Below are 60,948 nucleotides of genomic sequence, written 5' to 3'. Positions count from 1 at the left end.
TGAATGACGTCAAGTGTATGAATATTATATCTACCATGTTTGCAACTTATGATATCTGGGATTAATGATGGCATCGTGTAATGGTATAAATAGCGATCTAAACTCAATCACCACCCAAATCAGGCTTTTCAACATCAACTGTGTAACCGTGCTTTACCAGTGCTGGTGACATGGAAAATAAGCTCACATCATGCCCGGGGGGGGGGGGTCACTCTTTTGAAAAGCACCATAAACAAGGATTTAACCCTTGGCTAAAACAATACCCTAAACAGGGATTTTATTCCTTGCATCTAATTTCATACCCTAAATTTCATTTCCGCGTATTAGCAATTGCAATTTTGCTAACCTTTTTTCCAATATTTCACGTTTTTGACACCCTTAACGCGTTACGCGCGTATCGTGCTTATCCACGAAAAACTACCCTTTTTACGCGTTTTCATTATCGCGGATGGTGTACAGGCCACAATGGGAGTGACCACCCGGGACATCATGCTACAGGATCATGCTCAACGTCTCGACTAATGTGAGCAACACCTGGAATTATGCCATGACTACCACACAGCCTCTCATCTGTCACCACCCTAGCAATACAGCGTATATCCTGATGATGCTAGTGGAGCCGCCTCGTACAGAAGATATGTTCTTTATGTTAAATTAAATTATCGAGTATATCTTAAGGTGGTACTACACCCCTTGATAAATTTGTGACTATTTTTGCATTTTTCTCAAAAACTAATAAAACACTGGTAACAAAAGTTATGTATATTATAGGGGCAAGGAATCCAGTTACAATACTGGAATGTCAGTGACTCAAGACAAGTAGTTATTGATTTATTGATCAAATATTGGTTTTCCCTCATTTTTGCCTGTAACTCCACAAGTGTTGTCTAATGTAATGTAACAGGTGGCGCTAACACTACACTATTGTGCTCAATATAAGCACTTATAGACTGTTGTACAGTGCTTAATAATAGTAATGTAGTGAGCAGACTAGGTTGGATCTGACTTATAATAATACAGAAGCTGATACAAGCTACGATTTACAACCAGATGTTATTGCCTTACTAGCTATGGTTCTTTGTACTTAGTCGAATGAAATTAATGATTTACATTTTTTTTTAAATCTTAAAGTTAAGGTTACGGTCATGGTTAGGGTTAGGGTTAAAGCTCGGGTTTGGGTTATGATTAATGTTAGTGATTGGGTTGGGGTTAGTGTTACGGTTGGAGGGTTAATGTTAGCGTAAATGGTTTAGGGTTAGAAGAGAAGGGCTAGAGGAAGGGCTGCTTTACTGTCGTGTATTTTCCCAACTTATAAGGATGGTGAGAAGATTCTTCTATCTGTCTATCTATCTATCTATTTGTCTAACATCTAACAAATTATATGGTTAATGTATTTAATTCTTCTATACCTTAATCCACACCTATTTCCAACCTCCAACACTTCTCTGAATGTAAAACTAACTTAGATTGTGGTTCTCAAATGTTACTAAATAAGTACTACTTCAATTTCTTGAGCCGCATTGTCTTTTCATTACAGTTTATTCTTTAACTGCTTCCTGAGCGGCTGCCACATTGTCTTCCTCGTTTTCAGCACCATCACGTTTTCCTGAAAATCCTGGCCACGCGCCTGATTTAAACCATCTTTTAAAAACTTGTTCTCCGTCAGGGCTAGAGTAATACATCCAATTCTCATCTCCGTTATCAGTGCGTTTACCAGCAAATCCAGGCCAAGCTCCCGCTTTAAACCAGCGTTTTTCGATGATGTTACCGTCTTCGTCATCTATATTACGTTTGCCTCCGAAACCTGATGAGAGTGGGTCCATGAAGTTGTTGAATCCGCGTTTGCCTCCAAAACCTGACGAAAGTGGGTCCATAAAATTGTTGAATCTCCGTTTTTCGATGACGTCGTATTCTTCGTCATCACTTCCGTCGCGTTTACCAGCAAATCCAGGCCAAGCACCTGCTTTAAACCAACGTTTTTCGATGATGTTACTTTCTTCGTCATCTATATTGCGTTTGCCTCCGAAACCCGAGGAGAGTGGGTCCATGAAATTGTTAAATCCACGTTTGCCTCCAAAACCGGATGAGAGTGGGTCCATGAAATTGTTAAATCCACGTTTGCCTCCAAAACCTGATGAGAGTGGGTCCATGAAATTGTTAAATCCACGTTTGCCTTTAAAGCCTGACGAGAGTGGGTCCATGAAGTTGTTAAATCCGCGTTTGCCGCCAAAACCTGACGAAAGTGGGTCCATGAAGTTGTTGAATCCGCGTTTGCCTCCAAAACCTGATGAGAGTGGGTCCATGAAGTTGTTGAATCCGCGTTTGCCTCTAAATCCTGTCGAGAGTGGGTCCATAAAGTTGTTAAATCCACGTTTGCCGCCAAAACCTGATGAGAGTGGGTCCATGAAATTGTTGAATCCGCGTTTGCCGCCGAAACCTGACGAGAGTGGGTCCATAAAGTTGTTGAATCCGCGTTTAAAAAATACAGCCATCAGCGGGTCAGTGAAAAGGTTGAAGCGGCGCTTTTCTAATGTGTCATAGTCGTTAAGTAATCCATCTGTCTCCTCAATCTCTACGATCTACAAAATGAAGTATGAAAAGAGATCACATTAATAAGTTCACTGAACAGTTCATTTGTAGGATTGGTTGGGTTCACGGTTGTTTGATGTATATAGAATTGGCTTCATTATTAACTAAATGCAAACTATAGATGGCGCTATTTATCCTAAATCATATTTCTTTATTTGCAAGAGGTAGGTGATTAATACTGTCATTAAAACAGCTGGAATAGGTGAAACAAGCAACAAGGAAATTTTTTAAACATATTTGATCAAACAATAAAAGGAATTATTTAAAAAAGCTTGAAAGAGTAATTTCCAGTAACTAAATAGCGCCACCTATTTTGTCATCAATAGATAGATTTTATATCCAAAAAAGCTTTAAAAATGCTATAAAAGTGAATGATTTTGTAAAAGAGAGGAAATTTGGTTGTACATGATATTTTGTTTGAAAAATTAATAAATGATCCCATCAAACAACCGTGGGTTGTAGGCAAGCTATTAGACAAATTCAGAAATGTACGTTATTAATGACTTTTAGCTTTCACCATCTTGAGTGATGGTTTTCTCAAAAGCGATCTGGTTCGATTCTTCATTGCGCTGCTTACATCACCAAACCATGGGAATGTGGATTAAAGGCTAGGACTATTAGCTTCAAACCCACTAAAATGTAATGTAAATTCCGTTTTCATAATGCATTTCAAAATTCTCAAGTTATGAGAGAAAAATAGTTCGGACTCCACATGTGTCAACATCGTAAACTATCGTCCAATTTCCTTTAGGGTAGTCTCTTTTAGTTAAAACTGTACTTTGCTGATTTCTGAATTCGTGTGACTAGCGGAATACCTTGGAGAATGTGTAAATTTGTCCACTGTATGAAGTTTAAAGATCTGTTTCTCATAATTCGCATGAGTTGACTTTTCTGCACTTTTAACAAATACTTTCATACAGGCACATAATACAAGATATAATTGTTAGAACAGAATTTATAATTTTTATAATTTGAGCTAATAGCATTGGCCTATAAAGTCGGTTTCGGCGAAAAAGCAGTTTAACCCCATGAGAACTACCTGCCGATCTAACATTGCCTCCGATTGGTCAATTACATGATATCTTCATTTTAATCACCAATCAGAATGGAGCTTTGCAAATAATTTACCCCAATTTTTTTGCGTGGTGAAATTATTCTAGCAATTGGTCCAATTGATAATGATAACTTCTTTTTGGCCATTTTTTTAATAGTTTTTTTAGTTCCCATGAACAGTTCTGAGAAAAATACCATTTATTGACGGTGAAAGTCGTGAATACAATTTCCGGATTTGTTTACCATATACATGTATGTTTTTGATATACATAAGTTGCTAGACTAAGTACAACGAATTAATTTTCAAAGAAACTGCAGAATAAACCCACAGTCCAAATAAACAATCCTATCAATCGCACGTCATCTTTAAATGTAAAACTACCCAAGATTTGTTTTAATCAGCAAGAATTTTATCGCCATTATCAAACTGTTAGAGAATTAACGGTTTTAGAGAATTATGTTTACTTTAAAGACAAGTATATCTCCGACAAGTCTTAACCGCTTAAATATTCACTTATCACCTTTTGAGAACACCGTCATTAATGATGCAATTAATATATGTTTTTTTTTTACCCCAAACATGGCTTTGATATTGTTGTTACTTTTGTGTGAACTTTAGCACAAAATAGATTGTAAATTTTGTGAATGATCACGTGGCAAGCAACCTCGGAGCTATTGGGTATTTTAAAAGAGTTTTAATCGTTTTAAAATATTAGAAACAGAGTGAGGCATACATAATTTGTAAGATCTGTAAGTACCCCGGGTATAACAGTGTGCGAAATCTTTGTAATCGTTGCTTTATTCCAGCCACAGGGCGCCTTTACCATGGTTACTAATCATGGAAATGTCATACGTCGAAGTGAAACAAAAACCCGACTTACTTCAGTTGTGGCACAATTGTTTTCATATTCTCTTTCAATTTAGTATGTTATCCCTTTATCATAACGAATTAATACGCTCTTTATCAACTCATCTGTGTACATTCGCCCCGTATAAATACATAATACTTATACCCACAAACCCGCATCCCTACCGGTAACCGGGGACGCACACACACTCGCCTAACAAAACACCATAGAACCGGGGACACACACATTAATTTTGTTACTATCCATCCGGACCACATTTGAGAAATCACCATCCAACCGGGTACCGCTCCAGCAAACACAAAACGTTTTCGACATCATTCGCAGAAAATTTGTCAGAAAACGTTTAACTGTCAGGTTATATAAAGGGTATATAAAGGGCATAAAACGTTTTCATAAATTGAAAAACATTTTTTGATAACCTTCACCAAATATTTTAACATAATGTTATTTAAGTGTTGGCAAAATATTTGGCAAAAATGTATTCAAAGAATAATTAACATCTTGAAAACATTTAAAAGATATTGTTATAGTGTGTCTTCACACTAAACGTTTCAAACGTTTCATGACATTTTAATGTTATTAAAACGTTTTTACCTAAACCAAAAATAACTTTTTAAAACCTTTTTAAACGTTTTTAAAACGTGTTTGTGTTTACCGGTGTCCTATATCAGGTACAGTTCTGCAGACTCACATGTTTAAATGTTTTAACGTGCAATTTGGGCCAACCGAGCACGTCCTGACAACCGGGGACGTCCGCAGTTCATGTGAGTCCGCATATCAACGGTGTTTTTCATGTGTGTGTCCTCGGTTGGGGATGGCTACAAACGCCCCACATTCACCCTCCTTTGCAAGCTGCGAGAGATCATATTGCTTGACCCAACCGTTTCAACATCAATACTCCATCAACAAAATATACGATATGATCGATATCGGTATTACAGTTTTGACGTTTTCTAATAAATATTACTTTACAGATGTAAATCCTGGATAACACTGTCCTACCTATCAAATGTCGACTGCGTCAATGATTTTATAACACGCTGATATCAGTAATACATTTATGTAAACATTATTATTTGTTCTATATGTGCAAATATTGGTAAATAACTATTTTCAAATGCATGATTGCACCACATTTTGTATTTTGTTCTCAAAATTACAAAAATAAAAACTTTTTATTAATCATCGTAGCAGCAGGCTGACGATATATTGATGATCAGATAATTGATCCCGTGACATTATTTTCCAGCCCAGGCGAAATTAAATTTCTATTTCTAATAGTAATAGTGCTTATACGTTTGAATAAAGTCACAGGTATATGTAACAATTATCTTAAATTTACTTTTATGCTATGTAGGCAGTTTATTGTTCCGTGCGAATTCAACGTTGATACTGACCGACTTTGTTAACTAAACGTGAAAAGGGGACCTTTGCTTCAATGCAAAAGTATAGTATACAAATATTGAATGTCTTAATATTAAGTATTTCATTGTACTTCTGCAGGCAAGGTTGATGAAGGTGAGGGGGGGGGGAAGAGACAAAGACAAAAGGAAAAAGAAAGTGCAGAATACTGCAGATGACATGACGAGCAGCGCAGAAATAATGTGAATTGGTAAATTAAATTACCGAGTATATCTAAAACGTAGCAAATATAGAACGATGGACTGAGATAGAGACAAAATAACGCAAAGATGAAAAAAAGAAGGAAGAGAAAAACTGAAGCAAGTGCATATTGTGATGTTCATAAGTGAGAGAAATCATCGTAAGAAATTTGAGTCAAAAAATCAATTCAAACTTTGGTATACAATGTTCGGGTGATGGCGTTCAATGTAAGGCTAAAATAATAAAATGCCGCATTCGGAACAACCACCTTTAAGTTTACAGAGTGATGGGTTATTAATGCTCTTTAATCTATCAACTCATCTCTGAACATTCGCTTATTTTGACATATAACCCACCTACATACGCACCCCGACCTTCAAACTCCTTTGCAAGCTTTGAGACATACTATTTGTGTTGCATAATCGTGTTAACATCAATAATCTATCAACAAAATATACGATATGATCAATACCGGTATTATTGTTTTGGTATTCACAAATAAATTTTATTACAGATGTAAATCCCGCATAACACTGCCCTAGCTATCAAATGTCGACTGCGTCAATCATTACGAGCGTATATCACTAAATACATTTATGTTAAAACTACGTAGACACATATTGACGATATCATGATATACTGATGATCAGAAAGTTGATCCGTTGACATATTTTCAAGCCCTGGTAGAATCAAATTTCCATTTCTAATAGCAATAGTTTGTATAAAGTCCCAGGGATGTACCCATTACCTTGCTATTTCTATGCTATGTAGGTAGGTCATTGTTATGTGTGAATTTAACGTTGACACTGACCGACTTTATACACCATTAACATGAGAAGCAGTTTACTTGCTCCAAAATGACACAGAAATATATAGTATACAAATATTTAATGTCTATGAGTGTGATGGACTTTTTTGTTGTAGGATCGAAAGCGATAGAGACAGAGAGGGAAGGAGGGAGAGAGCGAGAGAGACAAAAAAACAGAAAGAGAGAGATAGTGAAGAGAGTTGAGGAGAGAGGAGAGAGCGAGAGGGAGATGGAGAGAGAGACATTACGACACGAAGAGCAGCGCTAAAATAATGTGAATTGGCAAATTTAATTACCGAGTCTTCCTAAAACGTAGCAAATGTAGAACGACGGGTTGAGTTAGAGACAAAGTAACGAAGCTGCTAGGACAAACATGGAGCAAGACAAGGATTGAAACAAGTGCACATTGGGATGTTCATAAATGAAAAAGAAGAGAAATAATTGTAAGGAAATGGAATCAAGAGCGTGCGCAAGGAAGACATAATATAACCATGGGTTGACACAGCGATGAAATGATTAAATATAACGAGTTACGAGCTCCTAAATATGTGTTATGGTCCTTAAAGGTGGGTGCAGCGTTTGTATGCCTCGTCCCATCAATATGCATCAACATGATTAACAATAAGATGTTGGCATCAGAATTTTTTTTAGTCGCATTACATCATTTAAATTTTAGACCTAAGATGTTAAATTTAGATTGTAGATTGAGTGAATTCTATAATGTTCATGAGGACCGATTGTTCCATCATGCCGTGTCTAACAATTACGCCAGCGAGCGTTGCGTGCCTTCGCGTATACGCGATAGAGCTTTGTGTGTCTTCGCGTTTACGCGAAAGACCGTAAGCATACGAGCTACGTGTTTCGCCTGTCGCATTTCATGGAACAATCGGCCCTCATTATCAGGTAATGCTGAGACTTTGACTGTTTGGAGTTGGTCTGTTATCTCTTTCGTCCACGGGGATGGCACAGCCGTGTACCGATTAAACATAATGGGCTGCTATGAACCGACTAAACATAATGGACAAGTACCTAAAGCCTTGATTTTTGAAGAATAGGTTAGTTCATTAAAAAACATTACAATTGTATAGAGATCAGAATTATGTAAAGAAAACCAACAAAACAAAGAGGGCGTCCTCTTCATCGAGTTTGCATCAGATTCACTTATAATAAGGTTAATTATTTTAGGGTCCAAAGTAGGACAGGAGCTAGGAGTAATCTGAAGTTAGTATCTAGTAGGTTAAAGGTTACAAGGATTTACTGAAAAGACGGAAGAAAAATAGGTATTAGGGTGATGATACGCTGTCCAAAAAAGGAATTAGGAAAAGGCTGCATTATACCATGGCTGACAACTGAAGCAAATGGGAGTGTTTTACCCCTCAGGTGGTGTATCGTAGGGATGTCTGTGGATCACTTTATAAAAGTTCTGGCCAGACGTCTCCGTATAAAATTTGCTTAAGGTGGTGAACCAAACATACGTATGAGCCAAATCCATTACCTTCCTTACATACAATACCGCGATTGCCCCTTATTGTACTGAAGGGTTAGCTTTAAGGATAACCTAGTTATGTCATAGGTCTTTACATATTATATTACTTCGCTTTGCCACATAAACTTAAAGTCTTTTATTTAAGGATCGTCTTTCCTACCTTATCATATCAGAATTCATATAAGACGCAAAATATAATAAGGTTTCAATTGACATAGAAACCAAAATACACAGAAGGTGTTTGACGGTCACTAAGGTCAGAAACAGGCAGTCAATTTTAAATAAGTAACTATAGACCATGTAGACAGGATACTCTAGGACAAAATTTTAAAACAAAAGAAAATAAATAAATTGAGAAAAAACATGGACGTAAATTCAAAAAGAGCAAAGTTTTTATCTTTAATATTATTTGCATTTATTTTGAGCTAATGACAATACGAAATGCCATTCAACAGGTATAATGGTATACAAAAGAAAGAAAAATAACATATATTTGAAGATTATCAAAAATATGCCCCCTGAAACCATGGAAATCATATGTCCTTCGGGTAAGTCAGGATGTCTCAAAACTACCAACTTGAGATTTTACGCTCATTTTGTTGTAGCGGGTCACATTTCTTATTATGTGACTCTTTGGTTTTTAAAAAGAAGTGTACTCTCGATGATGCTAGAATGACAGATATTTATTTCAAATTTGATTAACAGTACACCCGTGCCACCCACCTAGATTACTATCATTTTGTTGTGCAACTATTACGTCATTGACTGGTTTACGTTAATCTTGGCACTTCCAACATATTAAACACTTTCTAATGTAGCGAAGATTTGATAACTATTTAGAAAAATGATGTAGCTCTAATTTCGTAAGCCCTGACCGTTGAATATGTCGTTATCATGGCGTGTTTCATTACTTTTCCTCTCCCTCTTGCCACTTAATGTATCATTGGCCCTATAGGCATGTGACAAGTCAGTGTCTCTATCTATTTACATTCTAAGTGGATTTCTTTTCCTAGCTTGTTTTGCTTTTACATAAGAAGACCATGTACAGCATATGTGAGTGTTTTAATCGGCAAGGATATTGCCGACCTTATCAAACTGTTCGCGAATTACGTTTAACTTAAAGACAACCAGATCTCCGACAAGTCTAAACAATATAAATATTCACCTATCACCTTTTGAGAAAACCGTCATTAATGATTCAATTAAGAATAATTCAACAACTGTTAGTTATGCTATGTTGTTTTCACACCAAACATGGCTTTGGTTTTGTTGTCATTTTTGTGTGAACTTTAGCACTAAATAGATTGTAAATTTGATTATGAATGATCACGTTGCAAACGACCAGGAAGCCATTGGGTTTTCAAAAGAGTTTTAACCGTTTTTACAACACTAAAACCAGACTGTGGCATAATGTTATTAAATAATTTGCAAAGTCTCTAAGTACCTAGGGTATAATAGTTTCATAATCTGTACAGTGTTTGAAATCTTTGTAATCGTTACTTTATTCCAGCCACAAGGCGCCTTTACTAATCATAGAAATTTCATACGTCGAAGTGAAAAAAAACCCGACTTGCTTCAGTTTTGTTGTAAAATGGCACAGTATTGTTTCCAATATTCTATTTCAAATTAGTATGTAATCCTTTTATTGTAACAAATTATTACACTCATCAATTATCAATTCATCTGTGTACACTCGCCCTTATGAAAACACATATAACTTAACACAAACAAGCACCCTCATTATTTTGGATTATTTCCTTTAATTTGTATCATTATTATTTGGTCTTCTGCAAAGATTGATGAATAGATATTTTACATGCATCCTCGCACCATATATTGTATTTTGTTTTCAGAATTACAAAACAAAAATGACTTAGGCAATTTCCGTAGCAGGCTGGCGATATTGTTGATCAGAATATTGATCCCGTGACATTGTTTTTAAACCCGGGTGAAATTAAATTTAATAGTAATAGTGCTTATAAATGTATATAAAGTCCCAGGTTTGCAAGTCCCAGGTTTGTAACCATTATCTTAAATTTACTTTTATGCTATGCAGGCAGTTTATTTTTCCGTGCGAATTCAATGTTGATACTGACCGACTTTATTAACTAAAACGTGAAAAGTGGATCTTTGCTTCAATACAAAAGTATAGTATACAAATATTGAATGTCTTAATATTAAGTATTTCATTGTACTTCTGCAGGCAAGGTTGATGAAGGTGAGGGGAAAAAGAGACAAAAAACAAAAGGAGAAAGAAAGTGCAGATGACAAGAAGAGCAGCGCAGAAATAATGTAAATATGTAAATTCAATTATGAAGCATATCTAAAACGTAGCAAATGTAGAACGATGGCCTGAGATAGAGACAAAATAACGCAAAGATGAAAAGAAAGAAAGAAGAGAAAAACTGAAGCAAGCGCACATTAGGATGTTCATAAATCAGAAATAATAAAAAAAAAAAAAATACCGCATTCGGAACAACCACCTTTAAGTTTACAGAGTGATGGGTTATTAATGCTCTTTAATCTATCAACTCATCTCTGAACATTGGCTTATTTTGACATATAACCCACCTACATACGCACCCCGCACCTTCACACTCCTTTGCAAGCTTTGAGACAGACTATTCGTGTGGCATAATCGTGTTAACATCAATAATCTATCAACAAAATATACGATATGATCAATACGGGTATTATTGTTTTGATATTCACAAATGAAAAGTTTTATTACAGATGTAAATCCCGCATAACACTGCCCTAGCTATCAAATGCCGACTGCGTCAACCATTACGAGCATATATCATTAATACATTTATGTTAAAACTACGTAGACACATATTGGCGATATACTGATACCTTGACATATTTTCAAGCCCTGGTGGAATCAAATTTCTACTAAGCAATAGTTTGTATAAAGTCCCAGGGATGTACCCATTACCTTGCTATTTCTATGCTATGTAGGCAGTTCATTGTTGTGTGTGAATTTAACGTTGACACTGACCGACGTTATACACCATTAACATGAGAAGCAGTTTACTTGCTCCAAAATGACACAGAAATATATAGTATACAAATATTTAATGTCTATGAGTGTGACGGACGTTTTTGTTGTACTCTGCACGTAAAATAGGGTTGAAAGCGATAGAGACAGAGAGGGAAGGAGGGAGAGAGCGAGAGCGCGAGAGAGACAAAGAAAGAAAGAGAAATAGTGAAGAGAGTTGAGGATATAGGAGAGAGAGAGGGAGATGGCGAGAGAGACATTACGACACCAAGCGCAGCCCTAAAATAATGTGGATTGGCAAATTAAATTACCGAGTCTTCCTAAAACGTAGCAAATGTAGAACGACGGATTGAGTTAGAGACAAAGTAACGAAGCTGCTAAGACAAACATGGAGGAAGACAAGGATTGAAACAAATGCACATTGGGATGAGAAATGTTTGTAAGTAAATGGAATCAAGAGCGTGCGCGAGGAAGACATGATATAACAATGGGTTGACGCAGCGATGAAATGATTAAAGGTAATGGATATGTTCAAAGCTCCTAAATACGTGTAATGGTCTCGTCCCATCAATATGCATCAACATGATTAACAAAAAGATGTTGGTATCAGAAAAGCTTATTTTTAGTCTCATTACATCATTTATATTTTAGACCTGAGATATGTTTAATTTAGATTGCAGATTTAATGAACAAAACAGTGGTTGCTGAAATGACACCCCTTATATCAAGCCTTGTATGGGCGCTACTTTATACCATTCCACTTGTGTGTCAGTTTATTGTTCTCAATATGTGAGTGCAAGCATCAATAGATCTAAAAAGTAGCAAATGCAGAACTACGAAATGAGTTAGATACAAAGCAACGAGGGTGGAAAAACGTGGTGGAAGACAGGGAATGAAGCAAGAGCAAGTTGGGATGCGAATCAAGGGAAATACATGTGAGGAAATGGAATTAAAAAGGCCACAGACTACTAGTACTACAGACCAATCGCAACCAGTCACAAAGTACCTGTGTTTTGTATGCTGTGAATTCTATAATGTACATGAGGGTCGATTGTTCCATCATGCCATCATTCCATCGCATTTCAAGGAACATTTGGCCCTCATTATCGGGTGATTCTGAGACTTTGACTGTTTGGAGTTGGTCTGTTATCTCTTTCGTCCACGGGGATGGCACAGCCGTCTACCGATTAAACATAATGGGCTGCTATGAACCGACTAAACATAATGGACAAGTACCTAAAGCCTTGATTTTTGAAGAATAGGTTAGTTCATTAAAGTACATTACAATTAGATCAGAATTATGTTTAAAAAAACATCAAACAAAGAGGACGTCCTCCTCATCGAATTTGCATCAGATTCACGTATAATAAGGTTAATTATTTTAGGGTCCAAGTACGACAGGAGCTAAGAGTAATCTGAAGTTAGTAGCTAGTAGGTTAAAGGTTACAAGGATTTACTGAAAAGACGGAAGAAAAATAGGTATTAAGGTGTGGATACGCTGTCGAAAAGGAATTAGGAAAAGGCTGCATTATACCATGGCTGACAACTGAAGCAAATGGAAGTGTTTTACCCCTTAGGTGGTGTATCCTAGGGATGTCTGTGGATCACTTTGCAAAAGTTCTGGCCAGACGTCTCCGTGTAACATTTGCTTAAGGTGGTGAACCAAACATACGTATGAGCCAAATCCATTACCTTCCTTACATACAATACCGCGATTGCCCCTTATTGTACTGAAGGGTTAGCTTTAAGGATAACCTAGTTATGTCATAGGTCTTTACATATTATATTACTTCGCTTTGCCACATAACTTAAAGTCTTTTATTTAAGGATCGTCTTTCCTACCTTATCATATCAGAATTCATATAAGACGCAAAATATAATAAGGTTTCAATTGACATAGAAACCAAAATACACAGAAGATGTTTGACGGTCACTAAGGTCAGAAACAGGCAGTCAATTTTAAATAAGTTACTATAGACCATGTAGACAGGATACTCTAGGACAAAATTTGAAAACAAAAGAAAGTAAATAAATTGAGAAAAAACATGGACGTAAATTCAAAAAGAGCTAGCAAAGTTCTTATCTTTAATATTGTTTGCATTTATTTTGAGCGAAATGCCATTCAACAGGTATAATGGTATACAAAAGAAAGAAAAATAACATATATTTGAAGATTATCAAAAATATGCCCCCTGAAACCATGGAAATCATATGTCCTTCGGGAAAGTCAGGATGTCTCAAAACTACCAACTTGAGATTTTACGCTCATTTTGTTGTAGCGGGTCACATTTCTTATTATGTGACTCTTTTAAAAAAATGACAGATATTTATTTCAAATTTGATTAACAGTACACCCGTGCCTCCCACCTAGATTACTATAATTTTGTTGTGCAACTATTACGTCATTGACTGGTTTACATTAATCTGGGCACTTCCAGCATATCAAACACTTTCTAATGTAGCGAAGATTTGATAACTAGTTCGACTCTTATTTTAATCTTTCCCCAGAGTAGGCCAGTGCACATAAACGTTGGAAATAAAACGGTGCATCCGGCCGGATTCGAACCGGCGACCTTCGTATTACTAGCACGACGCTCTAACCAACTGAGCTAAAGAGGCACGTTGGAGAAGAGCGGAAGATATAAATCTATAGGAATTAGGTTCGAGAACTACCTCTTGCCACTATTAACCCATAGAACTAAGTATAATAATTTTCATAGTTAGACTCTTGGATACGGAAAGCATGTATCTCTTGAAATAAAAATAATAGAAAAATGACGTTGCTCTAATTTCGTAAGCCCTGACCATGGCATCTGCCGTTATCATGGCGTGTTTCATTACTTTTTCTCTCCCTCTTGCCACTTAATGTTTCATTGGCTCTATAGGCATGTGACAAGTCAGTGTCTCTATCTATTTACATTCTAAGTGGATTTCTTTTCCTAGCTTGTTTTGCTTTTACATAAGAAGACCATGTGCAGCATATGTGAGTGTTTTAATCGGCAAGGATATTACCGACATTATCAAACTGTTCGAGAATTACGTTTACCTTAAAGACAAGTATATCTCCGACAAGTCTTAACATTTTAAGTATTCACTTATCACCTTTTGAGAAAACCGTCATTAATGATTCAATTAAGAATAAGTAACTGTTAGTTATATTATGTTTATGACATGATAGAGTGCAACTATTACGTCATTGACTGGTTTACGTTAATCTTGGCACTTCCAACATATTAAACACTTTCTAATGTAGCGAAGATTTGATAACTATTTAGAAAAATGATGTAGCTCTAATTTCGTAAGCACTGACCGTTGGATCTGCCGTTATCATGGCGTGTTTCATTACTTTTCCTCTCCCTCTTGCCACTTAATGTATCATTGGCCCTATAGGCATGTGACAAGTCAGTGTCTCTATCTATTTACATTCTAAGTGGATTTCTTTTCCTAGCTTGTTTTGCTTTTACATAAAAAGACCATGTGCAGCATATGTGAGTGTTTTAATCGGCAAGGATATTACCGACCTTATCAAACTGTTCGAGAATTACGTTTACCTTAAAGACAAGTATATCTCCGACAAGTCTTAACATTTTAAGTATTTACTTATCACCTTTTGAGAAAACCGTCATTAATGATTCAATTAAGAATAACTAACTGACTTTGATATTGTTGTCATTTCATTTCTATGTAATAATAATAATAATAAAGACAGATTTAATATAGCGCCTAATGCAAATGCCTCTAGGCGCTTTACACAACCAGAAACAGATTAAAATATCTTAAACTACAAAAGAAAATTTAAGGACCTAACAAATACATTTTTGTTTCTTTTTAAATAATAAACAAAATTTTAAACAGAACAATATAAACAAAAAGAAAAAAAAAGTCATAATCCACGCCGCTTCCCATGAGCCAAAAACAGCAAACGAGGAGGCACGACAAAAGGCACATATGAAGCGACGAGGAGAATGACTTTAGAACATATTTCATAATATCAATAAGCATGCGAACTTTATCACTAAATAGATTGTAAATTTGATTATGAATGATCACTTGGCAAACAACCCGGGAGCCATTGGGTTTTCAAAAGCGTTTTAACCGTTTTAAAATAATAAAAAGAGACTGTGGCATACTGTTATTAAATAATGTAAGGTATGTAAGTACCAATGGTAAAATAGTTTCATAATCTGTACAGTGTTTGAAATCATGGAAATGTCATACGTCGAAGTGAAAAATCCGACTTACTTCCGTAGTGGCACATAATTGTTTCAATCTCTTTCAATTTAGTATGTTACCCCTTTATCATAACGAATTATTACACTCTTTATTAACTCATCTGTGTACATTCGCCCCGTATAAACACATATAACGTATCCATAAAACCACATCCCCTACTTGTAAATACCGGCAACCGGGTACACATACACATCTAAAAAACACCATAGAGCCGGTGACACACACATTTTTTTTACTATCCAACCTGGCCACACTTGAGAAATCACTATCCACCCCGGTAACGTCCTAATCAGGTAAAGTTCTGCGGACTCACATGTTTTTTAAACATGTAATTTGTGCTAACCGGGCACGTCCTGACAACCAGGGACTTCCGCAGTTCCTGTGAGTCCACATACCAACGGTGTTTTTTCATGTGTGTGTCCTCGGTTAGGGATGGCTACGAACGCCCCACATTCACCCTCCTTTGCAAGCTGCGAGAGATCATATTGCTTGACCCAACCGTTTCAACATCAATACTCGATCAACAAAATATACGATATGATCGATATCTGTATCATAGGTTTGTTTTGACGTTTTCTAATAAATATTTTATTACAGATGCAATCCTGCATAACACTGTCCTACCTATCAAATGTCGACTGCGCCAATTATTTTATAACACGCTGATATCAGTAATACATTTATGTAATCATTATTATTTGTTCTTGTGCAATAATTTTTGAATAAATACTTTTAAAGCCATGCTTGCACCATATATTGTATATATTTTGTTCTCAAAATTACAAAACAAATGATTAATTATCGTAGCAGGCTGACGATATATTGATGATCAAAAAATTGATCCCGTGACATTATTTTCAAACCCGAGTGAAATCAAATTTAATAGTAATAGTGCTTATAAATGTATATAAAGTCCCAGGTTTGTAAGTCCCAGGTTTGTAACCATTATCTTAAATTTACTTTTATGCTATGAAGGCAGTTAATTGTTCCGTGCGAATTCATCGTTGATACTGACCGACTTATAGTACACAAATATTGAATGTCTTAATATTTAACATTTCATTGTACTTCTGCAGGTAAGGTTGATGAAGGTGAGGGGGGAAAACGAGACAAAAACAAAAGGAGAAAGAAAGTGCAGATGACAAGAAGAGCAGCGCAGAAATAATGTTAATCGGTAAAATAAATTATCGAGTATATCTAAAACCTAGCAAATGTAGAACGACGGACTGAGATAGAGACAAAAAAAAAGAAGGAAGAGAAAAACTGAAGCAAGTTAGTGCACATTGGGATGTTCATAAGTGAGAGAAGTAATCGTAAGGAATTGGAGTTCAAAATTCAATTCAAACTTTGTTATACAATGTTTGGGTGATGGCCTTCAATGTAAGGCTAAAAATAATAAAATGCCGCATTCGGAACAAGTTTACGGAGTGATGGGTTATAAATGATCTTTAATCTATCAACTTATCTGTGAACATCTGCTTATTTTGATACATAAAACCCACCTACATACGCACCCCACACCTTTACACTCCTTTGCGAGCTTTGAGACATTTGTGTGGCATAATCGTGTTAACATCAATAATCTATCAACAAAATATACGATATGATCAATACCGGTATTGTTGTTTTGACATGTACAAATGAAAATTTTATTACAGATGTAAATCCCGCATAACACTGCCCTAGCTATCAAATGTCGACTGCCTCAAACACTACAAACGTATATCACTAAATACATTTATGTTAAAACTACGTAGACACATATTGGCGATATACTGATACCTTGACATATTTTCAAGCCCTGGTGGAATCAAATTTCTACTTAGCAATAGTTTGTATAAAGTCCCAGGGATGTACCCATTACTTTGTTATTTCGATGCTATGTAGGCAGTCTATTGTTGTGTGTGAATTTAACGTAGACACTGACCGACTTTATACACCATTAACATGAGAAGCAGTTTACTTGCTCCAAAATGACACAGAAGTATATAGTATACAAATATTTAATGTCTATGAGTGTGATGGACTTTTTCTGTTGTACTCTGCACGTAAAATAGGATTGAAAGCGATAGAGAGGGAGAGAGGGAAGAAGGGGGAGAGCGAGACAAAGAGAGTAGGAGAGAAAAAGTGAAGAGAGTTGAAAATAGAGGAGAGAGAGGGAGTGAGACATTACGACACCAAGCGCAGCCCTAAAATAATGTGAATTGGCAAATTTAATTACCGAGTCTTCCTAAAACGTAGCAAATGTAGAACGACGGATTGAGTTAGAGAAGTAACGAAGCTGCCTAGACAAACATGGAGCAAGACAAGGATTGAAACAAGTGCACATTGGGATGTTCATAAACGAGAAAGAAGAGAAATAATTGTAAGGCAATGGAATCAAGAGCGTGCGCAAGGAAGACATAATATAACAATGGGTTGACACAGCGATGAAATGATTAAATGTAACGAGTTACGAGCTCCTAAATACGTGTAATGGTCCTTAAAGGTGGGTGCCCAGTTTGTAAGTCTCGTCCCCATCAACAATAAGATGTTGGCATCAGGAAAGCTTATTTTTAGTCTCATTACATCATTTAAATTTTAGACCTGAGATGTTAAATTTAGATTGTAGATTGAATGAACAAAACAGTGGTTGCTGAAATGACACCCCTTATATCAAGCCTTGTATGGGCGCTACTTTATACCATATTCCTCTGGTGTGTTAGGTTATTGTTCTCAATATGTGAGTGCAAGCATCACTAGATCTAAAGAGTAGCAAATGCAGAACTACGAATTGAGTTAGATACAAAGCAACGAGGGTGGACAAACGTGGTGGAAGACAGGGATTGAAGCAAGAGCAAGTTGGGATGCGAATCAAGGGAAATACATGTGAGGAAATGGAATTAAAAAGGCCACAGACTACTACAGACCATTCGCAACCAGTCCCAAAGTCACTGCGTTTTGTATGCTGTAAATTCTATAATGTTCATGCGGACCGATTATTTCACCATACTATGTCTAACAATTACGCAAGCGAGTGTTGCGTGCCTTCGAGTATACGCGATAGATCTTTGAGTGTCTTCGCGTTTACGCGAAAGACTTTGACTGTTTGGACAGACTTTGACTGTCACGGGGATGACACAGCCGTGAACCGATTAAACATAATGGGCTGCTATGAACCGACTAAACATAATGGACAAGTACCTAAAGCCTAATTGAATAGAGATCAGAATTATGTTTAAAAAAAAAATAAAAAAAAAGAGGGCGTCCTCCTCATCAAGTTTCCATCAGATTCACTTATAATAAGGTTAATTATTTAGGGTCCAAAGTAGGACAGGAGCTAGGAGTAATCTGAAGTTAGTATCTAGTAGGTTAAAGGTTACAGGGATTTACTGAAAAGACGGAAGAAAAATAGGTATTAGGGTGAGGATACGCTGTCGAAAAAAGGAATTAAGAAAATGCTGCATTATACCATGGCTGACAACTGAAGCAAATGGGAGTGTTTTACCCCTTAGGTGTTGTATCGTAGGGATGTCTGTAGATCACTTTGCAAAAGCTCTGGCTAGACGTCTCCGTGCAACATTTGCTTAATGTGGTGAACCAAACATACGTACGAGCCAAATCTATTACCTTCCTTACATACAATACCGCGATTGCCCCTTATTGTACTGAAGGGTTAGCTTTAAGGATAACCTAGTTATGTCAAAGGTCTTTACATATTATATTACGTCGCTTTGCCAAGTAAACTTAAAGTCTTTCATATCTTATCACATCATAATTCATATAAAACGCAAAATATAATAAGGTTTCAATTGACATTGAAACCAAAGTACACAGATAATGTTTGACGGTCACAAAGGTCAGAAACAGGCAGTCAATTTTAAATAAGTTACTATAGACCATGTAGACAGGATACTCTAGGACAAAATTTTAAAACAAAAGAAAATAAATAAATTGAGAAAAATATTTTTAATATTGTTTGCATTTATTTTGAGCTAATGACAATACTAAATGCCATTAAACAGATATAATGGTATACAAAAGAAAGACAAATATATATCATATATTTGAGGATTATCACGGTATATACGGTATTGTTGATCAAAAATTGATCCCGTGACATTGTTTTCAAACCCAGGTGAAATCAAATTTAATAGTAATAGTGCTTATAAGTTTGACACATATTGACGATATACTGATGATCAGAAAATTGATCCCTTGACATATTTTTAAGCCCTGGTGAAATCAAATTCCTACTTCTAATAGCAATAGTTTGTATAAAGTCCCAAGGATGTAACCATTACCTTGCTATTTCTATGCTATGTAGGCAGTTTATTGTTATGTGTAAATTTAATGTTGACACTGACCGACTTTATACACCATTAACATGAGATAACTTGTTCCAAAATGATACAGAAGTATATAGTATACAAATATTTAATGTCTATGAGTGTGACGGACTTTTTTGTTGTACTCTGCACGTAAAATAGGGTTGAAAGCGATAGAGACAGAGAGGGAAGGAGGGAGAGAGCGAGAGCGCGAGAGAGATAAAGAAAGAAAGACAGCTGGAAAGAGTAATAGTGAAGAGAGTTGAGGATATAGGAGAGAGAGAGAGAGAGAGAGGGAGATGGAGAGAGAGACATTACGACACCAAGCGCAGCCCTAAAATAATGTGAATTGGCAAATTTAATTACCGAGTCTTCCTAAAACGTAGCAAATGTAGAACGACGGATTGAGTTAGAGACAAAGTAACGAAGCTGCTAAGACAAACATGGAGGAAGACAAGGATTGAAACAAGTGCACATTGGGATGTTCATAAATGAGAAAGAAGAGAAATAATTGTAAGGAAATGGAATCAAGAGCGTGTGCAAGGAAGACATAATATAACAATGGGTTGACGCAGCGATGAAATGATTAAATGTAACGAGGTACGAGCTCCTAAATACGTGTAATGGTCCTTAACGGTGGGTGCAGCATTTGTATGCCTCGTCCCATCAATATGCATCAACATGATCAACAATAAGATGTTGCATCAGAAAAGCTTATTTTTAGTCTCATTACATCGTTTAAATTTTAGACCTGAGATATGTTTGATTTAGATTGCAGATTAAATGAACAAAACAGTGGTTGCGAAAATGACACAATTTATATCAAGCCTCGTATGGGCGCTACTTTATACCATTCCTCTTGTGTGTCAGCTTAATGTTAGATGCAAAGCAACGAGGGTGGACAAATGTGGTGGAAGACAGGGATTGAGCAAGAGCAAGTTGGGATGCGAATCAAGGGAAATACATGTGAGGAAATGGAATTGAAAAGGCCACAGACTACTACAGACCATTCGCAACCAGTCACAAAGTACCTGTGTTTTGTATGCTGTGAATTCTACAATGTTCATGAGGGCCGATTGTTCCATCATGCCATCATTCCATCGCATTTCATGGAACAATTGGCCCTCATTATCGGGTGATTCTGCGACTTTGACTGTTTGGAGCATGGTCTGTTATCTCTTTCGTCCACGGGGATGGCACAGCCGTGTACCGATTAAACATAATGGGCTGCTATGAACCGACTAAACATAATGGACAAGTACCTAAAGCCTTGATTTTTGAAGAATAGGTTAGTTCATTAAAGTACATTACAATTATATAGAGATCAGAATTATGTTTAAAAAAACATCAAAACAAAGAGGGCGTCCTCCTCATCGAATTTGCATCAGATTCACTTATAATAAGGTTAATTATTTTAGGGTCCAAGTACGACAGGAGCTAGGAGTAATCTGAAGTTAGTAGCTAGTAGGTTAAAGGTTACAAGGATTTACTGAAAAGACGGAAGAAAAATAGGTATAAAGGTGTGGATACGCTGTCGAAAAAAGGAATTAGGAAAAGGCTGCATTATACCATGGCTGACAACTGAAGCAAATGGAAGTGTTTTATCCCTTAGGTGGTGTATCGTAGGGATGTCTGTGGATCACTTTGCAAAAGTTCTGGCCAGACGTCTCCGTGTAACACTTGCTTAAGGTGGTGAACCAAACATACGTATGAGCCAAATCCATTACCTTCCTTATATACAATACCGCGATTGCCCCTTATTGTACTGAAGGGTTGGCTTTAAGGATAACCTAGTTATGTCATAGGTCTTTACATATTATATTACTTCGCTTTGCCACATAAACTTAAAGTCTTTTATTTAAGGATCGTCTTTCTTACCTTATCATATCAGAATTCATATAAGACGCAAAATATAATAAGGTTTCAATTGACATAGAAACCAAAATACACAGAAGATGTTTGACGGTCACTAAGGTCAGAAACAGGCAGTCAATTTTAAATAAGTTACTATAGACCATGTAGACAGGATACTCTAGGACAAAATTTTAAAACAAAAGAAAATAAATAAATTGAGAAAAAATATGGACGTAAATTCAAAAAGAGCAAAGTTCTTATCTTTAATATTGTTTTCATTTATTTTGAGCTAATGACAATACGAAATGCCATTCAACAGGTATAATGGTATACGAAAGAAAGAAAAATAACATATTTTTGAGGATTATCAAAAATATGCTCCCCTAAACATTTCTTATTATGTGATTCTTTGGTTTTTAAAAAAAGAAGTGTACTCTCGATGATGCTAGAATGACAGACATTTATTTCAAATTTGATTAACAGTACACCCGTGCCTCCCACCTAGATTACTATCATTTTTTGTGCAACTATTACGTCATTAACTGGTGTACGTTAAGCTTGGCACTTCCAACATATTAAACACTTTCTAATGTAGCGAACCTTTGATTACTCGTTACAATATGGGCGAAAACCCCGGGGTACTCAAATTTTTTTGGGTAGGGGTGTGCCTCCGAAGATTTTGAAGTAGGACCCATGGCTATACCACTTCAAACCTGATTTTTACTACCGATGCATATACCAACATAGAATAGACACCCATGACTATACCAGTTGAAAAGACAAAAATACCACCCATTGATATACCAACCCCATATACTGACCCATCCATATACCACTATACGTTTAGAATACCGTAACAAATTTTCATATTTTTTATTTCTTGTTTACTGTATTTTGTATTTTTTAATTCTACTAGTGCACCTGCAGCTTTGAGAGCCCTGATACTGTGAGAGCACTGGCATGATAGCCATACGGTTTGACCCCAGATGACCTTTGACCTCGGTGTAATTTTTTTCATGCTCCGCTCATACGAAGGATTCCGCCTATCAAGTTTAAGCCCAATAAGGCAAAGTTTAAATTTAGCCCCCATATGACCTTTGACCTCAATTTTGTTTTGCGCATATATTCCCCTCGTATCAAGGATTCCACCCACCAAGTTTGAGCCCGATGATAGGACAAAGTTTGAAATTTTGACCTTTGACCTTGACCTCCGATGACCTTCGAAACTACCCGGTAAACAGCGCACGCCCGATACCCATCTATGTGTGAAATATCGGAACGCGGCGGAACGCATAGCCGGACAGACACACACACAGACAACGGCTATTATTTTAGTAGTATTAGGGCACCAGCTGCATGATAGAGATACTGCTTGACCCCTGATTACCCTTTTGGACTTTATGACATGTTTCCGACATATCAATGATTCTTTGTACCATGTTTAAGCCCAATTGGGCATACTCTAACATTTGACCCCATACAACCTTTGACCTTGGGTGACCTCGGTTTGATTTTGTTCATGCTCCCGTGACATGGAGAATACTTTTAGCCAAATTGAGCGAAGTTTGAAATTTTGACCTCAGATGACCTTTGACCTCGGATGACCTCAATGTATTTTTTTTTCATGCTCCCCTCGTACGAAGGATTCCACCCACCAAGTTTGAGCCCGATAGGACAAAGTTTGAAATCCATGACCTTTGACCTTTAACCTCGGATGACCTCCATATAATGTTTTTCATGCACCCCTCATACAAAGGATTCGACCCACTAAGTTTGAGCCCGATCGGACAAAGTTTGAAATTTGACCCCTCCGTAATGACCTTTGACCTTGGTTGACCTTGATTTTATTTTGGGCATACATTCCTCTCGTATCAAGGATTCCACCTACCAAGTTTGGGCCCGATCGGACAAAGTTTGAAATTCATGACCTTTGACCTTGACCTCCGATGACCTTCAAAAATACCCGATAAATAGCGCCCGCCCGGTACCCATCCATGTCTGAAATATTGGAGCGATGCGTCAAAGCGCGGCGAAACGCATTGCCGGACAGACACACAGAGCTCATTATTTTATTAGTATAGATATATCAAGGGTCTATCATTTATTAATTATTATTATTTTGTTTGTTAGGGCCCGGTGTTAGGGGTGATGCAATAATTATGTGTAGCCCCAGGGCCGGGGTGGTGAATTATAGTGGGGGGGGGGGCAAAGATTTTTTGGCAGGCCAAAGGGGGGGGCAATTTTGGCGGACATTTTGAGAATTCACAACCCCAGGGCACACATAATTGTTGCACCACCCTTATTTTGTAATGAATACAAATCCAAAATATATTTATTGTTGTTTTGTTTTCTCAGTTTCCTTCATTTATATTTGTTTGTCTTGTAGGGCCAATAATCTAGCCTAGTTTGTAACAAGTATTGTGTAGGGAAAGATGATTCATGCACTTACTTATTTTAAATTTTATTTAACAACATACAAAAACCACGAAAACAGTGGTGCAGCCAGTGCCCCCCCCCCCCCCCCATCATACCCTGCATGGTGAAAAAAAAAAAAAAAAAAAAATAATAGAAATTTTGAACATCAACATGAGTTTTTTATTTATATTTTTTTGTACGGTACCTTTTTTCGTACCACTCATGATTTCTTGAAATTTTAAACGAATTTAATATTCATGCATTTCTGTAATCTGTTCAATGCAATTGCAATTAACATTGAATTTATCGAACCAAAACAACATCAATTTGACCCATGCATATCGATCGTGTGTGATCTTGACACTTTTGGCAGTGCTGTCGCGTGTCATGTCAGCTGAATTCGGCACCAAAAATAAAACTCAACTTTACACTAAAAACTTACCCGATTGTTGATAAAACCTATTTATATGATTCGATGCATTTAAAAATCGGCACTTAATTTACTCAAATTTTGCGATCCCGAGTTCCGAGAGGCAAAACTTACTTAAAAAACAGCGATGAAAAAATTGCTGTTGCAACTTCGATTTATCAAAATTGGCCGGAGTAAACAAGTAGTGCTGGGCTCGCATATATTACACCGGAAGAGTGTCGCCGTCTGTTTGCAATGACAACTCAACGTTTGCTAATCGGACTATCAATTGATTTGCCCAGCTCTGAATTTATGGTTCTGATTTGCCTTATTTGGATAGCGATGTACCTTATTTGGACACGATCAGACAATTTATTTTCGTGAAATTCATGCAAGTGAGTTTAAAGATTTTCGACCCATTGATATACCAAAATCTGATTTAGACCCCATTTCAATACCAATTTCAACTTACTACCCATCCGTATACCACAAAAACGGAAAAAATAAGGGGTCATTGATATACCAAGCGGCCGAAAATGCGACCCATGTTTGCGGCACGTCCCCGTATGGCCATTTGTACTGAGTACCCCCCCCCCCCGGGCGAAAAACATTTGTAAACGTTATCACAATGCATTGTGGGAGTAGGCAAATTCTTCGACCCTCGTAGTAAATAGACACAACATCATGTGTGGCAACTCATGTAATGGACTTGTCGTCTGGGCGTGAACTTTACAGGACATTCTACCGCTCCCTATATTTTACAAAACTCTAAAATTTAATCCGATGATTTGATCAAATACATTTGCTGGTCAAAGCATGCAAGGGAGAGCTAAATATAAAATTCATCATGACATCATCATTTTCCAAAATTGAAATACATGTATTGCAATAACATGAAAATCGCAATATTGTGACGTTTTTGGCAGGAAGACTTATCTCTTGAAATAAAATAAAAAGGATGTAGCACTAATTTCGTAAGCCTTGACCGTGGCATCTGCCGTTATCATTGCGTGTTTCATTACTTTTCCTCTCCCTCTTGCCACTTAATGTATCATTGGCCCTATAGGCATGTGACAAGTCAGTGTCTCTATCTATTTACATTCTAAGTGGATTTCTTTTCCTAGCTTGTTTTGCTTTTACATAAGAAGACCATGTGCAGCATATGTGAGTGTTTTAATCGGCAAGGATATTACCGACATTATCAAACTGGAATTCTGTTCGAGAATTACGTTTATCTTAAAGACAAGTATACCTCCGACAAGTCTTATTCACTTATCGCCTTTATTAATGATTTAATTAAGAATATATTCAGCAACTGTTAGTTATGTTATGTTTTTACACCAAACATGGCTTTGATGATGTTGTCATTTTTGTGTGAACTTTAGTACCAAATAGATTGTAAATTTGACTATGAATGATCACGTGGCAAACAACCTCGGAGCCATTGGTTTTTTTTTATAAGAGTTTAAACCGTTTTTACAATAATAAAAGCAGGCTGTGGCATACTGTTACTAAATATTGTGTAAGGTCTGTATGTATCAAGAGTATAATAGTTTCATAACCTGGTCAATGTTTGAAACCTTGTAATCGTTACTTTATTTCAGCCACAGGGCGCCTTTACCATGGTTACTAATTATAAAAAGTAGATTAGTAAAAGTACAAAAACGACCTACTTCAGTTGTGGCACAATATTTTTCCCAATTCTCTTTCAATTTAGCATGTTACCCTTTTATCATAACGAATTATTACGCTCTTTATCAACTCATTTGAGCCCATATTTATTGGCCGAGCTATGAGTTTAAAAATATTGGACGAGTCTTAGTCGAGTCCAATATTTTAAAACTCATGGCGAGACCAAAAATACCGGGCGTATAAAGCATCCAATTTTTATCATTATCATGTTTTGGATCCAATATTTTCACACACTTGGATTCATCAAAACATAATAACGCATCAACTTTAAGATGTTGGCATTAGACAACCTTGTTATTAGTGTCATGACCTCATTAGACCGGAGATATGTTTAATTGAGATTGTAGATTGAATGAACAAAACAGTGGTTGCGGAAATGACACCATTCATATCAAACCTTAGGCTCTACTTTATACTATTCCTCTTGTGTGTCAGCTTATTGTTCTCAATATGTGAGTACAAACATCACTATATCATGCTCCACTCTGCTGACCCACCTTAAATTATCAAATTATTAAAGATTAGCAAATGCAGAGCTAAATATTTTTTTTATTTTACAAAACTCTAAAATTTAATCCGAGATGATTTGATAAAATGCATTTCCTGGTCAAAGCATGCGTGGGAGAGCTAAATATAAAATTCCATCATCATTTTCCAAAATTGAAATAGCAATAACAAGAAAATCCCAATATTGTTACGTTTTTGGCAGGAAGCATTATCTCTTGAAATTAAAAAAAATATACAAATGATGTAGCACTAATTTTGTAAGTCCTGACCGTGGCATCTGGCGTTATCATGGCGTGTTTCATTACTTTTCCTCTCCCTCTTGCCACTTATGTATCATTGGCCCTATAGGCATGTGGCAAGTCAGTGTCTTTATCTATTTTCCTTTCTTTCTAAGTGGGTTTCTTTTCCTACCTTGTTTTTGCTTTTACTTTGCATTAGCACTAGCAGCACCAGCAGCATTAGCGTTGTGTTTTTATATTAATGTTTTCATAATTATTATTATTATTATTATTATTATTATTATTATTATTATTATTATTATTATTATTATTATTATTATTATTATTATATCGTCATCGTCGTAATCATCATCATCATCACAGTGACTTAAAAACTAAAAAGTGTTTTGTTGACGAGCAAGCAATAATAAAACGACATTGTATTGTCAATTGTTAGACCATGATGATCCGGGAAGTACAAAAACTAGAGAGCAATGGAGCAATGGAATAATGGTGATCAATGATGATTGTTTTGTCAATTGTTAGAGCAATGATGAGTCGGAAAGTGGTTTTTGTAAAACAATATTGCGTTTGCAATTTTCAGGGAAGTGGCAAAACGACATTGTATATTTAATTGTTAGAGCAGTGGTGATTCGGCAAGTGGTAAACCGACATTGTGCTTTCAATTATTAGAGAAATGGTGGTGCGGGAAGTAGCAAAACTAGAGTGCAGTGGAGTTACGGAGCAATGGTGATCAATGATGATCAATGATGATTGGTTTTTTTTTTCAATTGTTGGAGCAATGGTGAGTCGGGAAGTGGTTTTGGTGAAACCATTTGTGTTTGCAATTTTTAGGGCATGTCAATCCGGGAAGTGGCAAAACGACATTGTATATTTCATTGTTAGAGCAGTTGCTAAATGCTAAAACGACATTCGGTCGGTTCAAGTTATGAGCGTTATGATTGGTTTGTGGTTTTGGTCACGTAGTTTCTTATTTTCTTACCTAAGCTCTTGACTGATGTCCTTACTGATACCTTTGTCTGTACTCTTTGTTATAAACTTAAAATTTGTAGAAAGTAGGAATTTTTGAATCGAGATATAATAGAGTATAGTGATCCGGGAAGTGTTAAAACCACATTGTGTATTTAATTGTAAGAGCAATGGTAATCCCGGAAGTGGCAAAACGACATTGTGTTTTCAATTGTTAGTGTAATGGTGTCCCAGTAGGTGGTAAAGTGACATTATGTTTGTAATTGTTTGAGCAGTGCTAAATCGGGAAGTGTTAAAGCGACATTTTGTATTTAATTGTTAGAGCAGTGGTGATATGGGAAGTGGTAAAACGACATTGTACATTTAATTGATAGAGCAGTGTTAACCCGTGAAGTGGTAAAACGACAATGTGTATTTAATTGGTAGAGTTATGGTGAGCCGGTCATTGGTAAAACGACATTGTGTTTTCAATTGTTAGAGCAATGGTGATCCGGGAAATATTATAAGGGCATCGTGTATTTAATTGTTAGAGCTATGGTGATCCGGGAAGTGGTAAAACGACAGTGCGTGTTCTATTTTTATATCATGCTGAATCAGGAAGTGGTGTGAAACGTTGTCAATAAGCAACAAATTGTTAGTGCATGGTGATCCGGGAAGCGGAAAACTGACATTGGGTTTGAAATTGCTTAAAGTCGTATAATGTCTTATTTTGTCTTTAATATATGGCTTTCAGCTTAACCACAAGCAGGCTATGTTAGCCAATCTATGACACTAACAAAGGTGCCAAAATCTGAGTTTTGATCATTTTTACGATCATCAAGATGAGCAAATCGCTAAATGGACAATTAAGTAAATATACTTGAACCCGAGTTTTTTCTCATTGTAGATTCCATTATGATGCAGATTATTAAGATTAAAATTCCGATTTATTTTGTTTGAAAATGGAAAATTGTACCATTGTTATCGAATATTTAAAGCGCACTACAAACATAGAAGTCTGGTTAAAATTCTTTTGGCTAATAAAATTAATGAAATATGATTTGGATATCATCTTGGTAACATTATCTATAGTGCTTGTTGATACACAAACACATTCATGACAAACACAATAAAAATCGTTATGCACATTAAACAATAATGATCAATAGTCAATAATGGTTGCTACCTTTCAGAAAGACTTGCATTTATCATTTCCCATGCTCTTCCTTTTTAATTGATTTCCAAACCAAACAATGTAAATTATTGACGAGATCAAAAAGCACCGGATGTTTGACGTCCAATGTTAATAATGTTCTTCGTCATTGCCATGGTTAATTATTACGTAATTAAACAACACAATTGGTTACCTTTTTGAAATATTACGTCCTTATAACCTAGCAATAAACAATAAGCTGAAACAGTTCTCAAAAATTCTAAATAATTGTGACAAAACTAATAAAAACACACCAGTATTAGTGCAACACAATTACATCATATTATAAGACATATAATAACAATACGTGACCACTTTTAGATATTTCATATGAACATTATTAGTTGTGTTTAGATATTGTTCATGCTTGTCTTGTCATCAAATGCCACGCAATATTGAGCTTAAATTCATTGTCAGGACTAATAAAAACTGAAGGAAAAATAATTACATTTCGATCGTTATTTTTTAAAAGTCAAAGATATTTTAAAATGATAAGCTGACATTCACATAAGTGACCGTGGATATTAAACATAGGTTATATCGGTAAAAAATGAATACCTACGAAAATATTTTGCTTTGCACTCTGTGATATTGATATCTGAACAGAACTGTATGTTCTCGGTGAACTGTCTTAACTGGAGGGCTAGTTTTGGAAAACTGATTCTTGCAATATTTTGCTGAAGAGAAACTTAGTAAGATATATTTGTGTACTTACCCATATAAAATGCAGGTTGCTCTAAATGTATCCGCTGTTAACGAATACTATTTTTTTTTAAATTTAGTAATGTTTTATCACATTATATCTGCCCCTGTGACATTATCAAGATTATGCAATCTTGTGATTTAAAAAAATTATATATACTAGGGTCACCATTAACAATGAAGTGGTGCGTTTACTCAACTTTGATTAGAAAATATTCACTTTATTAAGCGATCGTGACCTTAAGGTGTTTCCATTCAAATATATAGACAAATGAAGCTGACATACAAGAGGAATTGTATTGGTTCTATAAAGGAGTTTCATTTTCGCCCCATGTGCATGATATTTTTTTGTGAGGGCTGGAAAATGACGAAAACTTTCGTTTTAATATATTATTACTCAAGAACTGCTAGAGCTATGTAAATGTAAATGCGATTATATGCTTCCTTGACTCATTTCCTTAAGAGCAACGTATTGATGTTAAAAAGTACACCGCGGTATGTAAGTTAAATGGAAAAGCTAGATTAATATGGTTCCTGCCATTCCATACAATTCAAACAAGGAGTGACATAAAGCAGTGATTTATCGCCCACTTTTCCAGCCAAATGTTTGCACTAAATATCCCACATGGTAATGACGAAGTTGGCGACACGTATTTGCTTGATGGAAAAGTTTGCGTAGAATACCGTAGAATATATTTTTTAAAGTAACCAAATTTGCTCTAAAATATAAAGATGATAATGATATTTACGGTCTAAAATTAGTCAATGTTATTTAAAAAGGAAACTACTATATCGTTATATATCAAATTTAAAGCAAATATGAGTAAAGAGTACGAGTAATAGCACCACATTTAACCATGAGAATGAACAGTACAGTAGGTATAGTGATTCCTTGTCTAATCAATGTTGGATGCATTCTTTTTAGAGTGTAACGTATCTTACCTCTTCTTCATATGGTAAAGGCATTGGGGGCAGCTCATCTTCACCACAGCAAAGGTTTAGTCCTGCGTACAGCACCACAGCTAATACCAACAACGCACCGTTGTAAGGTCTTGCCATATTCGTCGTCTTGCTAAGTTGGTCTATCCACTGGACACTACAAGATGTTTGATCCAAGGTGGACACCAACCCAAATTGTGTATCAACAGGATTTCTCTTCCCTTTATGTATGTACTAAGTGAGATATTTCATTTTTTTCTCTAACAAGTTGCCACGTATAAAACACCTTGCGCATATGCATTATTACAGACTGACCAGCGAAGGTGTCAAATAAAGTACTTTTCATAGGAAGGTAATTATGAATTTATCTAATGATATCAAAAATAGAAAATGTTCTTTAGACTTGATGAAAGACCTCTAAATCACTTGTTGCTTCCTTCCACGTGCATATTACACGTGGATCAAGTCTTCTCTTTTCCCGTCCCATTTACATACATTTTGAGATTCAATTAACGCATGGTATCCAGTAACCGACTTGTTATAAATCATACTTGTTGATTCCGCCCATTGCATATAGAGATTCCGTCAACAACAACAAAACACGATGATTAAAGGTGATTTCCGTGAAATTATATATATACAAAAGGTTAATAAAGTCAAATCTCCAGTAAGACCGAAAAGCAGCAACAGGTCAAAGAAGGTATTAAGGTTGTCGCTTTATGAATTAACATGTTGATGTGGCTTAGTGTTGTTGACATGCCAGATCGTCACTACACAAGTGCAATTTGCCTGGTTAGTTTTTCTATTAGTCTTGTAAATCGATATTGGTTTTAAACTCACGTCGATGTATGTGACATATTACATTATTAATACTGACAGACACAATTATCCTTCACATCACTTAATCGCTTCAAGTGAAAAACCATGATCAAGATGTCCATTGTTTATGCATTATACTTGTGACAAAAGATCTGATTTTTGATTCAATGTACTTTCACATGCACAAAACACATTTTAAAATACGGTTGTTAAGGATTAAAAAAATAATGTGTTAACATCTTGCCACTAAAGACATATGTGGCACTATATTCTATTGTAGACCATTTTGAGTCCCAGAGAACCACTTTTTCTTCCTAGTTGTTACTTTTCAAGTTGACATAAGTGATGGGAACCTCGTACTATTGGGAATGAATGCACTATTGTTAGTTGCACCTACCACATCTCGTCGAGGTAATGAGACAGACACTCAGCCTGAATACAACGGCAACCTGTAGATATGGGTTAAGCTGTTATATAAGGCGTATTTGCATTTTAATTAAATAATTTTTACAATGTTTGCAGTATACATTCCGTATATATCAATAAATAATAAACTTAACGTTAATGATAAGTTTAGTGTGAAGCTAGAGCCTGGAGCTAGAGAGAAGTAAAATGCTGACAAATGGCTAAATATATGCCTAATGGTATTTAATCTGTTTTGCATATTTAGCTTACGCAGTTGTGTGCTACATATGTGCCCTTGTGAATATGCTATACGATTAGATGTAAACACACATCTAATTTAATTCGTTTGTTCATACAATGTAAAAGTAGTTTTTATTTATATTTTTAAGGAATGCAACAATTAAATAATTACCATATTACACTCAAAATCTTTATAAACAAAGCTATTCTTATATTGAATAATATTTTTGTATTTTCTCTGTCAAGATTGTTAACCATCTACATTTTTGTGCACTCTTAAAAAAATATAGCGATTTCACTGGATGATGGTAAAATAAAATCTCACGTGATTTTCTAATTGAATATGACCATAAAATCGCTAATTAATATGATGTGACCGAACACAGTCGATATCTACTAGAATTCAGATACATTGTTCAAAGTTGACTATAGGATATGCAAAATGAAACAATGAAACGTTATTTATCATCTAGTATTATGCCAATTCGAAAGACTAGACTGTTTTAAGACATGGCAGACATATGGTACACGTAATAGGAATCATTAGTTTGCAGTTAAATGTTTATTTCCCAGCTGGATTCTTTCAATTTGTTGTCGAACGTCAACATATCATGTAACTAAATTGTCTTGCGAGCTTTAGTTTCCCTATTAGTGGAAATAAATTAATGGGTCAAAAAATCAATTCAAGAAACTTCTAGATTCACAATATACAGGCTCTATGATCAAATGATCGGAACCCACTAGTTTCCCGTGAATATGGACAAGTCTGAAATATTAAATTGCACATAAGATGCACCTTATTTGTAGGTTAACACCATAATCATAAACGTATACTTTCTATAGTCATTTCAAGAGGATTTCATAATTGCATTTAAATATTAAAACCATAAAATTGCTATTAAAAAAATGCAATATCATAAAATAAAATAAATGATTTTGGAAGAATGTCCATAATAGATAACGATGTCTCCAAGTCCACTCAAATAATTACCAAATATATGTCAGGGGCTCACAATCTATCCAGAAGTATTAATACTGACAGACATAATTATACTTCACATTGCTTAAAATCGCTTCAAGTGAAATACCATGACCAAGATTTCCATTGTTTATGTATTATATTTATTACTGCATGGTGCCAAAAGATCAAAATGTTTCAAGATTTATAAGGCCACTAAAAACATGTGACACTATATTCTATTGTCGACAATTTTCGGTGCCAGAGAACCAAAGTTCTTACTTTTCAAGTCAAGTTGACATTAGTGATGGGAACCTCGCACTATTGCTAATTGCATCTAGCACGTCTCGTCGAGGTAATGAGACAGAAACTCTACCTGAATACAGCGGCAACCTGTAGAGATGGGTTAAACTAATAAACAGAGTGTCCCTGAAAGAACTGTGTCGTCGGAAACTTAACTATTTGGGTGTTCAAATATCAATGGATGATCTGTATTCGGAGTGCTAATCACTGCGCATCATCAGCGCATGAGGCAACTATTGCTATTGACAGATATCTGACTCCGTGGAACGGATTGAAAATAATGTAGTTTCGCAAAATTCTTTTAATTTCAATGTGATAGATGATATGTTTTTCAACCACATCGGTTATTTATTTATGTTTTGTGTAGGTGTAAAATACCCAAAAAATTCACTTCCCGGCGATACAGTTCTTTCAGGGACACCCTGTATAATACGTATTTGCATTTTAAAGGAGGATTTCGTTATCCTAACATCTTCTTTTCATGACATTTTTCAGTAGATATCCACGAAAAAAGCTTGTCCCCATAATTTCAGTTGATTCCGATTTTGGGTTTGTGAGTTATCCATGATTATGTGTATTATATTGCTCCATAGAAAATGGTGAACCAGAACGTAATTCAAATATTTCACAATATATTTGCTAAACGAATTAATCAGCAAGAAATGTTTACATTATGTAGCCAGAGGATTCCAGTGGTATAAAAGTCTCAACTTTTTTTTCCAAAAAAGTGGGGATTGATGCTGTGGATCACGAAATGCCCTTTAAATTAACAAAATGCATACTGCATATGTCAATTTAATAATAAACTTATCGTTAATGATAAGTTTAGTGTGAAGCTAGAGAGAAGTAAAGGGCTGCCAACTTGCTAATGGTATTTAATCTGTTTGGCATATTTAGCTATGCAGTTGTGTACTACATATGTGTTCTTGTGAATATGCTATTTGATTAGATATAAATACACATCTAATTCGTTTGTTCATACAATGTTAAAGTAGTTTTTTATATATTTAAATTTTTAAGGAATGCAACAATTAAATAATTATGATATTACACTTCTCAATAGCTTTACAAGATATTTGTATTGTGAATGATATTTTAGCATTTTCTCTGTCAAGATTGTTAACGATCTACATTTTTCTGCACTCTTAAAAAATATAGTGATTTCACTGGATGATGGTGAAATAAAATCTCACGTGATTTTCTAATTAAATTTGACCATAAAATCGTTCAATAAAATTTGGCTGAATACGGTCGACATCTTCCTGAATTCAGATAAATTGTACACAATCTCCGTTCAAAGTTGACTATTCGCCCTTTGCTACCAAAACGAGGTTCTCCCTGCATGTGCATTTTAGTAATTAAAACATGCGTTTGACCGCCGCGGCGTACGTAGTCACACACAACACGCACTTTGCTGGCAGAACCTTGTTTTGAGATGACCGTGTGATCGACGAATAGCCTATAAAAATGAAATCACGAAATGTTATTTATCTAGAATATGCCAATTTGAAAGGACTAGACTGTTTTAAGAGTGTAACCATTAACATACATATGGTACACGTAATAGGAATCATTAGTGTGCAGTTAACGGTTTATTTCCCAGCTGGATTCTTTCAATTTGTTGTCGAACGTCAACACATCATGTAACTAAATTGTCTGGCGAGCTTTAGTTTCCCTATTAGTGGAAATAAATTAACGGGTCAAAAAATCAATTCAAGATACTTCTAGATTCACATTCTTACTATACGGTCAAATAATCGGAACCCACTAGTTTCCCGTGAATATGGACAAGACTGAAATATTAAAATGCACATAAGATGCACCTTATTTGTAGGTTAATACCATAATCATAAAAGTATACTTTCTATAGTCATAGTCATTTGCTTTCATGCATTTAAACCGGTAAATTGCATCATAAAAAAAAATTGAAAATAAGCTTTTGAAAGAATATCCATAATTGATGACGATCTCTCCACTCCAATAATTATGGGATATATGTCAGGAGGGCACAATCCTTTCAAAAGTATTCACAGCTAGAGGCAAGAGGTATTGTAATATACGTTCCACATGAGTTTGGAAAATCCTTTACTTGTTCACTTGTTCAACACTCTGCAGTTAGGAAGAGATCAATTCCGAAACCTATTGCCGAGTTTCGTGGTCCAATGTTCTTTAACCTTTTACCATATCTCCAATGTAATATGGATTATATTATAAGATAAATATGGTGGTTTAACATAATTTGGCTTACCTTACCTACCATATATATTCTTCGTGCCTTGTGGCACATATGATAATCACGCTTTGCTTCTATGTTTGTCTGTCCTTGTAACACACCCTGGTTTCATTCCATGTCCTCTATCAATTCTACTATCTCTCTTTTTCCACCGTTCTTTTCCAAGTTGTTTGGGTTTTTCAATCTTTCTGCTATGTCATAGTGGTCTTACAGTGATAACCATGCTGTTATCTGAGGACATGACTAGTCCTAGTACACCTTCTACGTATGACTTTTTGACTTATCCGTGATATTTGAATGGGGTTGTTTAGCATAATGATATTTGGGCAGACGATTTGCAATCCTCTTTTTAAGCATTATATTCGTCACTTGTGTTAATTTTGCATGTTTCGCAACCATATGAAAGTATTTGTCTTACAATTTTGGGGTTTGCAGATAATGCGACCTTGAAATCAATATCAATGAAGGACATGGCAAATCAGATTAGTATCTAGAACACTTAGAGTAGAACACATTGGTTTGTTCACAAAGGGTAACCCAAGTACGTGCCCAACTTTGAGTCAAAGTCAAAGTACCTGGGCCATAAGAGATGTAGTCTTATAAAGAATCAAAACTACCTTTGTTGCTCCTGTAGATATTAAAGATATCTTATGTGACAAAAATATACACCAATTACATTACATGAGGTGAATGTACAATCAATGCACCCACCATGACTAATTACCCTGAAAACCTAGTCTACAACGTAAGATCTTGCATGAACAAAACTGATAACAGTGTACAGTAGGGAGACAGATGCGTAATAGAATTAGGAACACGAAGCAAACGTCTTTGAAACTATCGGTGAATCAAATAGAAAATGTGTGCAGGTCACATGACAAGAAATAATGGGTAATGGGTGGACCAAGAGAATCAGCGTAGGGTAACCAAGAACTCTGAAAACAGAAAGATAATAAATATCAAGGGATCTATAAAGTGTTTGAATTCTGGTCCATGGCGTCTGCTTTTAGTCACGTACTGATGTATTTAAGAGTGAAAACATGAATGGAGACATAAAGATATGCAGATAAGTTGCACTTTTTTCATTTTGAGACATTATTCATCGAACGAAACGTGCAGCTGATATCTGGCAGGATTATTTTATAAAGATTCAACGAGTCAAGTCATTTATAAATTATATTTATGAATCATCCTGTTTAGTGTTCTATAATTAATACAATAAACAGCATATTGGTCTGTATGCACAAAAAATAAGTTAGACCTGGTCTAACTATGGGTTTTAACTATCCCTTTAATCTGTTCTTTTCCTCCTTTACTACTAGCAAAGTCCAAAAACTAAATTAACTTAACTTCTGGAGGTTACATTGCGAATTGGGTGTCATAATGTACAGGATTAGGTAGTGCATCTATTTAAAAAAAACCACCCAAATATGGTTAATTTTTTTAAAATTTGAATTTTTTCCAAGTGTAAGGATACTTTCTGGGCGCAGTAGGTACCCATTTGGAGAAAATCCAGTACAGATCGAATGAGTTGGTACAAGTGCCAAAATACTGGCAAAAGGTATTTTTCAGTTCCTCGACACCTGTTACCCTTAACAGGATCTACAATAATATAAAATAAGGTATGGGAATTCCAAAAAAAGTTCCATCTCCGAATACAAATCTCCATAGTTAGATCAGGTTTATAGTTAAACCTGGTCTAACTTGTTTTGTGCATACGGACCATATACGAACCATTTAGTTTAGGTTGTTTTGCGATACTCCAATTAATCCTCAGACCAGCCCCTCGTACCACATGCACAAATAAGCCCACAAATTACTTCAGCTAATCGTCAGTCTATCACTCTAGCAAGAAAAAAGTTCGACCTACCACCTTTTGAGGGTAAGGGTTGCTGAGAACTAGTGATCTTTTTGGCTCTTATATTAATGTTCTAAGTAATATTGACTTCAAACTTAATACTTAGATTATTTTTGTACGATTTTGTTGTCATATAGCCAGCATGTTCCAATTTTTGTGGAGCCGCAAGTACATTATGACGTCATAGCGACATTACGTGGAGAGTGTCGATACTTATGTTGTTATCACTAAAAACAGGGTACCCATGATGGATACCCATGGTGGGGCTTACTATGTAATTGCAGAGTGATTGTACGCACCCACTTCTTGGTAAAGCCTTTAATCAAAAAGACCTTGGTAGGACAAGGAGTGGGTTCATTAAATTAGATTAATTATCCTATATGGAGCATATGACATTATCTCAAAATCGCCTTTTTGGTCATTTCTCTTTTGGTCGTAAGGCTGAGTATTTTTGTGGGACCTGAGAGTACATCAGACACAACACAAAATTATATTTTAGGTCTTTTGGGGGAAATGTATATCTTCAATACGAATTGTCAAAATGTTCAAACGACATGAACGATGGACGACTTTTCCTCCTGGCTACATACACTTTAAGTGTATATCAGTTTTTTAATATCATATATTAAGTTTACTTCGAGGACTGTTAAATATCAAAAATACAAATTTTTAATAATTTGATATTATATGGCGAATTTCAAAGATTCTTCATTATTTGATATCAGAGGGACTCGTATTCATAGCGCAATTTGGTGTGTCTGATGTGCCCCAGAAAAATACTGTACAAAGTTGGGTGATCGAGCCCTTACGATTTCTGACAATTGTTACCATTATACAAATGTTTACCATTTGTGCAAACTTACACCGGGTAAGTACACTGCCATTTGATATCAACTATTCTCGACAAGGCTGGTAGGACGACGCAATCGTCCTGATTATCGCGTAAAAAGAACCAGTTAACACATTGGTCATGAGATGTTACGAAGCTTAGGCTTATTTATATTAACAGCAAATGAGGATACCATTAACCAAAGCTAACCAACACCACGTGATCCGCGTTTGCTATACCAGGCTGTACATGTATTAAACGATTGCGAAACAAATATGTTTGATTTCCGCGATGTCCCTGTAAGTGGCATATTATATTCTCTAAAATAATGGAAACTTCTACAAAATAATAACACTTTGCCACTGCTCTCTATTAACCTCTGGTAATCTAGGTCAGACACATTATTCTTTCTAAACTGTGCAAGAAAAAACAAACAATCAAAACAAGATCCCCAAAAGGAAATTAAAATCGATTTATTTGTCTATATTTTCTGCGTATTCGTTTACTTGTCTGACAATAATTATTTGCATTTCCTGTTCCTGTTTGACCTGTTCTGTTTTATATCTGTTTTATTTGGCCACAATAGATGAATAATCTTCACCAAGATTATAGTTACTCAATGCATGGATAAAAATCATAAAATGTATGCAACGATTTTGCAGTGAATATGTAATAATTGAGTGGAATAATCTTCTTTTTCTTCATTTCTTCTGTGTGTTTTGGTAAGTAAGGTACCACAACCTTGAATATTCCAAACTCAACCGGGGACGGGTGGAGAATAATGCCAGTGTATTGGTTGGTCACCCCAGATTGAATAAGAAAAAAAAATCATTTCGAAACCAAAATAATGTCAATATTCCTATGACATTACTAAGAAATCAGAAATATAATTTCGATCTCTCGATATTATTGGAAACCATCATAGTCATTTGTATCATCTTTTGAAACCGCCTAGGAAAACGGACAGTCACTACAGTATGGTTAATATTGAACGGCATTTGACAAATGGTGTATCAAAATGCGTGTAGATAAAGCATCCTTCTTTCTATGTAGAAATATTGTGGAAAAAAATATTAGTTCTGAAGCTATAAGCGTATTTATAACAGCTCCGTTACCTTTTGTGCAGACTTTATTTTATCTGTACACACGAAATAGTTTAGGCCATATACCTTCCTCGAGTTAGTAACCTAAAATCACATTTTGTGATTTTCTCAAAAACTATTAATAATGTGTGCAGGAATCTGTTATGTTAGTTGGATTCCTTGCATCATTTTCTTTTTTTAATGTATACTTTTATATACTTCTCATCATTACATTCAGAAATACAATAAAAAAAACAATATCTAAATTACTGACTCAAGAAAGGTGTACAGACTATAGACTCTAAAAAGCATACTACCCTGCCTTCAAGCGATATAAAAAGAGGAAAGTACTAGTATCCGTATAAACAGAAACAATATTCAACTGGCTCATACACTGTAAAAAAAACACAGTTCATTTCACAGTACAATACCGTCAACTTAGGGAAGTGAAATGCACGTGAGGTATTGTCAAGAGGCTAATATAGCACTTCAAACATTAACCTTAACAAATCTGTTAATGTGTATTTCATGTAAATTGTACAGCAATATGTTTTATCTTGTATTGTTTAGGAATGTGTAACTGTATAATTTATTTTGGGACTGATTTGGTTATTATCATGTAACTTAGAATGTTTGGGTAGCATGACTGCATAACTTTGTATTTCTAATTCTTGCTGCTTTTTTGTGATTTGTTGTTGATTTACTTAAGGGATCTAAAATGAGCGTTTATTGTGTTTCGACAGTATTTTTTGTGGGACATGAGAGCACCTCGGACCTATCGAATTGCATTCTGAATACGAAGCATGTCTTTCTGATATCAAATAATTTTCATTTTTGAAAATCACAATATAATACAAATTTTATGACAAATTATAAAAAATTGATATTTTTCAATTTTTGATATATAACAGTCCTCGAAGTAAATTATATAAATCTAATGATATATTCTTAAAGTGTATGTAGCAGGGAGGAAAAGCCGACGGTCAATTGAAAATTTTGACCTTTCATATTGAAGATATGGATTTTTTCCCCAAAAGACCTAATTTTTTTGGTGTTTTGGGAAAAAAATCCATATCTTCAATACGAAAGGTCAAAATTTTCAATTGATCGTCGGCTTTTCATCCCACCTACATACACTTCAAGTATAAATCATCAGATTTATAAAGTTTACTTCAATTACTGTTAAATATCAAAAATATCAATTTTAATGATTTGCCATAAAATGTGTATTAAATTGCGAATTTCAAAAATCAAAATTATTTGATATCAGAATGACATTCTTCGTATTCAGAATGCAATTCGATATGTCTGATGTGCTCTGATGTCCCAAAATAAATACTGTCCAAACGTTCATACCCCAGCCCTTAATTTGTTTGCTGAAATGAATAAAAATTATAAACATTGAAATATAAAAAATTGTGCAGCGATATGTCGTCAATGTTTGTGCTTACGATACTATGTTATTTTACGCTATCCTTTAATGTGAGCCAGGACTAGCTTATGGCAGATACTTTAAAAGTGTATTCTTTCTACAGTGTATATACTAGAGAGTGTAGGGACTCTAAGTTAGGTTGAATTTCGTTCAAGAGTTACATAAAGTAGGCCACATCCGCATCAATTCAAGATCGAAGTTGTTTACCAACATTATTTATGGATGTAGGTTTGCTCCTGGGCATGATGGTTAGTTTTTGAAACGAATCGTATTGTTGTCAACAAATTAATGCAGTTGTCTATACAACTAGTATTCATGAGGTGGAAATACGGAAAGCATGAGAAATGATATTTATTATATACATAGACAAACACAATAATATAAAAATACATTAACCATGTAATAACAGGAAAAAAATACTTTTGCATAAAAAACTTTACGATAAAACCAAAAGCTACCAAAGCAGTTATATGAAGATAACCATTTATCAGTTTTTATTGAAAATTAGAAAAAGGGTGTTTTTTTTTGGGGGGTGGCGGTAGGGGGTATATTGATGTTAGAACATACATCAATGACGTCTCGTACTACATCGTAGTGCTTTTTCAAATTAAATGACCAATTATCCCACTCCTCGTTTGCTTCCTGTTGGAACTTGACGTTGGTGGCGCTGTTTTGGAGTTGAGTAACTGGTCATAGATGTGCGGTAGAAAGTGGTTGCCCTCATCTCGGTCAAGTGTGTTGGCCCTCCTTTTTCAGAATCCAGATGGCTTCCTTAACGTGTCTTCTATTTGAGGTTTGCTCTCTGTCATTGATTTTTGTGTCCTGTTTGGGCCGTGATGGCAGATTTGTTGAGCTCTCTGCCATCTGGTAAAAGCCTTGGTTGAGGCTTTGTCAACTTCAGACATATTAGTCCACCAGAAAGACGCACATAAATCATTAATTCATTTCCAAACACACCAACCACTTCAACACAAACTCGGTGTCATACGTACATTAATGGACAGAAAGGACAAAGTTATTACGGAGGGGGAAGACAAGCTTATTGAAGAGAACAAAATCTAGGAAGCCTTAAAATTAAGTGGTCATCCTTAATGGGCATTTAAAGACGTTAACAAAAAGAAAGCTCAGAAAATAAACTCACTGTCAGTGGCAACCACTAGAGGCATGGTTTTCCTCTTTTACAAATAGGGTCTTTCTCAGCGTGCGAGATTGATTTTTAGAAAGCATGGCATTCAGACGTCCTTCATGCCACGTCATATTCTTAGAAGCATACCGTTTCAACCAAAGGCAAGCGCAACGTACTACAAACAGCTGAATATGTCTACGAAATTCCTTCTTTCAGCTGTGAAAAACTTGACGTATATGACACCTCGAGAGTATTTGGCACACTACTCAAAGAACATAAAAGTTGGCAAAGTCTCAAGGAAGGCAGAGAAAGATCGCAGAGAAAGGCTTCAATCACGGGAGAGGTCATATGCCATCAACGAAGGAAAGCCATGTTTTTAGGTTGGAAGGACGCAAAAATCAGAGACAGAGAGCAAAACAGAAGTAGAAGTCACATTAAAGAAACCATCTTGAGAAGGGAAAAGGGGGCCAACGCACTTCAACGAGATAAGTAATCTTTGACCAGTTACTCAACTTCAAAACAACCAACAAAGTTTCCAAAAGGAAGCAGTCGAGGAGTAGGAAAATTAGTCTTTCAATTTGAGAAAGTACCACGGTGTAGTACGAAACGTCATTGAGGTATGTTCTAACATCATTATACCAAAATAAATGGTTTTGTGCACAAGAACTTTCGCAAATTATGAATTATGGACGTACACGTACAATGCTGATTAGTAATTTACGGAATCATCATTATTGAATTCGATTTGTTTCCCGGGCGGGATATATGACAGCAAATCTCAACAGTGAAAGGTAGATTATGGTCTGGTTGTAACACATTGTTTTCAACCAAACATTCTTATTTTAAGCTTTGAGTTAAATTACTCCAGCGATTTTGGATTCTAGAAGCGGTTTACGACTTCTGGGATTGCAACCTGTGAACTACCATAATTATTGCAGGTCTAAAATTTCATTGGATCTGAAATTTGCATTGTGATGAGAAGATTAGGCTGTCAATTAACATGCAAATCTTAAAGCTCTTCAACTTTTTGAAGTGTTTGAATTCTGCTCCATGGTGTCTGCTCTTAATCGCGCACAGACGTGTAAGAGTTAAAACATGAATGGAAACATGAGGTATGTATATAGATAAGTTGCACTTTTATCACTATGAGATATCATTCATCGAAACGTGCAGTTGATTTGTGGAAGGATATTTTTGCTGATTTAATGAGTCAAGTCATTCATCACTTTTATTTGTATATCATCATGTTTGCTGTTCGTTCGTTAAATTTCGAGAAATATAAACACCATTTTACGTTGTTATGCAAAACCATACATTAGTCACTCGTCAAAGTGAATGAAATTGATTTTAGTACAAACTATCGCACAGTGTCTTCGACCCTATATCTTCATGGCAGGAATCGCCATGGTAGGTTAAATCCACAGCCACGATTAGCCATTTGGTTCAAACCTTTAAAGCTCTTTTAAACTAATAATTAGTCGAGGGACATAACTAAGGCTACTCACAATAGCCGGGTAATCGATCTTGGTTGTGCGTGATTAAGCTTGTATACCCCATTGAGGTCAATGGTCATCGACTTTTATACTGCCTACAGTGAGTGCAGCTGTACTACACGCTGCACGCTGTAGTAGTCCATAACAGGACCAACGCAATATAAAATGGTCAAATTTTGAGTTCAAAGCGCACGGCCAATTTTCAAAGCGCATTCTAGCGACTATCAAATCTGTTCAACACGTATTTCCAAGTTTATGAGACCAAATCTGGTTTCTTGAGAAAAAAATCATGACGGGAGATATTCATCATTTTCTAACCCGGTATCAGAAGATTTTCGTCTGATATCAAAATCGTGCATAGCAATTCACGTGTATCGATCCCGTGTATTCATTTTAGTGTCCCTTCTGCACCAAATAATTATTAGCCAGGCGGTGTCGGTGTGTATCGCTGGACATGTACAGTAATTGGCATAATATAATGGAAGCAACAAAACTCACCATTATTAAATCAACTACTATAGTTCTCTGTCGACAAGGTCCTTTCGCTTTGGAGATGACTGGTCGACGCGATCAACGCGTATAAAACCAGTTTATAAATTGGTCGCGTGATGCTACGCATCATATTAAGCGAATCAGGTGAAATCAGTGCCGCACTATTCGAAAATCATAGTGAAAAATTGCCAAAAAACGGCCTTGTGCCCCCATCAGACCCGGTGCTCCCAACCATGCTCGGGGCCCCCCCCCCCCCAAAAAAAAAAGATGACCCACGCTACGCCACTGACATGGATCGATTAGTCATCCAAACCCCATGTCAGCGTTTATGCTGCCGAAAAGTATAATCGAGCGTGATGTGAACTCCTATAATAGTGTTCATATTTTTATTCCGGCGATGTCCCTGTAGGCGGCATAATGTAAAGTAATGAAAACCTCGCCAAAATAACAACACTTAGTCACTTCTTTCCCTTGACGATACATTTTTCTTTCTAAACTGTTCAAGAAAAAACAAACAATCAAAATCCGGTCCATGAAGGGAATTAAAATCGATTTATTTGCCTATTTTTCTGGGTATTCGTTTCCTCTCCTGACAATATTTAATTGTATTTTCCTGAGATTCTCGTTTTGTTTGGCTGTAATTATTTCTGTGGCTTACTTTATATTCAATATAATATAATAAACGGTTCCAAAAAAAGTAAGCCTCCCTATATACATTTTGGTATAATCCAAAGACGCCTCAAACAATTCTCTTGTTTTAAAAATTAGAACACAGACTTATTAGTTATGCATCAAGTGAGTGGGTTTGTGTTTCTATTTTTCATCATCTTTATTGAGAAATACAGCCATAATTTTTAAAGGTTTTTAAAGCATGTTATGCTTCAATTTGTGTTTGACAACTTTTTCCATTTAAGTAAGTACTTTAAGCAAACAGAAGCATTGATTTTTTATAATTTTAGTTAAGATATTCCTGATTGGAAGATCTATCATAGTGATAACAGGAAGTTGGACACTTTTCAATTCAAATGTCTCAGGAGAATACTGAAGATTAGATGGCCATATGTCATATCAAACAATGACTTACTAAAGAAAACCAAAATGAACAGGACAAGTGAATAAGTAAAAAGAAGGAGGTGGAAATAGATTGGCCATGTGCTAAGGATGGAAGATAATAGCCACTGTATTGACAGCACTTTCCTGGGCTCCAGAAGGCAGAAGGAAAGTTGGTCGCCCTAAGACAACATGGAGGCGGACAGTGGAAAAAGAAAGGAAGAAATTAGGGTGTGGAGGTCATGGAGCGAAGCCAAGGAGGAGGGCCACAGGGCCCGAAGAGGATAGGCAAGGTATTCCTGATTTAATCACACATTCAAAAACACTTTTTATGGTTCAGTGAATAAATGCCACAGCTTATAAATGTCTTTTAATAATAAATAGACCCTCCTTCATTTGCGATAGCTTCCAGGCATTTCTTGCTCATACTGATGACAAGAGCTCTTCTCTGCTGTTGGTCAAGTTGGTTCCCCGCATGCTGCATGATTTGTTGCAAAGTCCTTGAAGGTAGTGTTGTCCCTCACTTGTCCGCTTGTAACAAGTTGAGTCTTGATAACGGCAATCCATAGCCTTCAAGGAATTACCAATGAAATAAAGGTATTGGGCTCCAACATAAGAGATTGAACCCAAAAGAAAGTTTTGGTCCATTGGTTAATACATTAATTAATGAACACAAGATTTATGATTGAAGTAACTGTTGTTTCTTCTTAATAAATGAAATTGGAATGAAAAACGTGTCAAATGTATGCATGTTAAAGCGGCATTTCGTGATCCACAGCCTCATCCCCCCACTTTTCTCAAAAAAAGTTGAGATTTTTATATCACTGGAAACCTCTGGCTACATAATGTTGCAAAGATATCGTGAAATTTGAATTTCGTTCTGGTGCACAACGCATTGTCTATGGAGCAGTGTAATACACATAATCATGCATAACTCGCAAACGCAAAATCGGAATCAACTGAAATTTTGGGAATAGGCTTTTATCGTGGATATGTACTGAAAAATGTCATAAAAAGAGGATGCTAGGATCACGAAATACTCCTTTAATGCATACATAAAGCGAATTTAGAAAACCGCAACTTTTAATATGCATGAAATTTCAGAAATGACTAAATCTCCCTAAACAATAAAACATGTTTGAAACGTGTGAACGTGAAACCATGAATATATTAACTTAGGTTATTTTGATAAAAAACAAATATAAATATAGAAACATTTCTATTTGTTTATTTATTCTAACTAAAATTTAAAAGAGGTCTGAAAACAAAAAGTGATGCATAAAAATGCCTATGTAGAAAAGTGCAACTTCTTTTTGGCCGAAAATTTCATAAATGGTTGTATTTCTCAGTAAAGATGGTAAAACATTATAGCAAGAAAATCCTGCTCACTTGATGCATAACTAACCAGTCTATGTTTCAAACTTTAAAACAAGAGAATTGTAACAAAATGTCAGGGGGGGGGCTTACTTTTTTGGAACATAGGTTTCTTTTGTTTCTTTTGTTTTTGCTCTTATTTGTTTGTTTGTTTGTTTGTTTACCTTGTTTGTTTGTTTGTTTTTATTTTGCCTTTTTTTCGTAATCCCAGCAACCTCTTTTTATGACATTTTCAGTAGATGAGGCTGTGGATAATGAAACTGTGTAATGAGCGTGAATTTCCCCCTACATACAAGGTGTCCCATAAAAAGGTTACATGTAGAAAATGAACCGCATTTTGTGATGGTACAACAAAACAATTTTTTCAGATATTATTTATTCATTCTTCTTGTAACTGTCTGCTAAGTTTCAATTCCGTATCTTAAAAGCGTCTTAACTTATGAGCGCAAGATGACATGGGTGTTAAAAGTGGCTAACCATCAAAATATCGCACAACGAAAGTTAAACACAATCACACTTTTGTTTTCAGATTTTTTTCTTTATTACTTTTTATGTTTCTCTTATTTTTCATTGTTGAACTTATTGCACAAAAGAAACATATTGAAAAATTAAATATTGTACACTGAACATAAATCATTTTTGGAGCTTCTTGACTCTTGGTGGTAACAAATAAAAGGAAATAGGAAATGGTTATTTGATAAGAACACGTTTTTGGTGAAAGCAGTTCCGGACGCTGTATCTCCTGTTATCAACATAGTGAAATGAAAAACAATCTTTTGCAAAGAGGGCTTGCTTGGATTTTGTTGACTTGAAATCGCTGCTGTTTGTTTTTTACATTTCTGACTGACTGAACTCTAGAAAATAAAATTGAACAAGTTTTATTCGTTGTTTATCAGAATAAAATACTGCATCTGCCATGCTATGGCTGTATCTACTCAAGTGCCCCGCCAAATGCATGGTGACTGCGGTGGTACAATGAACCTCGTGTTGCATTATGTCACGCAAAGAGCTTGGTCAGGAATGCTTGGAATGCGGGCTAAGTACGTAGGTTGTGAACTTGACATTCACAGGGGTGCATAGATTATGTCGTGAAAAGGATATTTATATTTGTGAACTTTAACTTAGATTATTTTTATTATTCTACATTTTTTTGGACACCCGGTATTACAAACAAACACAACAATGAATGTTGACAAGTAAAAGTCAGCATGCAATAATTCAAAATTTGACCCCCGTACAAAGTTCAATGTCAGACATCTAGCAGAGGTATTGCCAGGGTATCAAAAGTTTACCCTCACTTTTGTTTTCATGCCACATGGCCTAGTTCATGACTGCTAAGAGTAACCTCTAGGATACCGTACATGGATTGGCTTCAGACAATTGACTATACTTATTGACTGTACATGTAAATGGAAAATAGGACAACTAGCCACACGACTATCACGGCAGATCAAACGACTCGGAAAGGCAAAGTACACATGACAACTTGAACTTTTGATGGATGGTGTAGCATTAGGTTTAAAAGCAATCAATTAACCTAGGTAAAGCGGCTAATGGGGTTTAAAGTAAAATCATTGTTTGTTTTGAAGTCATGTATATACCATTGAAAGATTTAATTTAATCTCGTATTTATACTGTCCAGCAACACGGATAACCAATAACAAGGGTGATTTTGGTCATTTTATGAAATTTGGTCCAACGGCTTCATATATATCAAGTTCTTCAAGTACACCAAGTAAGAAAGCTTAACTCTCCTTAATTAATTAACTGTAATTAATTAATTGACATATGTTAACAATTGAATATATGAATACAAAAGCCACCCAAGTCCATACTTTGGCCATATTGAGTTAAGCATGGGAAAGTGTTGCTATATATAGGCCTGTCATATGTATGAAAGAACAACTCAAATTCATCCTTTGTGTCTATTGAGTATGTGAAAAATAGCATGTATGAAAGAATCAACCCAAGTCCATGATTTGAGTCTTGTAACACATTGATTGAAATCCAGTATGTATAAAAGTCCACTTGTAACACATTCATTGCTGGAGAGTGACTTTTGGAAGAAAAAATGGGTTTAATCAAGGAAAGTGTGTGGTTTATATTACATGGCAGAATGCTTATCAACATTATACATAACTGTGTGCTTTATTTTGTATTATCTTACTAGTGGTAATCTCATTCCAACATTATTGTTTTAGTATATGATTCAAAAAACCACCCAAGTCCAGAATTTAAAATGAACCCCACGAAGTCCCTGAAATGCTAATCGTCATACCTAATACAGTTTAACCCACCCATTTGCACGTACAGCTTACCATAGTGACCAGGTAAATCTAACTGACGGAATTAAAATGATACACAGGTTTTTCTCTCAAAATCACTTCCCATGGACTTGGGTGGGTTTTGGATTCATGTATTCAATTCCGTTAGAATCCGATATCGTGCGTTTCACAAACTGACGGACGATCAACATCCGCCATTATGTGATCTGCTTTCATTTGATGATATTTAGGCACAGAGTCGGCATCATCGGTCAATGAAATGGTGCGATTTTGACGTTTGCTTCAGAAACTGGCCGAAATCCCAACATCTCCCAACATTTCCCAACATCTCCCGTCAATGACGTATGATGTGGCGTAAAGCCCTTACCAAGGTACCAAAAGACACTTGAAAGTCTGATATGCTGGATATATCCTATAATAGATATTCCTTTTTAACTATTAGAATTACACTATAATTACTTAAACATCAAACTACAATTTCAAAAGGAATCGATCCCCTGAAAGATAATAGTGGAGGAGTAATGACTCTATTATTAGTAGCATATCCTTCAAACGCGTTTTTCATGGAAACATATTTTGCCTTTGTTGTGTTGCGATCGACGAATTGTAAGCATATTATTGTCATTATCATTATTACTTCAGACACTGTATATTCTAGTTATTTTTAGACGTTGTTTGTAAAAATGTTGTCATTCATTACATTGAAATAATGATGAACAAGTTTCCTGGTAGATACGGTCGTTTTTGATGTGGTCGTTTATTAGATTTTCTAACAAAACATTATATGTTCAATTTTAGACCTGAACAACAACGACAGCTATCACACTAACATACTCATATTTGTTTATGTATTTTCAATATAGATTTTCATATCTTTATCAACTTTTTCATCTTTTTCTGCTTTTTTTTTGTTGTAATTTGTGTGCAAATTGAGGGCGCTCTTTACATATATTTTTAATTTAATTTACCCAAATAATATATAGGCCTAAGTTATTCCTTACATTTCATGATTTATAGGTTAATGAATGCGTCTTACTTGTTGAGACTGAACTTGTACAAAATAATGCACGCGTACTGAGATGTTGATGCGTCTAATGCTCGTTTTATAACAAAATTGTCACTAAAAATGTTGGAAAATACGAGCAAATATAAATGCATCAACCCGTAAGGAAAATGAATCAATCCTACTCGATGCGAACGCGTGCGAAAGTACTGCGCGTATATGGCAAGCCAAGGGGTCCAAAAGCGTGGAACAGCTACGCGTAGCTTCTTTCTCGTTACGTGCAGCTGTTTGACCAATCAAAATAGTCAAATTTAATCACGTGGTTGGGTCGTTAGCTGCGCGTAGTATAGTTATAGGTATCCTCTTTCACAATTATTATCTTGTAATTAATTTACGGAATTAGCATAGATAACGAACGGGTAAAGGAGGCCAAATCACAGCACGTGTCAAGAGAACATTTTGCTAATGCCTGGCTAAAATGATACAAAGCATATTTATTTAGTGTTTCCAAGTTTACATCGTGTTTAATAGCAAGTAACTTTATACTCGGGCTGTATTAGCGGTGCAGGGGATATGAAGGTCAAACAACAACTACTACTGATGTAAGATATTGCAGGGAAAGCGATATCACATGCCACTGTGTAAATATGGAGAGAGTAAAATGGGTCATCATTTTTTTTTCGGAAGGGGGGTTCCTAAATTTACAAAAGTCGGCGTCAATAAAATTGCGGCCCTCACTATTTCGGCATCAAAATGTTATGACCCCCTACTCCCACCACCGATACACCTTACCCCATAGACAGGCTAAAATTGTATTGAAATCAGTCTTTTTGAATACAATAAACACACTATCTTTAAATTGCAAGAAGACAGAATGTATGGTGGTATCAAAGACTGAAAGCCCAACATGCATATTGAAGGTGAAAGATCAAAGAATTAAGCAAGTTTCCTCCTTCAACTACCTTGGCAGTCTAATCACAGAAGATGCCAGATGTATTAAGGAGATTAAGAGAAGGATTGCACTGGCTAAATCTGCGTTCTCAAAGTTAGACAAGATCCTAAAAAACAGTGCCCTCGGTATGGAGACCAGAATTCGGGTACTCAACTGCTATGTCATCCCTGTATTAATGTATGGAAGTGAAGCATGGTCAATAACAACAGACATTAAAAGAAGATTGGAGAGCTGCGAGATGTGGTTCCTTAGAAGAATGATGAAGATCCCGTGGACTGATAAAGTGTCTAATGACGATGTCCTAAGAAGAGCAAATGTGAACAGGAAGCTGTTACGTGAAATTAGAGTTAAGCAGCTCAAATTCCTTGGTCATATCCTCAGAAAGGATGGTTTCGAGAACCTAGTATTGACAGGAAGAATAGAAGGAACAAGGAGCAGAGGCAGGAAGAGAGTGATGTGGTTATCAAATCTGAAAGACTGGCTAAAAGAAAGGGGCTGAACATAAAGCGACAGAGCTTCTGGAGATGGCTTATAACAGAGAATTGTGGCATGACATGATCGCCAACGTCTTAGGATATGGCACCTAGAGAGAGAGAGAGAGAGAGAGAGAAACACACTATCTGTAGTCATCTTGTGACTCCCTATATTTTGTCATTATCAATTTATGACCCCCTCCCCCTTATTTTTCTTTCCAAAAAAGTAAGACCACCTATATTTGGGATCCCCTTCCGAAGAAAATGATAGCCCCTAAATATAGAACAACCATCATTCTGTTAAGATATTACTTTAATAGCACCTATACCATTTTTTGCTGATATACTACAGATATTTTCATTTACAAAAATTAACAACGTAATATTTGTGAGAGAGGATATTTATATCAGCTCCACGTGTTTAAAACCGCGAATCTGATTGGTTAATAAGCTGCACGTAACGAGAAAGAAGCTACGCGTAGCAGTTCCACGCTTTTGGACCCCTTGGCTTGCCATACGCGTAGTACGCGGAGTGCGCGCCCGTGCTATTATACAATATTAATGCACTCCACGTATTTATCTAACGGCTTTTCTGATTGGCTATAGTGTGATAAAATCAGTCTGAAGTCGGACATATTGAATTTTTAGTAGAGGATTGTAAACAGCATTTGCAAAGATACATAAAACCCCATTGAATTTGGACAAAGATGTGAGCAGTTGAAGAGTTTCCAAAACAATAGGAAACACTTCCATTGTTTTGCTTTATCTCACAAATCATATTTCCGACTTCCGACTGATTTTGCTTGATCGCATCACAAATAGAAGTTTAAAAAGTATAGGGTAACATAATTCTGAGGTACACGAGTCCCGGGGGGGTCACTCCCAGTGTGGCCTGTACACCATCCGCGATAATCAACTTTTGAAAAGCACCCTAAACAAGGATTTAACCCTTGGCTAAAACGACACCCTAAACAGGGATTTCATTCCTGACATCAAATTTCATACCCTAAATTTCATTTCCGCGTATTTAGAAATTGCAATTTTGCTACCCTTTTTTCCAATTTTTCATGTTTTTGACACCCTAAACGCGATACGCGCGTATCGTGCCTACCCACGAAAAACGACCCTTTTTACGCGTTTTCATTATCGCGGATGGTGTACAGGCCACAATGGGAGTGACCCCCCCGGGACACGAGTTCAATACATTATTTGTATACTATGTATAGCAACTGCTAACACAAGTTGAATTACACTGAATGAGCAGAGCAACTGCACTTAATAAACATTTGAATAAGTTAATGGCGTGTACCGTGAAGTATAGGAGTGTCCATTCACAATTCTAAACGCCTTACAAGCTATCACATAAACTAACACTATAAATTAACTGTGTGCAAAACAATGACAGAAAGGTCGTGGTTCTGAATGTCCATTAAACACTGCTAACAAGTCTCAGTCCTGGAACCAACCTGGTATATTACATAATAATACTTGGAAACATAAATCTATGTATAGTTTGAGAATAATCTTGGCCTTTTAAACCATGGTTTCGACCATATTGTGATAAGATTTATTACCTTCCTCTGATATTTATACAAATCAATTGTATCATAATAAATTAATTCATAATGTGAAATAACGTGCTGTGACAGAAAACATTTTTCCTGCAAACAGAATCAATCGAAACAGAAATGATATCGTTGCAACACAAAATGAAAACAATACAAAGAAAAACGTCATATAACATGTTGAAAACTATATATTACACACTTAGCCTGTACGTAAATGGAAATATATACTGGATACTATAGTACTTGATGAAAGAAACAAGTCTATTCGATTAATGTGAATATGTAGTACTCATTCAACATACACATATGTGATGCGATCAAGCAAAATCAGTCGGAACTCGGCAATAATCAATTTTCAGTTTCTTACAGGATAGTAAAAAACATTTACAAAGCTGGATTTTGCAGTAAACTCCATTGAAATTGAACAACCAGTTCCAAAGATATGAGCAATTAAAGAGTTTCCAAAACAAGAAGAAACAAAAGGAAATATTTCCTTTATTTGGCTATATCTCAAAATAAATATTTCCGAGTTCCGACTGATTTTGCTTGATCGCATCACATATGTTGATCACGTAGCTTTGTATTTTAGTATACTTAGTTCTTACATGTAATTTCTAAAATGTAATTTTCAATTTTAAACAACTTCTGGTTACGGATACAGTTTTGATCTGATAAATTCATATAATGAAATGTCAATGAAATGTCTGCACTAGAACTTACACAGTTCGCAGGTGATCAAAGCAGATATTACAAATATTTCAAAGATCATGTCTCAGCAGAAAAAAAGTCTTTTTCATTTTGCCATTCTATTTTCAGAACTTTAGTTGTTGTTTTTTTCGAATTACTGTTGCCCTTAAGTATTTGAGTGCTAAATGATTGCTATTTTTGGTTATAAAGAGTGGTAAACTAAGCTTCAATGCTAAAACGTTTGAGCAAAAATGGCAAAAAGCTGATGAATTCAACACTATACTAGACTATGCCATAGTTGAATTTTATTAAAAATATGTTATTGTTAGTCATGATGAACCCATTTCGTTGAACTCAAAATTATACTGATGTTTATTAAAATTAAAGTATTCAATAGTAAAATGGTCATAAAGAGTTAAAAATATCAGATGATTAGTGACAATAAAAGTAATTGAATGCAACGCTATCTTGCATAATTATAATGGCTCACTTTAATACTGACCAATTCTGGTTAAATTGGAATCTACCAGTTTATTGATAGCGAACCCCGAAAATCCGACTATGGACTTTGAATTTTAAGCAGATCTTTACCCCGGTCTAAAAACACACTGTCAAGCATACTTGTTTATCAGTCCATTAATCACAAGTACTAAAAGCATGGTATAGTACAAGACGCGCTAGATGTTTGATGAGAGATTAACTTTCGCGTCAACACAAAAGCGCCGCAAATACCACAGATAGTTGTGTACGGTGTAGTTAATGGTAATGGCGCGGGCCCGGAAGATTTAAACCATAGCGAGATATGCGCGACCAATCACAAGGCAGATCCATTTAAAGATGCATTACATCACGGCCAATTTTAGTTAGGCCAGAAATTGGCCTAACTCTCCATAGAGTCCGTGTTAAAAATCGTAACCGCAAGGCAAAGTCAGTAGTCCACTTGGATAGCTAACAAACAGAGGGAATGCGGTGACTGAAAAGATCATACAGATGTGAAAATCTATCAGTTGCACACAAATCAATATAAATCAGAATTTTATGCTTAAATGTAATAGCCAGAGTATGCAAAATGGGCAGGTGGGCTACGGAGAAGTCTAACACTATACAAGCTTGTATTTGGGTTTTATCAATTTCTGGAAATGCTTTAATCATCATTGTACCCGACATTATATTGTTATAGGTCTTTATAGCTTCTTGTTAAAGCTCTGCAATATAACTTTCGCTAAAGCCGTAATGTGCAATCTTTAAACAATAATACTGTCAGAGTTGTCCGCCCTATCAGAGATTTACAAAATTAGGGAATTCGGAACTTCACGATCAAAATTTGTCGGACTTTCTTTGTATAAAAATACACAGCAGAAGGGTATCGTACTAAAAATGTGGACGCCGCTCTTCCGGCCGGGATATTCAGCTATCTTGACAGTGCAATGGAGTCGTTCTTCCCCTGTGTCACTGTAAAGGTCCATGGCCATGATAAAAAAGTCGATTGGATTAATTCGGGACCATCAGTCGCCAATTCGCTGTCGAATTGACGTAATAATTGGATTAACTACCATGGTAATATATTTTGAATAGATCGCCCTGCACTACAGGCACGTTGCACTCATCACTTTGTATATGTCTGCAATCAAAGATTGAATACAATACAAATACCACTCTTTTCAAAGATACTAATCTTACAGATGCGAGTAATCAGCATTTCTTTAACATCTATGGTTCAATGCATAGGTACCGCGTGAATGTTGTAGAGCAGGACGATATATTCAAAAATTGTATTCATCTACTGCTATGGGAGTTAATCCGATTATTACGTCATTTCGACAGCAAACATGGCTGGGATAAAAATAAGTCGGGATCAAAAAGGGCGGAATAAAGATAAACGTGAAGCATCTTTACTCACTTAAAAGTCAGTTACTTATTTACAAAAATTAAGATGGTGTGTCAACAACTATCTGAAATGTTAATATATCAACAAAAATATTGCAACAAAAGTGCTACATAAATTCTTCTACGTGCAGCATAGACGTTGATAGCTTTAAAAACAACATTTCTTTAAATAGTATTGTTTTATGTCAAATATAAAAATTGATTGACGGCAAAAGGAAGCAGATTTCTATAATAAGCTCAGATGTCCTTTTAAATAATACGCAACAACTATTTTAACTAATATTACAACAGTAATTACTCCGTTCTTTGCCTCAAGCAGTGCGGTCATTCGGTTTAATTTGATCAGGAGTACAGCATATCAAGCAATGATGCGAAACAAAGGGTCACCTCCAAGATGACATAGAGAAACTATCCTTTACTGTGCGGATGCATCAAGATGCAAAATCTTATATATAACATTTAATGTCATATTTGCAGATAATACTGTTATCAGCATCTTTTAAATGTTCATTTGAAATCAGATTCTTCCGTGTACTCTTTATGTTGTGTTCGTTAATCTGGACATGAATTTTAAGTGTCTTTACAAAAAAGCTTGTGAATTTACCATAATGAGTCTATAACAGTGAAATGGTACTTCCCTTGTGTACATCTCTTTAGGTATTCTTTTGTAAGAGTCATTGAAGAGAGTATTGTGTCAACCTAAACGCACTGTTCTCGCCTTTGCATAAATATTATAATACACGTATAATGTACATAATCCGTTCTGTAAAGTACTGTATATTTTGTAAAATTAGGGTCTTCAATAATTCATTATCCGTGATTAATTGCTATTTCTTACACCTGTGATTCTCTTTCGTTACTTGAGTGATGACATGGGAAAAGGTCACCCAACAAAGGACAATTTTTGCTAAGTCAGTTTGCCCGTAATTTAGGGGTGATTGGTATATCAAGTGTCCATTAAGATGTTTTAAGAAATACACGCCTGAGCAGCTTACATAGATTACCATAGCTGCATGCTTGTCAACAGAGCTGACAAACCTGCATATCAAAAATTAGAAGAAGTTTATCGGGCAAAATATCGAAGATTGAATAAACGTGGGTACTTCGCTTAGAAATGAGAATTAACTTTAAACTCAAGATTGTGCATCACGGCGAAAATCTTATATAAGCACTGTCAGTGACTTGCAAAAGCAGAAACTTTAAAACAAAATCATAAAAAATATGACGTAACCAATCAGGGCTTAACCCACCACTAATTGCAACAGAAGCCATTTAATCGCCATTCATTTCAGAAAAGTATATTAAAGAAAATACAAGGTGTCCCAGAATTATTTATACCGTGTTTGAACAAAATATCAAAAATATATAGTAAACAGTGTATCTCATCTTAATAAGTGCAATACAATGCCACACATGTCTCCTACATATTCTGTGACTTTCATGGAAATATCTTGATCCGTTTTTGCGTGACATTGATATTACTGAAAATGGACGAAAACGGCATGTGTGTAATATTGACAGTGCAAAGGCATCCTTTATCACCATCGTCCAGCCGCACTTGGAGAAATCCTAGATTCTTTTATAGGAAATACACCAAATTTGGCACAGATGTAGAGCTTACAATGCAAAATAATTCTTGATATGAGATTAAGTGAAATATTGCACTATGACATCTGATATTTAGGTTGAAAACATACTTTTTATGTGATTTTTACCCCAATTTTTACCCAAAAATGTCAGAGGATATAACTTCCTCAAGCATCCTCCGGAGTAAATTTGTGGGTTTGCTAATACACTGGGGACATAAATGCATGCTGTGACACAACGGACGAACCTGCTCTATACTTTTATGAAAAATCCATCTCTGCCGGCATTTCAAATGATGAAACTCACACACCGTAATAATTGGCTTCAAAACTGCCGCTTATAAAGAATAGTTTAAGGTCACTCAAGCGTACCGAATACAAGGATTGCTTCGTAACATCATAAATAAACGATTAATATTGACTATTTAGTAGAAGTTAAGAACAGGACACAACAAATATACTGCATAACATTTTCAAAATAACTTTGTGCTGAACGGTTAGTAATTTTACAGATTTTCAAAATAAGTTGCTTTGTCAAAACTTGGAATTCACCATACGCAAAATCCTCTCTAACTTCTACTAGAAACGTCCAATTTTTAAAATCTAAAAAATCTGAGAAAGCTAAATAAATGTAGAACTTAAAATGTAAAACAATATGATCAATAGAAATGCCCTTCATACCTAAAAAATTCCATCTTTTTCGGTATAAATCATTCTGGGACACCCTGTATCAAAAGTCCCCAAAAGTCCAAGTAGTGGAACAGTGCCTAATTGGCATAATTCCAAAATAGCTACTTATGCAGAGGGTGAAATTTCAAAATTGATCAAATCTGGTTAAAAACCATGCCCTCATCATACTGATAAGGATACAGATAAAATTATATTTTGACCATTCTCCGACACACAGTTCATTAGTTATAGGCAAAAGGTCAAAGGTCAGTTTTTTTATTATTTTGGGTCCACATTCGTTTACAATGCAAATATTCTCCAATTTTAATCCAACTGGTATCAAATTGTTCCTTTGGCATAAAATGAGAAAAGTTGGATGTTTTGTTACCTCGCAGGTTTTCTCCGGGATCTCCGGTTTCCTCCTGTATCTCAAAAATCGGTGATTAGTTGTTTGGTTATCAAAAACTTCCTTCACCCAATGGAATTTGGGGAGCTGCACAGATAATTGGTGGGTGTTACAATCTAAATGCGGATAGGTGTGCGCCGTTCGGCAGCAACCTAGTTGATGCGATCTGATTGTGATGATTCACCATTGCAGCGAAATTACAGCGCTTTGAGTCCTCTAAGATCTGGAGAAAGGCGCTTTCTAAATCCAAAATGTATTTATTTATTATAGGTAACATCACAAAATAGGTTACGGTCAATGCGGCTCTATGGACTTTGATCTTCTTTGCCATGTAGCAGGGTAACAAACCACATGAGATATGGCAAACTATTATTTTTATTACATGCTTTTTGCAAGCAGAACAATATTATGAGACCATTCTGTTTTATCAAAATCAAAGAATTTTTCTTTTCAAATTTTGACATTTGACCTTTTCCCCTATAACTCAAGAAATGTACATCGAAGATAGGTCAAACTATACTCTTTCTGAATCCATATGACGAGAGGAATACATTGGTGTGGTTTTATTTAGCAAGATTTGACTGAATTTGAAATTTCACCGCCGCATAAGTGGCCATTTTGGATTTATGCAAATTAGGCACTGTTCCACTACTTGGGAACTTTTGATATGTTTGTGTGTTAGCTTTTGGGAGATGGGTGCATGCAAAATGGATTCTGTTGCAATAAGTGGTGGGTGATTTTTTAATTTGATTGGCCTAAATGTGTTTACGACGATATATGCTCGTCCATTTACCATCCCCCTTTAACAACAAAACAAGCAATAACAATAATAAAACCCACACGCAATAGACCTATAGTACATAATACAAATGATCAAGATTATCAAACAATTACCACAGGCGGTAGCAATTGAACTGTTGATGATAAGGGTAATGCCCTGCGAAAAATACCCATAGAATTTGACAAGTTCAATGATATTGAAGTTATAGTTATAAATAATAACACAGTGAACGTAACAGGTACAAAGATACTGACAGTTTCAATTAATTTTAATATTATTGCCATGTGCGCCACCTGACTGCATGAGAGATGATTCTGTTCAAACATTTCATTTAATTTAACAGATGTACGTAGATATGCAGCAAACACCGTTTGTCAGCATTTATCCCTAGAACTACTGAGCCATATTTTGTAAAATGAACTACAAAGAGGGGGGTTGTTGCGACCCCCTTAACTTTCAATTAAAAACGTCATTATATTTGGTAGCTATGGTCTCCTCTATGCAGTGATACCAAAATAAGTACAAACATTCCCCACATAATGTTGCTATGGCGTTATAATGTCAGGGCGCCCATGCAAATTTCGAAAATTCTGGCTGTGTACAAAAGTATAGGCAATATTGATTTTTGGCTAAATATGTCTTCAAAAACTCGTCAAAAACTCTTGAAATAATTTCACAAGACCAAAATGAAAATCATTGGGGCCTCACCACCCCCTCCTATGGGCATCTTTGATGGCCGGTCCTACCCCTGGTAAGGTGCTGGGGTGATAATTTAAACACCAACATAAGCGCAAAGGATGTATCTACGATTAGCTTAGGTCGTTTGGGCGTAAACATGTGCGTTTTTTTATGACTACTCTTTGTAGTTCTAGGGTTAAAAGAAAAGAAACGAATTTCCTGAACACGCGATATGTCAACACGTGACTAAGCATGTGACCTGTCAGGCTTTACACATTTTTGGAGTCATTGATAATACACGCAACCGCGCAGTTACTATATTAAAAAAATAAAGGGTAATGCCCTCTCCTTTACACATAAATAATTTGTCCGCGGCAGTAAGAATATGTTTAAACAAGACTTACACATTATTTTGATTAAAAAAATCAGGCAGTAACCTTAAAAGAGTGCGATTTAAAGAGAAAATATTACTTTACTAATATTTGAAGTTGTTCACACGTATCCACAGCGGGATCGAGGAAAATAGTACGCGCAAACTAAACTGCGTATAGAATGTATAGATTTCGTTTTGACAAATCCCAGTGCGTTATTTTCAATAATGGGTCGTGAGGGTAATCTATTAGAGAGATTGCGAAACGCAGTTCAAAATCACACACTTCAACGTCTATAGGATTGTAGAGGATTATGTATTCAAAACCACTCTGCCATTAAAGCCTCTAAATGTCGAAGTGAACGCGAAAATCTATAGTGAGCCGTAAACGAAAATACGTCAATTTAAGAACAATAGTTTCCATATTTCCTCATATACTACAAAATTACCACTGTTTCATTATCTAGTTAAAAGTGCAATTATTGGAAATTTAATTTGGTTTGGGTGAAAAACACGCTATATGTTGTTGAAAATAAGTGATTGAATTAGTTTAAAATAATTTTCTGTTCCAAACGTCAAACTTGATATTTACTTGGTGTGTGCTCATGACGGGTGCACACCAGTAAATAGCCTCCATTGACTTTGTGTACAAACAGAGTCCGGTCATTTTCTTGACTCCAGAGCGACTCAGTTCTTCAAAACTTACCCTTTCTGCAAGTTGAAGGTCAGATGAAGACATCCATTGTAGAAATTATATATGGAGTCCAGCATTTTTTTCAGAAAAATGCCGACTAGATCACCCATGAAGCCTACGCCACCTTAGAATAGTTTGGTGTTTCTGAAATGTAACACATTTTGAAAGTTTAGCCAAATCGTCATTAAAAGTCGAATCCTGCTCATTTTTCACAGACAATCTATTTCCCAGGCCTAAATGAGGATTAAATATGAAACAGGGCCTAATAGTTGGGTTTTAAGCCTTTTTTAATGTATTTGATTTAGTCGACTTTCCAAGGTTTTCCAAGAACAATGTGAGAGGAATATTA

At 35.7% G+C, this 60,948-nt stretch overlaps 1 protein-coding gene and 1 non-coding gene across 2 annotated transcripts; both read right to left on the bottom strand.

Annotated features, from left to right (window-relative positions):
- Positions 1-289: 289 nt before the first annotated feature.
- LOC140156398 (uncharacterized) lies at positions 290-31,044 on the bottom strand. The gene is made up of 2 exons (XM_072179354.1): positions 30,870-31,044; positions 290-2,579 (listed from the first exon to the last, which is right to left on the bottom strand). Exons 1-2 carry the CDS (start codon positions 30,984-30,986, stop codon positions 1,539-1,541), a joined length of 1,158 nt encoding a protein of 385 aa, XP_072035455.1. The 5' UTR covers positions 30,987-31,044; the 3' UTR covers positions 290-1,538.
- Trnat-agu (transfer RNA threonine (anticodon AGU)) lies at positions 13,954-14,027 on the bottom strand. The gene has a single exon. It is a non-coding gene; the product is annotated as a tRNA-Thr (tRNA).
- Positions 31,045-60,948: the final 29,904 nt, after the last annotated feature.

This window comes from Amphiura filiformis, chromosome 7 (assembly GCF_039555335.1).
Source record: "Amphiura filiformis chromosome 7, Afil_fr2py, whole genome shotgun sequence".
Classification (NCBI taxonomy): Eukaryota; Metazoa; Echinodermata; class Ophiuroidea; order Amphilepidida; family Amphiuridae; genus Amphiura; species Amphiura filiformis.
Note: the sequence above shows the minus strand (reverse complement) of the source record. Positions and strands in the feature narration are given on the sequence as shown.

Excerpts from the sequence above, each read along its gene's own strand:
- LOC140156398 (XM_072179354.1), bottom strand. The coding sequence starts at position 30,986 with ATGGCAAGACCTTACAACGGTGCGTTGTTGGTATTAGCTGTGGTGCTG. Across the intron at positions 2,580-30,869 it reads CTTTACCATATGAAGAAGAG|ATCGTAGAGATTGAGGAGAC; the intron begins GTAAGATACGTT and ends TTCATTTTGTAG.